The 69,830-nt window shown below is 31.3% G+C and overlaps 2 protein-coding genes across 2 annotated transcripts; both read right to left on the bottom strand.

The window, feature by feature from the left end:
* Positions 1-33,149: 33,149 nt before the first annotated feature.
* On the bottom strand, positions 33,150-45,942 carry LOC134708146 (uncharacterized). Its single transcript, XM_063568469.1, has 12 exons — positions 45,809-45,942; positions 43,277-43,312; positions 42,016-42,039; positions 41,080-41,121; positions 40,743-40,769; positions 39,821-39,850; positions 39,441-39,473; positions 37,858-37,938; positions 36,795-36,844; positions 34,813-35,271; positions 34,079-34,280; positions 33,150-33,342 (listed from the first exon to the last, which is right to left on the bottom strand). The coding sequence occupies exons 1-11, from the start codon at positions 45,880-45,882 to the stop codon at positions 34,093-34,095; spliced, it is 1,044 nt and encodes a 347-aa protein (XP_063424539.1). The 5' UTR covers positions 45,883-45,942; the 3' UTR covers positions 33,150-33,342; positions 34,079-34,092.
* A 10,729-nt stretch (positions 45,943-56,671) lies between these two features.
* On the bottom strand, positions 56,672-67,302 carry LOC134708140 (integrin beta-like protein C). The gene is made up of 9 exons (XM_063568456.1): positions 67,194-67,302; positions 66,323-66,570; positions 65,651-65,826; positions 64,764-64,870; positions 63,659-63,930; positions 62,592-62,753; positions 62,194-62,324; positions 57,521-57,720; positions 56,672-56,901 (listed from the first exon to the last, which is right to left on the bottom strand). The coding sequence occupies exons 1-8, from the start codon at positions 67,272-67,274 to the stop codon at positions 57,533-57,535; spliced, it is 1,365 nt and encodes a 454-aa protein (XP_063424526.1). The 5' UTR covers positions 67,275-67,302; the 3' UTR covers positions 56,672-56,901; positions 57,521-57,532.
* Positions 67,303-69,830: the final 2,528 nt, after the last annotated feature.

Below are 69,830 nucleotides of genomic sequence, written 5' to 3'. Positions count from 1 at the left end.
AGTCAGTTTAGTCGGTAGTCCATATTGACATATAAAAATGCACACAGAAGCTATCAAAAGTGAAAATGTGTTACTTTCTGTTCATTTCTATGCTAAGGTGTTATGATACAAGAAGTCTAAATGCAAAAGGACTCTTGCATTTTAATTTTTTGAAGACAATATGGTCTGACGGCCAGTTTTTTCACTTTTCGATGGAAAACTTGCATTTAGTTTTAGTCTCAATAGGCATAAATTTTGACCACTTACTATCATACAGGAAAAAAACTTATGGTAGCCTTTAAAGGAGTAAGATGTACTGAATATAGTTAAATACTTTTTTTACAGATTTAGTGAAATATTTGTGATGGACTACAGATTTGATGAACAAAGCGCTTCACATTTTACATACATCACTTAGGCCGTTTAACAAGGGCCATGAATACAAAAAGTGCTGCACTTTTTTCTGTGATAATCTACTTTTCTCTTTATTCAGAGTTCACAAATGGTTAATTTAATTTGATTGAAGCATAGAAACACAAATATCAGGATCAAAAACGCTGTCAGATAGAAAGTATGCATGCCTCTTAGGCATAAAATGTAAACTGCTTTAAAATGCTTATTATAGCCGTAGAATGCCAAAACGGCACTTTTTAACAGAATTTCTGTAAACCAAAGATGTAAATCCTTTACTTTTATTGAGTTTGACAAATTGAAACCAGCAAATCATTCAGGAAAGTTCCCAAAGTACAGAATCTAGATTTCAGGAATCCATCTCTTAGGCCCGAGAACACAGTTATTTCGTAGTGCATTTCTTTTAGACAATAAATTCAAATTTAAAAAATCGCACCTGCTCTTTCTCAAAAATATTTTTACAGTGTAGTGTACTACCAGTGAGACAAATAATATCAAAATTATAGAAACTTCTCCCAGCTCTAACTCAAAATATTGACAATTCTGTGTTAAGGGGGTGTAAAATTCAGTTTGACAGCTTCAGACGTGATATAAATTGACCTTTTAGAACTGGACCAATTCACTACTTAACATAAAGTTTCAGCACCCAAATTTTTTTGACATGTAATTACATCCCCCTACTTAATACTTCATGCATTTAATATAAATAAATAAATTGGGAAAGTGTATTAAATAAAACATGCAAGTTATACACTGTTTACACTAGGGACTATATTCGTAGACAACGAAAACCAGAGGACGATAACTGTCTCCTTGGACCTAATAGGACAGAAAGACTAGACCAATCTTTATAAAACTTTGCATAACCTAAGCTTAGGCAATAATGAGATAGTTTGCCAAGTTTCATGGCCATATGTCATATATAACAGAAACTATGGTCATATTAGTATTGACATTTGGATGTTTATTTTTGACGTATAAATTAAATATCTTCAACTGTCAAGATTTTGGCCTAAAAACTAGAAATTTTGCAAAAAATTGCTTTTTAAATGCTTTTGAATATTAGATATTAAGTATTAAAAGCATCTGCATACTCATTTTATTTATCAGATGTATTGTATTTATTCCAAAGTCAAATTTATATGCGCCTATGCCTGAAAATAGAGATTTTCCAATTCAGGGAAGTCTTATATAAATATGCATTTTTCTCAGCCAATTTGAAGTTTTTGAAGTTTTTTAAGCTTGAATTATTCTTTCATATATATTAAATGTACTTTAAATGTATAGAAAAAATACAAAAAGTATACCACATGAGTATAAAATGGTCTTGGAGCATGTAGTACTGAGAATTTTTTAGAGTCAGTTTAGTCGGTAGTCCATATTGACATATAAAAATGCACACAGAAGCTATCAAAAGTGAAAATGTGTTACTTTCTGTTCATTTCTATGCTAAGGTGTTATGATACAAGAAGTCTAAATGCAAAAGGACTCTTGCATTTTAATTTTTTGAAGACAATATGGTCTGACGGCCAGTTTTTTCACTTTTCGATGGAAAACTTGCATTTAGTTTTAGTCTCAATAGGCATAAATTTTGACCACTTACTATCATACAGGAAAAAAACTTATGGTAGCCTTTAAAGGAGTAAGATGTACTGAATATAGTTAAATACTTTTTTTACAGATTTAGTGAAATATTTGTGATGGACTACAGATTTGATGAACAAAGCGCTTCACATTTTACATACATCACTTAGGCCGTTTAACAAGGGCCATGAATACAAAAAGTGCTGCACTTTTTTCTGTGATAATCTACTTTTCTCTTTATTCAGAGTTCACAAATGGTTAATTTAATTTGATTGAAGCATAGAAACACAAATATCAGGATCAAAAACGCTGTCAGATAGAAAGTATGCATGCCTCTTAGGCATAAAATGTAAACTGCTTTAAAATGCTTATTATAGCCGTAGAATGCCAAAACGGCACTTTTTAACAGAATTTCTGTAAACCAAAGATGTAAATCCTTTACTTTTATTGAGTTTGACAAATTGAAACCAGCAAATCATTCAGGAAAGTTCCCAAAGTACAGAATCTAGATTTCAGGAATCCATCTCTTAGGCCCGAGAACACAGTTATTTCGTAGTGCATTTCTTTTAGACAATAAATTCAAATTTAAAAAATCGCACCTGCTCTTTCTCAAAAATATTTTTACAGTGTAGTGTACTACCAGTGAGACAAATAATATCAAAATTATAGAAACTTCTCCCAGCTCTAACTCAAAATATTGACAATTCTGTGTTAAGGGGGTGTAAAATTCAGTTTGACAGCTTCAGACGTGATATAAATTGACCTTTTAGAACTGGACCAATTCACTACTTAACATAAAGTTTCAGCACCCAAATTTTTTTGACATGTAATTACATCCCCCTACTTAATACTTCATGCATTTAATATAAATAAATAAATTGGGAAAGTGTATTAAATAAAACATGCAAGTTATACACTGTTTACACTAGGGACTATATTCGTAGACAACGAAAACCAGAGGACGATAACTGTCTCCTTGGACCTAATAGGACAGAAAGACTAGACCAATCTTTATAAAACTTTGCATAACCTAAGCTTAGGCAATAATGAGATAGTTTGCCAAGTTTCATGGCCATATGTCATATATAACAGAAACTATGGTCATATTAGTATTGACATTTGGATGTTTATTTTTGACGTATAAATTAAATATCTTCAACTGTCAAGATTTTGGCCTAAAAACTAGAAATTTTGCAAAAAATTGCTTTTTAAATGCTTTTGAATATTAGATATTAAGTATTAAAAGCATCTGCATACTCATTTTATTTATCAGATGTATTGTATTTATTCCAAAGTCAAATTTATATGCGCCTATGCCTGAAAATAGAGATTTTCCAATTCAGGGAAGTCTTATATAAATATGCATTTTTCTCAGCCAATTTGAAGTTTTTGAAGTTTTTTAAGCTTGAATTATTCTTTCATATATATTAAATGTACTTTAAATGTATAGAAAAAATACAAAAAGTATACCACATGAGTATAAAATGGTCTTGGAGCATGTAGTACTGAGAATTTTTTAGAGTCAGTTTAGTCGGTAGTCCATATTGACATATAAAAATGCACACAGAAGCTATCAAAAGTGAAAATGTGTTACTTTCTGTTCATTTCTATGCTAAGGTGTTATGATACAAGAAGTCTAAATGCAAAAGGACTCTTGCATTTTAATTTTTTGAAGACAATATGGTCTGACGGCCAGTTTTTTCACTTTTCGATGGAAAACTTGCATTTAGTTTTAGTCTCAATAGGCATAAATTTTGACCACTTACTATCATACAGGAAAAAAACTTATGGTAGCCTTTAAAGGAGTAAGATGTACTGAATATAGTTAAATACTTTTTTTACAGATTTAGTGAAATATTTGTGATGGACTACAGATTTGATGAACAAAGCGCTTCACATTTTACATACATCACTTAGGCCGTTTAACAAGGGCCATGAATACAAAAAGTGCTGCACTTTTTTCTGTGATAATCTACTTTTCTCTTTATTCAGAGTTCACAAATGGTTAATTTAATTTGATTGAAGCATAGAAACACAAATATCAGGATCAAAAACGCTGTCAGATAGAAAGTATGCATGCCTCTTAGGCATAAAATGTAAACTGCTTTAAAATGCTTATTATAGCCGTAGAATGCCAAAACGGCACTTTTTAACAGAATTTCTGTAAACCAAAGATGTAAATCCTTTACTTTTATTGAGTTTGACAAATTGAAACCAGCAAATCATTCAGGAAAGTTCCCAAAGTACAGAATCTAGATTTCAGGAATCCATCTCTTAGGCCCGAGAACACAGTTATTTCGTAGTGCATTTCTTTTAGACAATAAATTCAAATTTAAAAAATCGCACCTGCTCTTTCTCAAAAATATTTTTACAGTGTAGTGTACTACCAGTGAGACAAATAATATCAAAATTATAGAAACTTCTCCCAGCTCTAACTCAAAATATTGACAATTCTGTGTTAAGGGGGTGTAAAATTCAGTTTGACAGCTTCAGACGTGATATAAATTGACCTTTTAGAACTGGACCAATTCACTACTTAACATAAAGTTTCAGCACCCAAATTTTTTTGACATGTAATTACATCCCCCTACTTAATACTTCATGCATTTAATATAAATAAATAAATTGGGAAAGTGTATTAAATAAAACATGCAAGTTATACACTGTTTACACTAGGGACTATATTCGTAGACAACGAAAACCAGAGGACGATAACTGTCTCCTTGGACCTAATAGGACAGAAAGACTAGACCAATCTTTATAAAACTTTGCATAACCTAAGCTTAGGCAATAATGAGATAGTTTGCCAAGTTTCATGGCCATATGTCATATATAACAGAAACTATGGTCATATTAGTATTGACATTTGGATGTTTATTTTTGACGTATAAATTAAATATCTTCAACTGTCAAGATTTTGGCCTAAAAACTAGAAATTTTGCAAAAAATTGCTTTTTAAATGCTTTTGAATATTAGATATTAAGTATTAAAAGCATCTGCATACTCATTTTATTTATCAGATGTATTGTATTTATTCCAAAGTCAAATTTATATGCGCCTATGCCTGAAAATAGAGATTTTCCAATTCAGGGAAGTCTTATATAAATATGCATTTTTCTCAGCCAATTTGAAGTTTTTGAAGTTTTTTAAGCTTGAATTATTCTTTCATATATATTAAATGTACTTTAAATGTATAGAAAAAATACAAAAAGTATACCACATGAGTATAAAATGGTCTTGGAGCATGTAGTACTGAGAATTTTTTAGAGTCAGTTTAGTCGGTAGTCCATATTGACATATAAAAATGCACACAGAAGCTATCAAAAGTGAAAATGTGTTACTTTCTGTTCATTTCTATGCTAAGGTGTTATGATACAAGAAGTCTAAATGCAAAAGGACTCTTGCATTTTAATTTTTTGAAGACAATATGGTCTGACGGCCAGTTTTTTCACTTTTCGATGGAAAACTTGCATTTAGTTTTAGTCTCAATAGGCATAAATTTTGACCACTTACTATCATACAGGAAAAAAACTTATGGTAGCCTTTAAAGGAGTAAGATGTACTGAATATAGTTAAATACTTTTTTTACAGATTTAGTGAAATATTTGTGATGGACTACAGATTTGATGAACAAAGCGCTTCACATTTTACATACATCACTTAGGCCGTTTAACAAGGGCCATGAATACAAAAAGTGCTGCACTTTTTTCTGTGATAATCTACTTTTCTCTTTATTCAGAGTTCACAAATGGTTAATTTAATTTGATTGAAGCATAGAAACACAAATATCAGGATCAAAAACGCTGTCAGATAGAAAGTATGCATGCCTCTTAGGCATAAAATGTAAACTGCTTTAAAATGCTTATTATAGCCGTAGAATGCCAAAACGGCACTTTTTAACAGAATTTCTGTAAACCAAAGATGTAAATCCTTTACTTTTATTGAGTTTGACAAATTGAAACCAGCAAATCATTCAGGAAAGTTCCCAAAGTACAGAATCTAGATTTCAGGAATCCATCTCTTAGGCCCGAGAACACAGTTATTTCGTAGTGCATTTCTTTTAGACAATAAATTCAAATTTAAAAAATCGCACCTGCTCTTTCTCAAAAATATTTTTACAGTGTAGTGTACTACCAGTGAGACAAATAATATCAAAATTATAGAAACTTCTCCCAGCTCTAACTCAAAATATTGACAATTCTGTGTTAAGGGGGTGTAAAATTCAGTTTGACAGCTTCAGACGTGATATAAATTGACCTTTTAGAACTGGACCAATTCACTACTTAACATAAAGTTTCAGCACCCAAATTTTTTTGACATGTAATTACATCCCCCTACTTAATACTTCATGCATTTAATATAAATAAATAAATTGGGAAAGTGTATTAAATAAAACATGCAAGTTATACACTGTTTACACTAGGGACTATATTCGTAGACAACGAAAACCAGAGGACGATAACTGTCTCCTTGGACCTAATAGGACAGAAAGACTAGACCAATCTTTATAAAACTTTGCATAACCTAAGCTTAGGCAATAATGAGATAGTTTGCCAAGTTTCATGGCCATATGTCATATATAACAGAAACTATGGTCATATTAGTATTGACATTTGGATGTTTATTTTTGACGTATAAATTAAATATCTTCAACTGTCAAGATTTTGGCCTAAAAACTAGAAATTTTGCAAAAAATTGCTTTTTAAATGCTTTTGAATATTAGATATTAAGTATTAAAAGCATCTGCATACTCATTTTATTTATCAGATGTATTGTATTTATTCCAAAGTCAAATTTATATGCGCCTATGCCTGAAAATAGAGATTTTCCAATTCAGGGAAGTCTTATATAAATATGCATTTTTCTCAGCCAATTTGAAGTTTTTGAAGTTTTTTAAGCTTGAATTATTCTTTCATATATATTAAATGTACTTTAAATGTATAGAAAAAATACAAAAAGTATACCACATGAGTATAAAATGGTCTTGGAGCATGTAGTACTGAGAATTTTTTAGAGTCAGTTTAGTCGGTAGTCCATATTGACATATAAAAATGCACACAGAAGCTATCAAAAGTGAAAATGTGTTACTTTCTGTTCATTTCTATGCTAAGGTGTTATGATACAAGAAGTCTAAATGCAAAAGGACTCTTGCATTTTAATTTTTTGAAGACAATATGGTCTGACGGCCAGTTTTTTCACTTTTCGATGGAAAACTTGCATTTAGTTTTAGTCTCAATAGGCATAAATTTTGACCACTTACTATCATACAGGAAAAAAACTTATGGTAGCCTTTAAAGGAGTAAGATGTACTGAATATAGTTAAATACTTTTTTTACAGATTTAGTGAAATATTTGTGATGGACTACAGATTTGATGAACAAAGCGCTTCACATTTTACATACATCACTTAGGCCGTTTAACAAGGGCCATGAATACAAAAAGTGCTGCACTTTTTTCTGTGATAATCTACTTTTCTCTTTATTCAGAGTTCACAAATGGTTAATTTAATTTGATTGAAGCATAGAAACACAAATATCAGGATCAAAAACGCTGTCAGATAGAAAGTATGCATGCCTCTTAGGCATAAAATGTAAACTGCTTTAAAATGCTTATTATAGCCGTAGAATGCCAAAACGGCACTTTTTAACAGAATTTCTGTAAACCAAAGATGTAAATCCTTTACTTTTATTGAGTTTGACAAATTGAAACCAGCAAATCATTCAGGAAAGTTCCCAAAGTACAGAATCTAGATTTCAGGAATCCATCTCTTAGGCCCGAGAACACAGTTATTTCGTAGTGCATTTCTTTTAGACAATAAATTCAAATTTAAAAAATCGCACCTGCTCTTTCTCAAAAATATTTTTACAGTGTAGTGTACTACCAGTGAGACAAATAATATCAAAATTATAGAAACTTCTCCCAGCTCTAACTCAAAATATTGACAATTCTGTGTTAAGGGGGTGTAAAATTCAGTTTGACAGCTTCAGACGTGATATAAATTGACCTTTTAGAACTGGACCAATTCACTACTTAACATAAAGTTTCAGCACCCAAATTTTTTTGACATGTAATTACATCCCCCTACTTAATACTTCATGCATTTAATATAAATAAATAAATTGGGAAAGTGTATTAAATAAAACATGCAAGTTATACACTGTTTACACTAGGGACTATATTCGTAGACAACGAAAACCAGAGGACGATAACTGTCTCCTTGGACCTAATAGGACAGAAAGACTAGACCAATCTTTATAAAACTTTGCATAACCTAAGCTTAGGCAATAATGAGATAGTTTGCCAAGTTTCATGGCCATATGTCATATATAACAGAAACTATGGTCATATTAGTATTGACATTTGGATGTTTATTTTTGACGTATAAATTAAATATCTTCAACTGTCAAGATTTTGGCCTAAAAACTAGAAATTTTGCAAAAAATTGCTTTTTAAATGCTTTTGAATATTAGATATTAAGTATTAAAAGCATCTGCATACTCATTTTATTTATCAGATGTATTGTATTTATTCCAAAGTCAAATTTATATGCGCCTATGCCTGAAAATAGAGATTTTCCAATTCAGGGAAGTCTTATATAAATATGCATTTTTCTCAGCCAATTTGAAGTTTTTGAAGTTTTTTAAGCTTGAATTATTCTTTCATATATATTAAATGTACTTTAAATGTATAGAAAAAATACAAAAAGTATACCACATGAGTATAAAATGGTCTTGGAGCATGTAGTACTGAGAATTTTTTAGAGTCAGTTTAGTCGGTAGTCCATATTGACATATAAAAATGCACACAGAAGCTATCAAAAGTGAAAATGTGTTACTTTCTGTTCATTTCTATGCTAAGGTGTTATGATACAAGAAGTCTAAATGCAAAAGGACTCTTGCATTTTAATTTTTTGAAGACAATATGGTCTGACGGCCAGTTTTTTCACTTTTCGATGGAAAACTTGCATTTAGTTTTAGTCTCAATAGGCATAAATTTTGACCACTTACTATCATACAGGAAAAAAACTTATGGTAGCCTTTAAAGGAGTAAGATGTACTGAATATAGTTAAATACTTTTTTTACAGATTTAGTGAAATATTTGTGATGGACTACAGATTTGATGAACAAAGCGCTTCACATTTTACATACATCACTTAGGCCGTTTAACAAGGGCCATGAATACAAAAAGTGCTGCACTTTTTTCTGTGATAATCTACTTTTCTCTTTATTCAGAGTTCACAAATGGTTAATTTAATTTGATTGAAGCATAGAAACACAAATATCAGGATCAAAAACGCTGTCAGATAGAAAGTATGCATGCCTCTTAGGCATAAAATGTAAACTGCTTTAAAATGCTTATTATAGCCGTAGAATGCCAAAACGGCACTTTTTAACAGAATTTCTGTAAACCAAAGATGTAAATCCTTTACTTTTATTGAGTTTGACAAATTGAAACCAGCAAATCATTCAGGAAAGTTCCCAAAGTACAGAATCTAGATTTCAGGAATCCATCTCTTAGGCCCGAGAACACAGTTATTTCGTAGTGCATTTCTTTTAGACAATAAATTCAAATTTAAAAAATCGCACCTGCTCTTTCTCAAAAATATTTTTACAGTGTAGTGTACTACCAGTGAGACAAATAATATCAAAATTATAGAAACTTCTCCCAGCTCTAACTCAAAATATTGACAATTCTGTGTTAAGGGGGTGTAAAATTCAGTTTGACAGCTTCAGACGTGATATAAATTGACCTTTTAGAACTGGACCAATTCACTACTTAACATAAAGTTTCAGCACCCAAATTTTTTTGACATGTAATTACATCCCCCTACTTAATACTTCATGCATTTAATATAAATAAATAAATTGGGAAAGTGTATTAAATAAAACATGCAAGTTATACACTGTTTACACTAGGGACTATATTCGTAGACAACGAAAACCAGAGGACGATAACTGTCTCCTTGGACCTAATAGGACAGAAAGACTAGACCAATCTTTATAAAACTTTGCATAACCTAAGCTTAGGCAATAATGAGATAGTTTGCCAAGTTTCATGGCCATATGTCATATATAACAGAAACTATGGTCATATTAGTATTGACATTTGGATGTTTATTTTTGACGTATAAATTAAATATCTTCAACTGTCAAGATTTTGGCCTAAAAACTAGAAATTTTGCAAAAAATTGCTTTTTAAATGCTTTTGAATATTAGATATTAAGTATTAAAAGCATCTGCATACTCATTTTATTTATCAGATGTATTGTATTTATTCCAAAGTCAAATTTATATGCGCCTATGCCTGAAAATAGAGATTTTCCAATTCAGGGAAGTCTTATATAAATATGCATTTTTCTCAGCCAATTTGAAGTTTTTGAAGTTTTTTAAGCTTGAATTATTCTTTCATATATATTAAATGTACTTTAAATGTATAGAAAAAATACAAAAAGTATACCACATGAGTATAAAATGGTCTTGGAGCATGTAGTACTGAGAATTTTTTAGAGTCAGTTTAGTCGGTAGTCCATATTGACATATAAAAATGCACACAGAAGCTATCAAAAGTGAAAATGTGTTACTTTCTGTTCATTTCTATGCTAAGGTGTTATGATACAAGAAGTCTAAATGCAAAAGGACTCTTGCATTTTAATTTTTTGAAGACAATATGGTCTGACGGCCAGTTTTTTCACTTTTCGATGGAAAACTTGCATTTAGTTTTAGTCTCAATAGGCATAAATTTTGACCACTTACTATCATACAGGAAAAAAACTTATGGTAGCCTTTAAAGGAGTAAGATGTACTGAATATAGTTAAATACTTTTTTTACAGATTTAGTGAAATATTTGTGATGGACTACAGATTTGATGAACAAAGCGCTTCACATTTTACATACATCACTTAGGCCGTTTAACAAGGGCCATGAATACAAAAAGTGCTGCACTTTTTTCTGTGATAATCTACTTTTCTCTTTATTCAGAGTTCACAAATGGTTAATTTAATTTGATTGAAGCATAGAAACACAAATATCAGGATCAAAAACGCTGTCAGATAGAAAGTATGCATGCCTCTTAGGCATAAAATGTAAACTGCTTTAAAATGCTTATTATAGCCGTAGAATGCCAAAACGGCACTTTTTAACAGAATTTCTGTAAACCAAAGATGTAAATCCTTTACTTTTATTGAGTTTGACAAATTGAAACCAGCAAATCATTCAGGAAAGTTCCCAAAGTACAGAATCTAGATTTCAGGAATCCATCTCTTAGGCCCGAGAACACAGTTATTTCGTAGTGCATTTCTTTTAGACAATAAATTCAAATTTAAAAAATCGCACCTGCTCTTTCTCAAAAATATTTTTACAGTGTAGTGTACTACCAGTGAGACAAATAATATCAAAATTATAGAAACTTCTCCCAGCTCTAACTCAAAATATTGACAATTCTGTGTTAAGGGGGTGTAAAATTCAGTTTGACAGCTTCAGACGTGATATAAATTGACCTTTTAGAACTGGACCAATTCACTACTTAACATAAAGTTTCAGCACCCAAATTTTTTTGACATGTAATTACATCCCCCTACTTAATACTTCATGCATTTAATATAAATAAATAAATTGGGAAAGTGTATTAAATAAAACATGCAAGTTATACACTGTTTACACTAGGGACTATATTCGTAGACAACGAAAACCAAAGGACGATAACTGTGTCCTTGGACCTTAGGTGTAAAAATTACTGTTTTTCATTATTTTTTGTACATAAATTAGGCCGTTTGTTTTTTTCGGTTGAATTGTTTTACATTGTCATTTTGGGGCCTTTTATAACCGACTATGTTGAATCGGCTTTGCGCATCATTGAGCACCGTACGGTAACCTATAATTTATGTGTCGTTTTTTTACACTTCCTTATCAATATGTGGTAACACTGATGATTCGGATGTCTCATTTTAATTTAATTTCAGATAAGTGTTTGTAGAAGGAGTAGAAGTATTGATATTATATTTTTTCAATAGTTGAGTAAAACGAACTTATAAAGTAAAACTTTAATTGGTTAGATATAGGAAGATGTGGTGTGAGTGCCAATGAGACAACTGTCCATCCAAATAACAATTTAAAAAGTAAACCATTATAGATTAAAGTTTGACAGTTTTCATCTTCCTAACAGATCTCTGAATTTCCACAATGAAATTATTTAACGCAAACGCACGATGCGGATTTTAGAATTTAAAATGAAGTTTTTCAAGCTTAAAATACTTTCCTACCTCAACGTTTCCGCACCACTCCTAGCAATGATCGGCTTGTTAAAGATCTTATTAACAGAAATATAATGAAGCGAACCATCTGTTAAAACAACTGGTCTCGAGGCACATGGTGCATTTAAACTAGCAACGAAGATCAAAAACTGCAACGAAACACTGCTGAAAGGATCTGTATCAGATGGACTCTGAAAGTCTTCGATTTGCAAGGCCACAGCATACCAACCAGTGGATCCTGTTGCATTGTAGCTCAAAACACAGGAACTCTTAAAAAACATTCACAGATATGCTTTAAATATACACTACGTTTGCTTTTCTTATTTTTATATTTATGTAAAATTTATTAAATAACAGGTGTCTGTATGAGTGAAATTCATAAATGATTTTTAAATGAAGGTCAAGGAAAATGTGCTGGTGATCCCATCAATTCTATAAAATGACTTTTTTGATGTGTGAAACAGCAAATGCAGGCACCTGAAGTTTTCGACATTAAATAGTGGTTTGTTTTTGTTGATAATGTGGCTTCATTTTTTTTAAGTTTAGTATCTTAGTTTGATATGAAACTAGATGCTATCATACTGAAAATCAACAAAAGTTTAATTCAAAGCAAATGTAAAACGAATTCGCTATTAAAGGGTTTTTCGTGTATATTTATACCTTATTTCGCACCAAATTGAATAACATTTGTCAGTGTTATTATATCTTACCTCATTTATATAAGAACCACTCAGTGTTTCACAAACACCACCGCATTCGTCGTTTGGAGTTCGTTTAGACCAGCGACACTTTACAACATCACCATCTTCATCAAACACTGTAAAATGAATCTACTTATGTCACGCTGCATGTATCTCATGTTTTTTAAAACATCGTTCGGGTTATTTGTTTACAGGTTAATTGCTACTTATCTTAATGTCAAAAGTGTATCTAGCCCTCGTATATTTCATTTTATTAAGGACCAATAAGCAGTGTGCTTTACATTAAGCTCTTATCAAACTATAGCAAAATCGATTAAGTAGATGATTGAAGTATTTAAACAAACACAAAACGTTCTCGTACATTAATTATATTATGAAATATTGTAGTTAGCCTTGTTAGAAGTTCTTGTGAATAGAAAAAAATATATAATTTCGCATTTTTTTCCTAAAAGGAGATAATCACCTACAAAATCAGGAAACGTAAACGTCGCAGTACGATAATTTCAAAGTGCGACTTCTTGAATCCCTATCCTCAAAATGAGTTTGAACACATGTTATTATTGCTTTAAACAAATGTTATAGATTTGGACATATGTTATTACTTTGAACACATGTTTCCGTTGTACGATACAAAATTTATAACGAGTCAATGGATTTACTTTTTAGGTAAATATTCAGTTGGACTCTACAAAAAATAGCGGAAAAGGGCCAAAAGAACAAAATACGTCTATACGTCTTGACGGCGTCACACTTTTAAATTTGATTTTCATGATTGACATTTTGCAGTCAATTTGTTAAGACATATCTAGCTGGTGTCTTCCTCTTGTTTTATTCGTTTTGTGGCAATTTTTGAAGTGTAGTCATTGCATTTATACCTCTATTTCAGAACTTTTATGTTTATCGTGTGTGTTGGATTTTGTATGTTATATCGAGTTGAATACACACTTTTTAAATACAACCGAAATACCTCCGATTATATTTATTGTAACATACCGGGTATTTTGAGTGTATAGTCACATCCATAACTGAATCTTACTACAGGTTGCATCGCAGAGATTGGAGAGGAATTTATTTTACCAGTGTCTTGTCTCACGGTAAGATTTGCTGTAGTCCGCATCCTCCAGTCTAAGGATGAACCGCCTTCAGCTAGAGATATCCAACAACAGCTTGAAACACTTCAGAAAATAAATTACACTCTTTTAGGACTGTACTCATAATTATGTAATCCTTAAAAGAATCATTATTTATATCAATGGAACATCTATCATTTATTCATATTCTTTGAATACCACCAATTACTCAGGCCCTCTTGACAACAGCAGCAAGGAAACAACGTTTTTATTACAACATCAATTTTAGTGACTCGAATTGTTCATATGCGTCTAGATTGGGTATCAAGAATATAGGTTAGAAGAAAATGGAGAATTTTTTTATTAAAATACAGTTTTTCTCATCATCAGGTATGTTGCGATTGCTTTCGATACCATTTTAATCAAGTTAAAGTTCAAGTTTGAATTGGTTATTGCGTAATTAAAAATGACCAGATACATATTTTATTTACTTAGACACAAACGTGTACAAGAGGTCAAAACATGACAATGTATACATATAAATCGAAGCAGAGTAGTGTATAATAGCACGTGATTTTCATGACATTGAGATATATACATGATATATTACCTATTGATTTTAAAGGATTACATTTGTACAGATATTTCCTAATTATTCAGTGATTGTGAGTACATAAATATATATAACTCGTCTGAACATCAACCCAACAATGTTAGATCTGTAAATTTGCTTTCGCAAATTTTTGGTTCTTCCCTCGCCGGGATTCGAACCCATGCTATTGTGATATCGTGACACCAAATCGCCTGCACTGCAACCGTCCCGCTTGACCACACGACCACCTGGGCTCTACTATAATAGAGCTTTCGCTGGCCGTGTGTTACCTTTCCTCGTCAGTTTTAATCTAGCGGCGTACTACAGTACATGATATATAAGGCATGAAGATGTTATTGTTACAGATCAGCTAAATTATCTATAGTAAAGGATCCTACAAATTAATGTAATATACAGTCACAGAAAATAATTATATTTATAAGTACGTCTGAGTCAGTGACAACTCTACAACAGATGTATCCATAAATATATATATATATAGGTTTGAACGTAGTTTTCAATTTAGACTCGTTTATATATATATATATATATATACATCAACCAAACAATGTTAGATCTGTAAATTTGCTTCGTGATCCGATGGATAAATATGTTGTAGAGTTGTCACTGGCTCAGACGTACTTACAGAAAAATTTACAGATCTAACATTGTTGGGTTGATGTTTAGACGAGTTGTATATACATAATGTACACAGCCATGTATCACCATCACTGCTGGTGATCCGATGGATAAATCTATTGTAGAGTTGTCACTGGCTTAGACGTACTTATAAATACAATTATTTTCTGTGACTGTATCTTACATTATTTTGTAAGATCCTTTACTATAGATAACATCAGTTGTTCGATCTGTTAGTCAAATGCGTTTTGTTTAAATATACTTTTTCACTTTTTTGGTCTTTTGGAACAAGTTGTTTGTGCTGTATTTAGACCCTTCTACAACGAAATTTGTTTTACATGCACACGTATAAAAATTGCGGTTTTCATCCAACGCAATTATAGGTTTGAACGTAGTTTTCAATTTAGACTCATTTTTGTATATATATATATATATATAAACGCCTTAAAAGTGTACATAACAACACCAATAACACAAAAAGGAACTATAAATGTAATTATTTATAAATATTTCGGATAACAGATATCCTTCGTCAGTCAGATTCTGATGTTAAATGAATCATCTTTAAGTCTTCTTAGATTAAACTTTTACTAAATCTTGAAATTTATACAATAAAAAAGGCAAACCGAACATCAGTTAAGACGCTTGCATCATTGCAAAAATATGTTGAATATGAAATAGGTTATATGACTAATTACATCAGAGTTCAAATAAATGTTTTAAATAAAAATAATAATGTGCGATATGAACTAGCACAATTCTAAAGCTTTAACAGTGTCGATAATTAAGATGTTACAAGAAAGATTGCGTCAATAAGAATTCCAAATAAACAGCATTGAACGGTCTTAATTCTAAATAAACAGCACTGAACGGTCTAAATTTCTAAATATTTCAGATTTAACAACTGTAGTGTAGTTACATTAGAGTCTGCGATGTTTAAAACAAACGGCCGTTTAAAAAAATAACAAATTTTGACTAAAGTAAAATAGTTGGACGTGGCTTGGTACTTATACATCCCTCAAAAAATTAAGCAATTTAGATTGTTATATTCAACAGATATATTTTAGAAATGAGTAAGGATAGAAATAAAAACGGGGACTGTAATAATAAGTAATATAACCCAGATGTGAAGCACTGCATGGTGTCGAATTACATCTTTTCATTTATCCCATTTGGTGCCAAAGTTGTTAATTTTCTTATCCAAAATCTTTCCCGAGTAAGTCTATCCTCCCTAGACCAAGCAGAGTTGTGGTCAATGATAGTAATGGTCAGTCGATTGAGATCTGCCTTAGTGTGGCCAGGGGATCTCAAATGTCGACTAAGAGGGAGGTCTGGCTTGCATTGGTAGTCGCTACGATGACCGTTCATTCGTTTGTGAAACGGCTGTTCTGACTCGCCAACATACTGTTTACCACATTTACACTGTAGGAGATACACAACATTTGTAGTCTTGCAATTAACATTGCAAAATATGGTGTATTCTGTACCAGTGGAGTGACTGTTAAAAGTCTGGGTATCCAGTATTTGTTTGCAAGTCAGACATCGTTTGTTTCCACAACCCTTACAAGAGCCCACTGACGGGCTCTTGTAAGGGTTGTGGAAACAAACGATGTCTGACTTGCAAACAAATACTGGATACCCAGACTTTTAACAGTCACTCCACTGGTACAGAATACACCATATTTTGCAATGTTAATTGCAAGACTACAAATGTTGTGTATCTCCTACAGTGTAAATGTGGTAAACAGTATGTTGGCGAGTCAGAACAGCCGTTTCACAAACGAATGAACGGTCATCGTAGCGACTACCAATGCAAGCCAGACCTCCCTCTTAGTCGACTTTTGAGATCCCCTGGCCACACTAAGGCAGATCTCAATCGACTGACCATTACTATCATTGACCACAACTCTGCTTGGTCTAGGGAGGATAGACTTACTCGGGAAAGATTTTGGATAAGAAAATTAACAACTTTGGCACCAAATGGGATAAATGAAAAGATGTAATTCGACACCATGCAGTGCTTCACATCTGGGTTATATTACTTATTATTACAGTCCCCGTTTTTATTTCTATCCTTACTCATTTCTAAAATATATCTGTTGAATATAACAATCTAAATTGCTTAATTTTTTGAGGGATGTATAAGTACCAAGCCACGTCCAACTATTTTACTTTAGTCAAAATTTGTTATTTTTTTAAACGGCCGTTTGTTTTAAACATCGCAGACTCTAATGTAACTACACTACAGTTGTTAAATCTGAAATATTTAGAAATTTAGACCGTTCAGTGCTGTTTATTTAGAATTAAGACCGTTCAATGCTGTTTATTTGGAATTCTTATTGACGCAATCTTTCTTGTAACATCTTAATTATCGACACTGTTAAAGCTTTAGAATTGTGCTAGTTCATATCGCACATTATTATTTTTATTTAAAACATTTATTTGAACTCTGATGTAATTAGTCATATAACCTATTTCATATTCAACATATTTTTGCAATGATGCAAGCGTCTTAACTGATGTTCGGTTTGCCTTTTTTATTGTATAAATTTCAAGATTTAGTAAAAGTTTAATCTAAGAAGACTTAAAGATGATTCATTTAACATCAGAATCTGACTGACGAAGGATATCTGTTATCCGAAATATTTATAAATAATTACATTTATAGTTCCTTTTTGTGTTATTGGTGTTGTTATGTACACTTTTAAGGCGTTTATATAATTTATTTTATTGTGTACATGTATCGTTACTTGTAACGATCCAGCGCCCTCGTGGGAAAAATCGTTGACTATTATTCAGACGTTTTATATATATATATATATATATATATACAACTCGTCTAAACATCAACCAAACAATGTTAGGTCTGTAAATTTGCTTTCGCAAATTTTTTGTTCTTCCGTCGCCGGGATTCGAACCCATGCTACTGAGATATCGTGACTCCAAATCGCCTGCACTGCAGCCGTCCTGCTAGACCACACGACCACCTGGGCTTCACAAAAATAAAGCTTTCGGTGGCCGTGTGTTACCTTTCCTTGTCAGTTTTAATCTAGCGGCGTACTACAGTACATGATATATAAGGCATGGAGATGTTATTGTTACAGATCAGCTCAATTATCTATAGTAAAGGATCCTACAAATTAATGCAAGATACAGTCACAGAAAATATATATATAACTCGTCTAAACATCAACCCAACAATGTTAGATCTGTAAATTTGCTTTTGCATATAGTTAACAAAGGTACCAGGATTATAATTTAGTACGCCAGACGCGCGTTTCGTCTACATAAGACTTATCAGTGACCCTCCTATCAGAATATTTAGAAAGCCAAACAAGTACAAAGTTGAAGAGCATTGTTTAGCCAAATTTGCAAAAAATTGTGCCAAATACGGCTAAGGTAATCTATGCCTGGGATAATAAAATCCTTAGTTTTTTCGAAAAATTCAAAGTTTTGTAAACAGGAAATTTATAAAAATGACCACATTATTGATATTCATGTCAACACCGAAGGGTTGACTACTGGGCTGGTGATACCCTCGGGGACGAAACCTCCACCAGCAGTGGCATCGACCCAGTGGTGTAAATAGTTAACAAAGGTACCAGGATTATAATTTAGTACGCCAGACGCGCGTTTGCTCTACAAAAGACTCATCAGTGACGCTCATATCAAAATATTTATAAAGCCAAACAAGTACAAAGTTGAAGAGCATTGTTTAGCATATATATGTATGTGTATAAACAGTAGATATTTTGATATTCATTTTTTTGGAATTAATACTTTCTTTGACTGATGCTTTGTAATCCAATAGTCATAAACTTTACCGAGTAATAATCTGCTGATATCAATTAATAGGCTTGTAAAGGTTTATAATCAATGACGCAAAATATCTGGTCTCAATATTTATATTTCAAGCATTGATATCTTAATGAATTTGCCCTATATATATCTGTAATCAAACAATTGTTTACGATCTTTTAATTTTCGCGAATTTCTCAAGTAGAAAAAATAACGAGAAAAAAGATTGTCGCGAATATGACTAACTTGGATCTTTCCTTATTGATAATAACATTAACGGTACCAATTTTCCTGCACCAGATGCGCGTTTTGACAATACATGTTGTCTTCAGTGATGCTCGTGGCCAAAATATTTGAAATCCAAAGCTTATATAAAAGATGAAGAGCTATAATCCAAAAGGTTCAAAAAGTATAGCCAAATCCGTATAAGGAATCAGAGCTTTGAGAGAGATACATTCCGTAATTTATAATAAATTCTTTAATTTTGAACAGCAAATTTTAATAAAACAAAAAACCCGTATTTTATTGAACTACATCAGGTTCATTTTAAAATCATCGCGTAACCTAGACGCTGAAAATTGGGCCAGAAATGGCTAAACGCGAAATAAAATATCTACGAAAATTAGTAAGTAAACGGTAAACAGTATTTAATTGGTCCTCTCAATTGTATTTCCCCGTTTCCCTCCTTTTTCGTTAAAGGCAAATACATACCCAAAAGTATAGAGGTTGTTACTTGAAGATGGCAGATTAAATTTTACGCTATTGGCTCCCGATGTCCAATCTTCAGTGGCGCTAAAATCAGTACAGTAAAAATTCATTCTAGAATTATCACTGCATCCTTCTATGCACTGTATCTTTTCTTCACTATATTGCAATATTCCGTTCCTGACTGTGTTTGCATCGCACCAGTATCCATAACTAGCACGGTAGGCGATTCTATAGTTAATCTCAATCTGAAATACGAATAGAATTATATTAGACACAAAGTAAATTATACAGCAACCCATCTTTAAGGTAGCACAATACAAAGATTTTTTCACTCCCAATCAGACAACTTTAAACTGATGTAATTCATTCCATCCTTCAAAATATTTTATAGATTCTTGTACAACACAGCTTGACCTCCAAAACTGTGTTTCAGATTTCCAAAAACATCAATAGAACAAATTTAGTGGTTTCTTATAAATTGATGTTGCAAACTTCATTGAAGATTTATGATAGAATGAAATACAATAGGAAAATTCTGACACATAGTTTTGGAGGGTAAACTGTGTTGTGCAAAAATCTATAAAATATGTTGGGATGCTATGAATAACAAAGAAGCTAAATTCATTCAAGTACGGACATCACAATATGGCAACTAATTACATAATAATTAATTTTGTAATAAATATGTCATTATGAAATTATCACAATTTCAAAGGTTAATCCTTCTTCTTTCTTTTGGTACCTCATTTATAAAATTTAAAGAAATATGAGTGGAATTACATCAGTTTAAAGATGTCTGATTGGGGATGAAAAATCTTTGTATTGTGCTACCTTAATATAACCGACAGAAATCTTGAGGTCAACATTCTGCCTTCAACAAAAGACTTTAATCTCGCCGTACATACCAATATTAAAATTGTGTACGCCAGAGTCCACTAAAAGTTTATCAGTGTCGCTCGCGTCAAAAGATTTCAATAGACCTAAATTAAGGGTGAACTATTTTCATACCTGCTGTACCGAGCTCAGAATCGCTACAATTCTGTAAACGTTGTGAATAAAATTCACAAATACATTCAAAGATCTGCCATCAAAACTAAATTCATTAAATGACATTAAGATGCAACAACAAAAAAAATCACTGACATAACTTCTGACTTTGGAAATCTCTCATCGACGTTGGGCGTGGATAAAATACTTTTTAATATCTTGCTAGTAAATGTTAGAAAATAATAAATGAAACAGTATTAAAGAAAGTTCTGTCGTGCTAACCTAATTGAAACCAATTATCTGCAGATCATTGTTAAATCGTTAGATTTTCTTTTAAGAAGATTACACAGAGCCTAGGAGACGAGGTTTAGAATAGCACTTAGTTTCAGTTATAAGTGAAAAACTAAGATTTTACACGAGATAAGATTTTAACTTTAAACAGTGCAAATGGTTAGAACGAAAAAAAGTAGTTACAGGTATCTATGTTGCTATAACTTTATTTTAAATAGATTATCTTATATAAATTGTAAGAGGTCGAGGAGTGTAGAATATATCTAATATATTATGTCGAGTTTATTTTTTATACAACGAAACAAGTGCCGTCATGTCGTTGCACAAATGTTGCCTATCTGACTTTTGTTTCGGCCTCGACAAATTAATTATCACGTACATTATACATCCTGTGACCCCATTATATAAATAATTACATTAGGTGTATGTTTCATTATAATACTTAATTCTGATTGGCGAACTGCACATCAAGTGTTATTCCTTAAAAAATTGCACCACTCAATAAAACTTATCATTCATGATAACACGTGGTCCCACAATAAAGTGCACAGGTGAATTAAATAAAAAAAAATTATGAAATTCGTGTTTTCATGATCAAAGCTAAAAAATGTTTTAGGGTTGTAAAAGCGTTGACCGTGCGTATATTTTTAAAATGAAGCGCTTCTGCGCTTCATACAAAATGTAAAACATTATTTACAAGTAATGTTGAATCTCTTACCTGATTATTTTCTGTCGGCTTCCATGATATAGTGCCTCCTCGAAAATGGCTGCTTTCTACTAAGTATAGTAAACAAGAAAACAAAAACTTCGTAGGAAAACACATAATGGTGATATTCTTATATATTTCATTTAGTGTACTAAACTTGCACTGATGTGTCGGTGGTACACGTTAGTTGTTTTATATATTTTTGTTTCAATACATACTGACATATCGCCAAATTGATTGGTTGATACATCAATCACATGTAAATGTTATTAAAGCAGGAGTGGTCTGTTCTAAAATTTTTGACTTTATGAGAATGTTTATATTATTTCGATACTATGAGAATAAAAGTATGTCATGTGCTTATCAAAAGAAACACTCTGTTGTATAGTGTATGATAGGAGTGATCTATATTGTACAGTGTGCAAATGATTACTAATCAATTCTAGCGATTACTTATGTTTACTAACGATTCATTAATGATTACTAATTGTTTTACTCCGAAATATAATATTCATACGATAACAATATCATGTTATTATAATTTGAGCTAGAATGGTCATGTACTGCACGTTTTTTTTATAAATTTTGTAAATAATATCTTTTATTTCAAAACACCTGGATACATGAAGCCTCTTTATTCCGAAGCAGCTGACAGCGTGGTCCCTAATTTTCTTTTACATGTCCCTTTTACCGCAGGTAATACAAATGGGTTAAAAAATTATCTCGACATAATATATTAAATATATTCTACACTCCTCGACCTCTTACATTTTTATATATCATAATCCATTTAAAATAAAGTTATAGAAACATAGAAACCTGTAACTACTTTTTTTCTTTCTAACCATTTGCACTGTTTAAAGTTAAAATCTTATCTCGTGCAAATGAATTACAACTCAGTATGAAATCTTTTGATATTTAATCATTCACCGATTAAATGTCTGTTAGATATTGACTTCGACAGGACAGTCAGATGCTAAGGATAAATGTATGTGGAAACACAATATGTGGTAATTAAAATACTATTACAAAAAGTGAAACAATAATAGTGTATGCAATATGAATATGTATAAATGTAAATTTTTAATTTAACTGATATACTAAGTAAATAATGGCGAATGCACTAGTTCAAAGTGTTAATAAAAATGTTTGTATATCTATCTTCAATTGTGTATCGTTGATACCAAATAAATTCTCTTCACGAATGCCATTTTTTAACGTTTGGTAATTTTACTATACAGTTTATCCCATGCAGTGACTGCATAAGAAATGGAAAGTAAAACCTATGTTCTTTACTTTTTTTTTACAAAGACTTATATCGTCAGAAAACAAAATGGTGTTTGATATATCGAATCAGAAACCTTTAATGCAATGTATTTGAAAAAAACTACATGTAATAAATGAACGTCAATGGATTTGCAAATACAATCTAAATAAAGGAATCAGCCACACTGAAGAAGGGCCCTTAGTAATCAAACAATTTTGGATCACATCAAATCCAGAATAACAAAATATACGATATGGAAGAAAACTATTCCTCTTATAGTTGCTGTGTTTCCCTCGGTTTAAGTTTGCTACCCGGATTCCGTTTTGTTTAGTTGATTTATGACTATTGAACAGCGGTATCTTACAGTTGCCTTTATTTAATCCTTAAGAAAAAAAATCAGTTAAAATCAAGACAGAAAATACTAAATAAATGAACTACTAATAGATATAGGAAGATGTGATGTGAGTGCCAAAGAGACAACTCTCCATCCAAATAACAATTTATAAAACTAAACCATTATAGGTCAATGTACGGCCTTCAACACAGAACCTTGGCTCACAACGAACAAAAAGCTATAAAGGGCCCAAAAAATAACTAGTGTAAAACCATTCAAACGGGAAAACCAACGGTCTAATCTATATAAACAAGAGAAACTAGAAACACGTATAATTTACATAAACAAACGACAACTACTGTTCATCAGATTCTTGACTTAGGACAGGTGCAAACATTTGCAGCAGGATTAAACGTTTTAATGGTACCCAACTTTCTTGAAATCTTTTTGTGTGTGCTTTGTACTGTTGTCTCATATGGTGTATATCTAATATTCCTTGTTCATATGAAGTATTGTTAAAAGTTACAATTACAAATCTGAGTTTAAAAGAATGTATTCTTAATGTACCATTGATATTGACACCCATGAAACATTTTTCATATAATAAATCAGTAGACCAATATAACAGATAGTAGAATTAGTTTTTTATACTGAAATAATTTATCAAAAAATTTTGTTTAGTCTGATTGTTAGCGTTTACGAAAATTTTAGATAACTTGGTTATATCGAAAAGACAATGTTTTATTGTTTGAGGGAGTCAGAATACCCAGAGATCTTAATCAACCTACAGTTCTTTTTAATAAAGGCGGTGTATTTCTGAATATATTTCACACCAGGGCCATTTTCAAAATGTTCTTAAATCATAACTTAAATTCATTTCAAGCCTGAAAATTGATATTTAAGAGATTTTTGAACATTTGGAGTATTTATCCGTAACAGGTGCAAAAAATGATCATGAGGATATCATTCCCATTTCCCACTCTCAATTTTACAAAAACACAAAGTTATTATGCTGTTCATTGTCTAACGAATACTAAATAAATTTAAACAGCGCAACTTACTTTTTTAAACGCGTTTGCCTTTATTATTATGTTAAATAGTTAAGCTTCTATACTAACAAGAATAATGCAAGTGTCATTTAATGTTATACGTCCTAAGAAGTCACAAGATATGTTTGCATAGTAGATTTGAACTATAAGAACTATAATTGACTTCATATTTGAAAACTGGTAATATTGATATATTAAATTACAGTTGTGGTTTTAAGATGTTTTCAGATACGTCAATTAAACAGAAGTCAGATAAATACAGGATGAAGGAACTATATTAATTTGACTTGTGTTCAATTGACGTATAGAACATGTGTGAAGAAAGTCAAATAGCTTCATTTTACTTGGGTTTAATTTTTTTGCTCGCATAAAATTAATACTGATATAAAGTTTAGAGTTTTTGATTGAAGTTAATGTGATTTTTTAATTTAGAATTATCTACTGTATGATTTTCATAGATACAATAACTTAAATTGCATCATTAACATGATCAAACGCATATTAATAGAATGTTATTGCGAATTACTTTTATAACTTTTACGCTTTATAATTTACATTACTAGAATGTCAAACTTAATAGAACAACAAAAAAAAAAAGATTTTATTAGACAAATTTCAAACTTATTTCATTAAAAGAATAAACAAAATTTCTACGCCGTAGCGAAATGTCTCCCACTTTGTATTAACGGAGTATAAAATGAGATAAAATGTGTGTCAAATTTGTGTCGAATGTGTTTTAAATGTGTGTCAATGTGATCAAATGTGTGTCATTTTGATATTCTTGTCAATATATGGTAAAGGTCAAAGAACAATTATAAAAAAAATCAAGTTTGATGGTATAATATGGTCATCCTCACATGATGACGAAGTTTGTGATCTTTTTGTCAAATGGTCTCGAGGGTTGTTTTTACAAAGTTACACTATAACAATACATTAAAATATTCCAACATATAATAGAAATGATTGGATCAAAGTGAAAGTACTGTAATATAGTCAACAAAACATGATGTAAAACCTAAGTATGAAAGCTTTTTTTTTTAAACATTGTCCGAGGAATAGCTGCTCCGTTTAAATAACAAATATGCAGTAATGTGTCATCGTATCAGTCGTTTTTGGAACAAATTATACAGATCGGTTGTATGATGTGTAATTTCAACGGAAAATGGCAAAACATCTGCTGATCATATATATTTTTTTTATTGCAGACCTGTTTAGAATATTTTTTAAACAAAATATGATCTCCTGTACTTTGTACGTCCCTCTGACACCTTTCGAATCCTCTTTTACTATACGTGTTGAAGCAGTGCGGGGAGTGAGGGTGGCAAACTCTCTCTATCTCTCTCATTAACTAATACAAAGCTTTAGTTTAAAAGGAAGATAGAATTGAGTGATTGATGGGTTGATATTTAACGACTATTGAATATTTAGTGACGGTCAAATTTCATTTCATTGGAGATATAAGCTTAAGATTGAAATTTAAAAAAAATATCAAGAAGAAATTAAACTTAAACAATTCAGAAACACAATCAAATTGTTGTGGTAGGAAAAACACACGCACAAATTTATTATTCTGTCTAATAATGTTTATTTGATTAACAAAAAATACTGTATTTAAATATACTTGTGCCGTCCTCGTGATACCTGAAAAAGAATTGAAAATCATTATTAATTGTACGGATGAGGTTACAGGTTCCTTTTTTTAGATACATTTACCCGAATAATCCAGCCGTTAAATTTCACTCATTTCGGTCATTACATTTACCACTGGAGGACAATGACCGAAAAGGGTCGCTGTAATTATTACAGTTATAAATACTTCTGTATCCTCTTCCTGAAGTAATTTTTCTTTACTTCGTATAGTTTTCCCAAATGGTTTGAAATATAATGATGTATGAATGCTTTTCATATCGGCCTTAAAACAAAATGAAACATAATTCCTCACGTGTGTCTCAAAATATTCTTCCTTCTAGTGTTAGATGAGCCACTTTAGGCATTGTTGCTGTGGTATTGTACTGGTTGCAATGTAAACTGTACCGAACCAGTAATATCAGGAGCAATGAACTAGTTGAACATTCACAGACAAACAACATTCGACATACACGAACAACTGATACATCACCAAAACACCATTTACAAAAGAGGGACGAAAGATACCAGAGGGTCAGTCAAACAAATAGATCGAAAATAAACTGACAACGCCATGGCATAAAAAAAATAATAGACAAATCATAGTATACAAGACACAACATAGAAAGCTGAAGACTGAACAACACGAACCCCACCAAACATTTGGAAGGATCTCATGAAGCTAGGGTAATTAGGATCTGCTCCACATGTGGCACCTGTCGTGTTAACAAAAATCGTGTTAAACTAAACACTCGTCTTTATGTCAACTTATTCATCATTATTATTACTTTAATCGTTAAAGTTAATCCCTTGAGGATATCAAAAATGTCTAACATTAATTTCAATACATCTGATAGACATCAACATTAACTATTTTAACGAGAGCATTACGTTTAAGAGATACCACGTTTTACAGACATGGGTTGGTAGGGATTCAGAAGGGATTTGTAAAATAGATTCTCGTCTTTTTTTGTGTTTTCCCTTGAATTTGTAGAAGATCTAAGTAATGATTCGGATATTTCACATCTTACAGCGAGATAACAATGACTTTAGCGTCAACTTTATCTGTTCTCCTTGGTATTCATTTATAAGCCGGACCATTATCTTTAAATTATCATATATGATGAATTGAAATGGGTAGACTTATGTTGAAATGAGGTAAATATGAAAAAAATATGGCCACAAGAAATACAGGAATTTACGCAAGTTATCTTTTAAAAAAAGCTAAATTTTAACTGTTTTCAATCTTAAAGCGAAATATGTAATCAAGAATGGTGTGTTATGATGAACAATGCTATCAACAACATATAACCTAACCATATAAAAAAACTACTGAGGTTATGTTTTACCATGATATCATAACCTTTCCTCATAGTGTTTGGTACAATGACTACTCAATTGCAAAATGTAAGGTCAGATTATGACCACCTTACGTTATTGTGATATTATAAATTATAATTCAGGTACCGTGTGATAACTATAATTATAACTAAAATACAACATAAAATATATTGCAGTAGTGTACAAGTTTTTGTTTTGCAAAAATATTAAAATTCATCATATAACATGTCAAAATATTTAACATGTCAAAAATAACCTTAGTTGTTTTTTGAGTTATTTCACTTTGTATAGAGTTCAGAAAATGAAAAATTAAATAAAATTGAAAAAAAAGAAGATATTTTTTATGATAGCATTGAAATATTTTATCAAATAACACGGATCACCTGATATTTCAATAAACACAGAAATATTTTTTTGATTATACGAGATATATAAAAAGTCTAAAGTATGATTTTGTTCAGCCATTAATGAAAGTAAAATAGTGAAACAATCATTCGCTTTACTTGTTTGGCTTTAAACGATTTTGATATGAGCGTCACTGATGAGTCTTGTGTAGACGAAACGCGAGTCTAAATTATAATCCTGGTACCTTTGATAACTATTTAGCAGCTAAAATGGTTCAATTTTGTCAAATTATTTAAGCTAAGAAATATTGATAATGAATTATTCACTTGCATGTAAATAAATCGACCTTATTAAATCTGTATTCATGTGAACTTCAATTTAACCCCTTAGTTCGAGATGGATAACGCATGTATTGTCCGTGTACTGTTTATTTAAAGGAAAAGAATTTCAACATTGAAAGTGAAACAAAGGTAAATCATTTGATTGACTGATTCTATCCCCCAAAAAATCATTCTGATATGTAAAAACGGCAAGAAACATATATTTCAAATCTATAATATCAAATTAAACAGACCTATAAAAATCCATTTGCACGACGAGTTGCTTAATCTATTTAAATCTTTATTTATGTTTACATCGCTTAGATGGTCATTAGGGGTCAACTCGATAGTTAATTAGATGGCGTATAGACTAAAAAACACACGAAACGAAGTTACATATTATCGAGATGACGTCCTGTAAATTGTTTATTTTAGACTTTGGATAGTTTGGACAAATGATTTACAGTGTTATAAAATATGAGAATTTGAGTAAAATCGGTGACCACGAATTTGACATCTATTGCCCCTTTAAGCTTTGAAGTTATGTTTTAAAAAATAGTTTTAAAGCTTTTGCGTTGATTTTTATTAAATATTAAATATAATCTTCCATGTTAGACATCACTGTATTGTATAAACACAAACAAAAAATTCTTGTTTATATATTCTTAAATTTTTTATTTATATTTTTTTGTCATTTTGCAAAAAACACATGAGAGGTAACCGAATGTATTCTAAAACTGCTTGCCTTTAGGTTCGAGTGATTGTGATTTGAACTATAAATGTTAACTTAAATACATTTTGACTTGGAAGGAGAGTTGTCTCATTGCACTAATACCACATCTTGTTAGTGCTTTTAAATTGATTCAGATCAAACTATTATGTTTTAAAAAAATATATATATATAAAAGAAATGACAAAATCTAACTAGAAAAAATAGACGGGCATACACAAGGCTTTACTGGCATAATATTTAACAAGTCTTACAAAATCGTTAATGTACACATGTTACATTTTAATGGCACCATTCATTGCAAAGGGAATATCATATGCAGTTCCAAGATCGTAACACTGAATTAAATGTGATGGGCAGCTGGTCTCCAAGAAACACAAGGTTGGAACGGCTGCTTTCGCTTCATTGCACATGTAAGAGGTTCTACATGTTCTATAGTGAATGGAAAAAAGAAAAAACTTCACTGTTACCGTTATAAGGAGAAAAATGCGAATATCTACCGATATCATATAAAAATCTCTTTATTATAAAAAGGGAAAGTTGTGTAAAACCAACACACAATTCTGATACTTTGTCTCATTTAAGTACACCTTCGACAGAAGAAGTGTGGTATATACCACAGCATTTCATTTAGCAACTGACGGTTTGTTTGTTAGATCATCTTGTAAATTTGTTTTAACACATCAATTACATGTTAACGTTAGATCATATTGAAGGAAAAGAAAATTGCAAAAACTTGTCGCCCCAATGAATGAATGGTTGAAGTATCAGTATCGCTGTGCTTTTCCCATCCGGCAGCAAAACCTATTTTAAAGAGAGACGTGCGTTTTCCTGCGTGGAATTTATAAAAACACTCAATGACAGTCGAAATTTTGACGATCCATCGTATGTCTCCGGAAAGTAGAGATACACGTCGAGAGACCGATATGTTTCAATTGGTGTAACCAAACCCCGTTCTCTTTTCTCAAAAATTGTGGCTCATCGAATTAGATTTATCTTCGGGTTTGTACATGAGTAACACGGCGGGTGCTACACGCTAAACAGGATCAGCTTATCTTTCTCGAGCACAAAAGTTCATTGCAGTTTGTTTTTTTATTGGGTTCGTGTTGCTCAGTCTTTGGTCTTTTTTAATGAGTTTTGCATACTGTTGTTTGTCTTTTCATCTTTTTTTTTGTTTTTGCCTGGTCATTGTCAGTTTATTTTCAACCTATGAGTTTGAATATCCCCTTGATATTATTGGCTTCTCTTCTTCAGTCAAGACGTATGTGGGATGAAAAAAATCACAATCCCGTCGTTCTCCTAATTACTTACATAACCAATTACCAAAATTAAATCATTGTTTTGTGGGGTTCGTGTTGTTCAATATTTTGTTTTGGTTTTCATAATATGTTGTTTGTCTTAAAAAAAATATATAAGCATATTCTACTCTTCCCTAAAAAAAAATTGCTCCAATGCATCATTTGCTGTGGAAAATTGGCTATTATTATATTTGTACATGTATTGTAGAATACTACCCTCAATACTCTATATATTGATGAATACCTGTATACGTGTACATCAGATGTCAATTTGATTTAGAGAAAAACTATTTCAGTTATACATCATCAGCATTGGTAAATGATTTCACGAATAAAAAATTCAAAACCCTCTTTTTAAATTTCAACCGAGCAGTACAAGTACTGACTATTATTACAGTTGTTGTCCATTCATTTGATGTGTTTTATTGTTTGATGTGTTTTATCATTTGATTTTGCCATTTGATTAGGGACTTAACGTTTTGAATTTTCCTTGGAGTTCAGTGTTTTTGTGATTTTACTTTTTATAAAGGATAGTGTGGTTTCATGTCTGTACCGTATAATATAAAAAGTAGATGTGTTATGAGTGCAATGAGACAACTCTCCTTCCAAGTCACAATATATTAAAGTTAACAATTATAGGTCAAATTACGGCTTTCAACACGGAACCTTGGCTCACACCTAAACACCAATCTATAAAGCGCCTAAAATGACAAGTGTTAAACCATTCAAACAGGAAAACCCACGGTATAATCCATTGAAGAAACGAAAAACACCTATGAACCACACCAACACACGACCACTGAACAACAGTCTCCTGACTTAGGACAGGTGCATAAAAATGAAGCGGGTTTAAAATAGTTAGATGAGCCAAACTATCTCCCTTACCTTAGACAGTGGTGTAACAACACGAAACAAGAACCCTCTTTAAAAACAATTAACGAAAAACAAATGTGATAAACAGAAGAAAAAAAACAACCATTCAATTACTGGCTCTTGACTTTAAACAGGCACATATATACGCATGTTTCTATTTAACATTTTTCTTTAATTCCCCACCTATATATATACATATCATTTAAGTATAAACGCTCAAAGCACATTTTGAATACAATGATTACTTCCTCTACATTGTAAGTAGTAAAATAATTGCCAATGCTCAAATGTTCCTTAACCGCAAAAAGCTATAATCAACTCATTAAAACTAGTGTTGACAGGATCATGATGAACCCAACCATCAGTTATTATATTGGGCGGTAAAACTGGTCTGAAGGTACAGTCCGTAATTAACAATAAGCAGTGAGAAATTGCATAGAAACACTGCTGAAAGGAATTGTAAAATACTGATTCTGGAAGTGTCCCATTTACAAAGCTACAGCATTAACAAACCCATGGACGTTGTTGCATTGTTTGACAATATACATAATTACTCTCTAAACAATAATTTGTCCATAGTACACGGATGCCCCACTCGCGCTATCATAATAAGTATTTTGGTGTTTAGATTTTTTTTAAGTTCAGTGGACCGTGAAACTGGGTCAAACTCTATTTTTTCATTGAAATTATAAAGATTATATCATAGGGAACATGTGTACTAAGTGTCCGGTTGATTAGACTTCAATTTCATCAAAAACTATCTTGACAAAACTTTAACCTAAGCGGGACAGACGGACTTACAAACAGACGAACGGAATAATGGACAGACAGACTGACAAACGGACGAAGAGAAAACATTATGCCCATAAATTGGGAATAAAAGGACTCATAAAATAATGCTTTCCACATTATGGATCATAACATAACAATTATTACTGTCCGGATTAAAAACATCTAAGCAGTATAGCTGTAATGAGTAAATGTTTTAGATGAAAACTTAAAAACATTCTAGTGATACTTTCTTGCCTTGGACGGAGACTAAATATGACAAGACATCACAACTACGCATCTTTATTTACTCGTCATCTTACATCTGATTCAAATTAAACAGAATGCAACCATACGTCCTTATAAAATGAAACAGCCTGACCCCAAACCGGATTCAACCGTACTACATAACATCTACCCTCCTTGCAAAACGAAAAAGTATACATCTTTTTTTTATTATTTCCACATACCCGGAATGGGGTAATGAATATTTTCTATTGGAGGCTGTGGCCATTTTTATTACTTTTTTTTTTTCTTTTATTTTCTTTATAAAGCCCCAGTCACACTGTCACGTTTCAAGAGCTACGTTTTACTACGTTTTGAAAGTATACGTAACGAAGCGTATCGAAACGCAGTAGAAACGTAAAAAAACCGTATTGACCCTTTGTTAATTATTGGAATTCAACAACAACCGTAGCGAAAATTTAAACGAAGTTGAAACCTAGTAAATACGTAACAAAGCTTAGCGGAACCTAACAGAACATGCGTACTACGTAGCGTAACGTATCAGTACTTGGTCGAAACGTGGGTCTTCATGTACTAATACGTAAGAAAACGTCATAAGAACATGGCACACACCTAGTAAAACCTAGCTTTAAAATAACGGGACATTTTTATTCAAAACGTAGTTGAAACGTAGCATTTGCCAACGTAGTAAAACGTGACAGTGTGACTGGCGGCTTTAATATAAGACCATAAATAATTATTAATCGTAGGAAAAAAGTAAATTTCTAAGCTTGAAATGAATTCATCCTGAATGTATCATTCCTTCATGTTATTCAACAATCAAATCATCGCGAAAAACGGGAAATTATTTTAGAGGGTTGAAAATGTAATTTTATAATCCATAACACAGAAAACACTTCGCTAGAAAGGCTATAGATTCAGCAATTCAAACTCTGCTATAAAATTGGAAGTGATTTCTTATAAACATGTGCATATATATAACCGTCCTTTCGAGCAGCCACATTTTGTTATGGTTCAAACAACGCGATGTAAATACAGGTAAACTTTTACAGTCTCTTGCGACACTCCCAAGTAATCAACTAAGTTATCCTGGCGACCATAAAAGTTTTGCACTGGTGATACTAGTTCAGGCTTAAAGTGTAATATCAGTTCTACAACCATGCATTTTTTTGTTGGATAAGTGTATCGGCGTTTGTATCAGTTTCCCTTCTGTTTAAAATACATATAAAATGAAGCAGAATTGCAGATAGCATTTATTAATACGATGTTCTGATATAATACAATAATGAATTAGTCAGAAAAAAAAGGTGATACACTAAGAAAAGAAAACACAAAAAAAATATTAAAAAGTGATTATAAATTGGAATATATAGAAGACGTTTATGAAGTTCCATGAACTCAAAATATATCGATGAAGTCCTTTACGTTCTGAAAAAGAATAATATATATCACTGTTGATTTAAAACAAGCACAAAAAAAGGTTGTGTCAATATGATTTGGTTTATTGAAAAGTAAAAATTGTTATTTAACACATAATATTTTTTTCATAATGAAAATTGGTTCAATTTATTTTATTTTCGGTATTTCTATATTTCTTCATTTCTTAATATTTGTATTTGTCAACATCTTTGTTATTTTACTCTTTTAATGCTGTTTTTTTTTCAATTTCCGAAATTAAAAAAAAATATTATAACACGTGTATGTTTTTCAGTATACAAGTCAAATATCAATTAATTAGTTATAAATTTAAATATAAATTTTGAATTAATTCGTTCATGAATGCCTGACCTCCAATCAAAGAATTTTTGGAATAGTTGCAATATTCAAACAAAAACTAGAAATATGTAGGAATGAATAAAATGATTTTATCAATAATCTAAGAATTTAGTGCGTCCGCGGATCGTGCATTTTCTAGTTTCATCTTTCAGGATTTTTAATTTGGAGGTAAGAATTTAGTGCGTCCGCGGATCGTGCATTTTCTAGTTTCATCTTTCAGGATTTTTAATTTGGAGGTAAGGGATATATGAATGACTGGAAAATTGAGGAGCTTAAAGAAAAAGGTTTTCTGACGATATATGCATGTCGGAGTTGCATGCATAGCACGAGACCCTTATCCTGTTTGAATCCGGTCTCGTTTGCTTCCTTTGAAGCCTAATTCCCTCACCTGATAGTATATAGTTAAGCATTACAACTCGAGACAATGTCACATGTTAACTTCTGTTGACACCATTCAAGTCCAACTGAACATGGCATTATAAATGCACCGCCATTCAAGTCACACTGGAGGAAATGCGTTGGACAGCTAGTTCCGAAGAATAACTCTACTGGATCTTTTGCTATACCGTTAGCACATATGTCCTTCAGATCTACAATGTTAGCAAAAAGACCATTTTCATTTTTCATCTAAGCCATATTGTTATGTGAATGACAGCTAAAACATATAGACTAGCATTGTTTTGTATAATTAGTGTAAAATAATCAACTATCGGGAAACAGGAAGTGGCTTCACGTCGGATGTAAAAAATGCTTACACGCTACAACTCCACATTACCAAGTTTCATACCAAAATATTAAACCAATTTATATTAAAGAAGCCAATACAACTTCAACAACAGATTTTTCTCTAAACGTCCTACGGATAGACAGACGAACGGAGTCGAGTTGTTACTAGTCCTGCTTTTGCCGTTGGCGACTCAAGTAAAAATAAAGAGCTCTCAAAAATTACCTAAAAGTTTTATACCCCTATCTATGTAAACAATAATGCAACAATATAAAGCAATATTATCTCAGACAATGCCAAACAGCACACAGGTACCTATCTCACACTAAGAATTAATGAGAACGACAAAGAGTGATTATTTAGATATTGGAACACCTCTTAATTATCTGTCTACTCACCTTCTGGGTTTTCAGCTTCCGTGCAGTCATCATTGAGCATGACTAAGTCGTTATCTCCTCCATCTCCTTCATCACCATCTCCATCTCCACCGTCATCTCCATTACCATCTCCATTACCATCTCCATTACCATCTCCACCGCCATCTCCATCTCCTTCTCCATCTCCATCTCCACCGTCATCTCCATTACCATCTCCATCGCCATCTCCATTACCATCTCCATCTCCATCTCCTCCGCCACCAAGTCCACCATCTCCTCCATCACCATCTCCCCCGCCATCTCCATCGCCATCTCCACCGCCATCTCCACCGCCATCTCCATCTCCGTCCCCATCTCCTTCTCCATCGTTATTTCCTTCTCCATCACAATCTCCACCGTGATCTTCTACATCGTTATCACCACCATCTCCACCATCTTCTCCTCCATCTCCACCATCGTCAGATCCATTTCCATATGAATCTGAAATCCCAATAAATAAATAAAAAGAAATTTGTATAAACTCTTCATCCAGTTGATAGTTTTAGTTTTAGTTTGTTACCTGGAATTGTGTTTGTTTAATCTAATTAGGATATTAAATGAAACTATTAAACATTCGGTTATTAAGTGTATTATAATTTTGATATTGTATATGTTAGCGGTAATAAGTGAAATTAGGCATTTAGCTTAAAATATGTAATCGTGCATCTTTCATATTCTTTAAATATTTTATTTTATTACTGCAATTAACATACGTTTGAAAATGAAAAAAATATGTTATTTTACTGATGCAAAACTACAGGGCCCAATTGCATCCTAAATATAAAAAAGAAGATGTGGTTTGATTGTCAATGAGACAACTGTCCACAAGAAACCGGAAATAAAATCAAATAATAATTTAAAAATATGAAAACTTGATAGAAGTTTGTGCTGAAATCATTTTGTTATCACAATTTCTAGAACTGTTAGCAAAGAAAATTAAGTTATCCAATACAAAAAATTGGAAAATGGTGTCAGAAAAAAATCATATCTTAATTTTGTCTACATTTGATCAGTTCAAACTAGCTAGACTAGTGAAGTGTACAAATTTTCAAATAAATATTATAATTATTTTATAGAAACTCCCACCTTTTTTAATGAATACAATCACTTTTTTCATTTTTTTTTTTGATATTTTCTAAAACCACAAAAACATGAAAAAAGTATGATTTAATTCTGTTTTTTTACTACATGTATTTAAATTACTCAATAAACTTACTTTTGAAGATCTGTCAAATGAATGTATATTTATAATGTAATATTAGAAATATAATGAAGAAACAACTTAATATCAAGAATTAATCACCAAATAAGCATAAATTCCAGACTTTACTTATTGCCTAAAATTATTATAGTGTGAATAATAATCACCAGATTTCAGGAAATAATCTTAATGCCTGAAATTTGCAGGCAATAACTTTATGCCTAGGCGTTAGCTTATTGCCTAGGATTTAAGCGTAATGCCTAATTTCACTTATTTCCGCTAACATTTATATATATAAAAGTTTACCCTAATATGAGATTTCATGGCAATACTGATTTACTAATACTTTTTAATCAATACTATCGGACAATAGTTCTGTTACGAAACAGCAGAGGGTGAGAGAGAAGAAAAAATGCATACCATTATGTGCGAAAAAGTTCATGATACAGCCAACGGCATAGACAAATGAAAAGAATGCAAAACAGTTAGAATAACACAACACAGAAAAAGGTAAGCAACATTAACCCCTTTCGAAAACAGTGAGAGAGTGTCTCAAGATCCCCGAATTAGTAAATAGTGATGGCTCCTCTAGAAACATATATAATAAAACCATAAAAAAGAAACATACTAAACGTTCTTGCAATAGGAAAATATAACTTTTTATATTCTAAGCCAGGATATACATTCACTCACACACTGTAAAATAATCATAAAAATGCATTGATTACAATTTTAATCGGAAAATCTTTGCATAGTTACGTACCGTCAAATGGGTAGTAGCATCTTGTTTTTTTGAAGAAGTACCTTTTCACCCTGTAGATGTATTAAAAAGATAAGCATTATCCTAATTTGAATAACTGTATCGACAAAATATAAATATTGTTATCAAACGGGAATGTTAAATACATATATGAAGTTTCAAAAAGCTGATTGTTAACAGTGTCATATGAAACTAATTGATAGTGAACTACGTGTCTATTTTGTTTTAAGGGATTTAAAACATCCTGCCACCTGCAGTCTGCGTTTCTGTTAGATGTCTTTCTGCTCTGTATCGATCTGATGTGCAAAGCGCTTTTCCACTGATGTTTATAGTTCTTATGTTGTATTGTAACACGTCTGTTCAAGGGTAAGATGGTTTAAACATGTTCTTTTTTACCTGCCCCTAGTCAAAAGACTGTAGTTTATTGGTTGTCGTTGGTTCATGTCTGTCATATTAGTTTTATGTAAATTGTTTTCTATATATATTATGCCGTTAGTTTTCACATGTCGGGGCCTCTTATAGCCGATCCTACTGTATGGGTTTTTCAAACTGTCGAAGGCCATCAGTTGCCTACAGTTGCTTTTATTCACTTTATTTAAACTTTGGTGAATAGTTATGTCATTGGCAATCATACCACTTCTTATTTTATATGAAAGTTTCAAGCACAGGTCTTTAATATGAGATCAAAGTAATCATTTAAATTATCAATAAAGCTCCTCATATTAGAAGAAAATTATACTGTAATTCTACTATTCTTTCAAGTACGAATGTATATGCCATTTGTTACAGCCGATTTCATTGAGTGTGTGGCTAAAGAGAATATATTTGGTTAACTTGCTTACTAGCTGAATCGTCATTATTAGGTAAGGTAAACTACCCTCTTTTCAAAGTTCTCCAATCCTACAGACTGATAGATTGGTTACAGTCGGACTAGTCTTTTCTTAAAGGAGGGTAGTTTACCTCACCTAATATATATATATAATGACTTATGGTTCAGCTAGCAAGCAAGTTAACCAAAGATATTTCCTTTAACTACACACTCAATGAAACCGGTTGTAATACTTACTTTGAACATGTCTTCTTTCCTCTTTTTCCTTTCGTGCACCTGGTGATTATCTTCAAAGAAACACGTTTACACTGACATCTTCTGTAAAATTCCAATTTTAATATTACACAGCGGTTAAAGATATCATTAACATGCATCTTCTAGTTATATAAAGTGAGCATGGTTTTAGCTGAGATATGGCAATCCGTTCTCGTCAAAACTATGTTGAAACCCTTTTTTTCGAGAAAAAAAATACACACTGAGATTCAAAACCCTAAAATAACACACTGACCAATCGAAATTACACACTGAGATTAAAACAAATGAAAAACCACACTGAGAAATTAAAATTACACACTGAGATTTTAAAAAGGCACACTGAGATTAAATAAATTGAAAAACACACACTGAGAATTATTAATTACACACTGAGATTTGAAAAATGCACATTGAGATCAATATGCAAATTCCTCATGAATATTCATGAAATGAATGATTCAACAGATTGATATCTTGATCCCTAGAACTCTTGTCATTATAATAATGCGGTTCCTTCAACCACAATTAACAATAAATTTCATACCACATCTTCTTATATAAATTACATCGTTTTTTTGCTAACTCATATTCATAAGTTTGTTGTCTATATAGTTATCAAAGGTACCAGGATTATAACTTAGTACGCCAGATGCGCGTTTCGTCTTCATAAGACTCATCAGTGACGCTCATATCAAAATATTCATAAAGCCAAACAAGTGCAAAGTTGAAGAGCATTGAGGATCCAAAATTCCAAAAAGTTGTGCCAAATACGGCTAAGGTAATCTATGCCTGGGATAAGAAAATCCTTAGTTTTTCGAAAATTCAAAGTTTTGTAACAGGAAATTTATTAAAATGACCACATTATTGATATTCATGTCAACACCGAAGTGTTGATTACTGGGCTGGTTATACCCTCGGGGACGAAACTTCAACCAGCAGTGGCATCGACCCAGTAGTGTAAATAGTTATCAAAGGTACCAGGATTATAATTTAGTACGCCAGTACGTATATAGTTCATATATTAATTATATTTTATATTTTTGTTACGTTTATATGCTATAATAGACACTTGGGTAAAATGTCATTGCATTGTTTGTCTTTTTGTAGATTGTTCCTATGTTTCATATAATTTTGGTAAAGTTTTTCACCATTTGATTATATCAGAGACATACATGTATAATACATGTCTCTGGTTAAATTTTGTAATGAGAGTAAGTGGATATTTTTCTTGTTCTATTGGTCTTTTACGTTGTATTTCTAATGTATTTTATAAAACATTTGGCGCCAGATTGAAGGACTAGCGAGTTCTATCCCCTAGTTGTTTTAAGCTTGTAATAGATTAAGATTACGTATGCTAATTAGTTACAAGCGCATAAGAAATGCGCACAAATCTCAGTGTGTGATTTTAAATTCTCAGTGTATAATTTCAATTCTCAATGTGTGTTTTTCAGTTTATTTCATATCACTGTGTCTTTTTTAAATCTCAATGTGTAATTTTCAATTCTCAGTGTGTAATTTTCAATTCTCAGTGTAACAGGCGTCTATAAGTATCTACATCGTTTTACCGTCGTCTCCTGTTTCTTCTGCATTTTCTTCCACTGTAAAAATAAAAGAGAAACATTAGCAATACAAATTTAGAGTTTTCGATGCATTCATATTGCATTTAAATTTAATTCAGCCTCCTTTATTATTTGAAAACTTTCAAGTCACCTTCCTTTACTCGAAATTTCTAATATACATGTATATATGAATTACCAAGGTGTTACATTCTTTAAATTACTTTTTTATGATATTTTCAGTTTTTGGTTTTTTTTCTTTCGTTGAAGAAGAGCTTTTTTAACATCTGCTCGAAGAGCCCTTCTTTGATGAGATTGATTTGTTTAGCTTTCCAATTAGATTTTATACATTGATTCTTAACAAGTGGCAGAGGTCTACATAAACTTACCATTTCTTGTTTCTTTTGCCTTGGCGTCCACTGTGAAAATAAAGAAGAAAAAAGATTATGTAGAATTGTGTAATGATTTTAACCACTTTTTACAATCGATGGATATTATATCAAAACTATTAACTATCAATTATATTTTTTATAATTTTTTGCTAATGTGATAATGTCTTTTTCTAAATTGTTGTATACGTGTAACTATAACATAAGTTTTAAAATTTCATGAACAATTGAAAGTTTAAGAACTACTTGTTTTTAAAAAGTTCCAAACCCAAGATACAGTTACAGGGCCTTAAATGCCGACCGTCATGAAGAGGATGAGGTGAGGTGTCGATATCTCTGCTGGTTGACTATCAGTCACAAAGGGTATCACCAACCCATTAGTTAGCATTTTAGTACTGACATGATTATATAGAACACATTTTTTATTCTTATTGTTCGTTGATAAATTTAAAATTATAAAGATACTAAGGTTTCAAATCCCTCAGGCAAAATTAACCTTACATGGATTTGACTATTTTCACCTTCTTGTCATATAGCCCTTTATATTTATTGATTTTTTATCCATTTTTGCCTATCAAATATTCGGCTTTGAGAGTTCCAAATAAGTTAAATCCCGAACAACATTTATGACGTATGAAATGTATAAGGTGTTGTTTTCATTTTATATAGTATATTTTATATGTTTAAAAAACTTTGTATTTTTCAAAAAACTAAGGATTTTCTTACCCCAGGAGTAGATTACCTTAGCCGTATTTGGCACAACTTTTTGGAATTTTGGGTCCTCAATGCTCTTCAACTTTGTATTTGTTTGGCTTTTTAACTATTTTGATCTGAGCGTCACTGATGAGTCTTATGTAGACGAAACGCGCGTCTGGCGTATAAAATTATAATCCTGGTACTTTTGATAACTATTATATCTTACCTGCGACTTTTTTTAGCTGTAGAACCTCTGAAATCAAAACACATAATGTTTTAGTGAGATATGCAAAACATTATGCTCTGTAATATGCCAAAAATAATGCTTAAGTGAGATATGCAAAACATAATGCATTGTGATATGCCAAAAAAAATGCTTTAGTGAGATATGCAAAACAAAATGCTTTGTGATATGCCAAAAAAATGCCTTAATGAGATATGCAATAAAGGACGAAAATGTCATGTTCTTTGTGTAATCTTGTCAGACTACATTAGTGTCACACATGTATATACAAGAATGGTTTATAAAATTTTAATTAATGTACGCTGAACGTTACACTTACCCGGTTTGTTGTGTATCCCTCTTTTCCCTTCTAAGACTTGTTCTACAATTAAACAAAAAATCGTGTAATCTTCAAAACGACTTTTGTTCTTATAAGCTTGCATGTATCTTTCATGTCGAGATGTTGTATAGTAGGTATAATTTTGTCTTGGATTGTAACAATCGATATCCATTATATATTTATTTGCAATTTGAGACAGTCATGTCTAAGACTTTTATTGTTTGTATTCTGCACAACTTAAAATTTTCCTCTATGCAATATTACTTAGTCGATATTTGATGCTACTTACTTTTTCACGGCTAAGTCCTAAGAACTTAATTTTTGGTGCTCTATTTCAACTTTTTTTTCTGTTTTCATTTTTTAACAGTTTTTTTTAAACCTTTCTTCTTCTGTTATAACGATTTCATAGATTGACCTGCTTCACTCAACTTTTGACAAAATCGTTTGCTTACCGTAGATATGAAAACATACATCGGGGCCTTTTATAGCTGACTATAGGCGGTATGGGCTTTGCTCATTGTTGAAGGCCGTACGGTGACCTATAATTGTTAATGTTTATGTCATTTTGGTCTTTTGTGGATAGTTGTCTCATTGGCAATCATACCACATCTTCTTTTTTATATGTCTTTCCATGTTTGATTTTTTTTAAATTTTATTAATGGCGGATGACAAAAGTTTTGATAGCAATACTTGCCAAATTGGCAAAGTGAGTACAAACTATAGTTCGACGAACAAATATAGCAATAGAGGGCGGATATGACTTAACAGTAAGAAAGTAAATATAGATGTGTTGTTGGCATTTCTTCGTTTCAAATATGGCAATTTACAAGGAATAAACACACAATCTGTAAAAGAATAAACTTCAACAAAATGTACGTCTTTGTTATTGTTTCGATTAAAAAGAAATGAATTAAAGTAGAATTTTAAGCAACTCACTCGCTTCTCTCAATAACTTCTGTCCTAAGAAAATAAAGACAATATATTTAACTATAAGTAAAATAAGTAAAATTCAAATTATCAATACTGATTAATAATTGATTACCTTGACCACCATATTTTGGAAAGTATTTTTGTGATTGTTTGTTTCATTATTCCACAGTAGAAAACGTCACTTTTATTCTACTTTGATGTACTCGTGCGAATATTCAATTGTTTTTAAAACGCTTTAATAAAACAAGAAGCAACTCATGATGAGATACTGCACACATTTGATTAACCTAACCCCTGATGTAGTCGAGAGCATTAGGAACGAAAGATAATCATTTGAGCTACTTTTATAAAACTTGTTACAAAAAATCTAAATGGTCTGTAGTTATTTTGCAGTTATCTTCCTTAATACACATATTTAAAATTGAGAATGGAATTTCTATCTTTAAACTTTATGATTGGTCTGCTTTATACATCGCCTACATTAGCAAATCGATAGTGCTAAGTATTTGTTTGGACTTTAAACAGCAAAAACTAAAATTGAGATTAGAAATGTGTAAAAAAGACAACAACCCGACCAAAGAGCCAAGACAAACAGAAAGCCTTCAATGGGTCAACACGTGCTTCAGTTAGTCACTTAAAAAAACCACTTACTAGTTCAATGATTATTGAGGCTAACTAAACTTCAAAACGTATGAATGAACATAAATCAAAAATCATACAAGACTTACGAAGGCCAGATGCTCATGACTTGAGACAAGCACAAACATACGGCGGGGTCAAATATCCTTTTTGTTATCTCTAATCCCCCCTCTTTTATTTATACCTCTTGCCAATATAGAAAAAAAACACAACAATACTTACAGTAAAACTCAGTATAAAAAAGCCAGTCCGATGTCAGAAAAGGTAACAAAAGAAATTAAGCAAAAGGACAATTTATTGATATTTCCTTTAATTATGTTATTTTCATCTACAAGAAGAAACAATCAACGTCCACTCGAATGATTGGTATCTATTACTCGGTTGACACTATTTTCCAGATTGTCACACTCTCCGTACGTTGAAAAATTGTTGTCAATAAAATGGACTTTGATGCGACTGTCAAATAAGTGAGAGATTTAGCTAGCTTTTAAACCAGGTTTAAAAATAACTCATTCATCTATAAGCAAGATCAAGTCACTGTGATGTTTTCTAAGTGTATTTTCTTCTGATAAAATTTAACTTTATGTTCGAAGCAGTTTATTACAGAAAACACATTCAAAATACTCACCCAGCTTCATTTCTTTTACTGGTGTTTCTTTTGCCTCTGTTAAAATTAATAAAGTAAAGGTCAACAAACTATTAAATAAGAAGAATAACAGTTACCTTCTATCGATACAGATGAGAGAGAAATTGTAAATATACTTTAGAATGTGGTCCAGATAACCATCACCCCTAGTTGTATGTCACAAAATGTAAACGAATGGAAAGATGGGTCCTCAGTTAAAGTTAATGGAATGTCAGCTTATTAGCGTCTTTCATATTATATACACAATATAACTGAAATGGCAGTAAATATTATGTAGAAAAGCATAATCGTTCATTTTTATTAATATTTTGGCTGATATTTAAATTGAAATGATACAGGTAGAATAAAAACCACAAAAGATCAAAACTACCTTACTACCTTTTGTGGTCGTCTCCTTAGACAATTGATTTGTTGTACTTGAAATGGATTTTTTCATTCTCAGCCGTGAAACAGTGACTATGATGTACTTTTTGTTTTGTTCAGACAATGAATTGATTAATATTTTGGTTTACAGTTCCCCTACAGTTGATCGGATTCAATACAATAAACAAAAATTCGTAGGGCATCTAGTGTCGATAGGTCTTTGAAATTTTTATATAAATTAAATTATATGCAAATTTTAACTGAAATTATCATTTATCATTTTATAACTTTCATACCACCAACTTACTTTTTTATCTCATAAAAACACCAAATAATGATCACCCGTGAAGGCTAGTACAAATAAATGTATACTAGATCAGAGTTAAAATGAAAAATCAAATTGAAGCGTAACACTTGCATTAAAATAATGATTTGTTCCGCAATAAATCAAGGGTTTTCTGTTTATCCTTAAATATAAGATAGTATGTAAATAACGATTATATTTTTGTTTAATTTATTTTTAAATCATTTAAATCCTTGAACTTTGAAAGGTAATATCTACATATTCCAAACGTAATCTGTCGGTCCAAATTATGTGCACGTTTTCATTGTCAATACTATTACATGGCTATGTTTATTATTTATCATTATGTTAATGCAAGTGGTACATTTTTTACCAAAACATTAATAATGGTTCAAACTGACGATGTATAACGGGAACAGTAGTATAACGCTGTTCAAAAGTCATAAATCGATTGAGAGAAAACAAATCCGGGTTATAAAATAAAACCGAGAGAAACAATTATAAGACGCAAACATCGAAATATCAAAACACAGAAGTGCAGCAAAAAAACAGACAACAATGCAACATTCATCATGTTCATAGGAACGAACAATAAGATAACAGCTGTCATATTCCTGACTTGGTACAGGTCATTTTTTTTAAAATGTCGTGTTAAACCTGGTTTTGTGGTTAGTTAAACCTCCACGCTTTATGGCAACGTTAAATATGCCGTTAAAATGACAACATTACATGACGGGAACTGAGTACAAATAAATGCAAAAGCACCAAAGACAGATGTCATAGTTACATGAAAAATTCGGATGGAATTAATTCCAGAACGGGTTCCTCCCTAATCCTTTGACTTTATTGAATTGCCGGTCATTTTGTTATATTTTGTGTTGTAATTCTTCATCAAAAGACAAATTTACTCATTTGGATGCCGTCAAGCACAAAAAATTACAAAAATAGTTAGAATTTGCAAATAAGTTCATTAGAAATATGAAGAACAGATTTACTTTAAAAAATTTGATGTAAACAAGATAAGTTAAGATCTTTTTTAATTTTAAATATGGTTTAAACATATTTTATTTGTTAGTACAAATTGGATAAGACACAAGTCAAACAGACTGATGAAGTCTTCTCCATTTAATATTTATAGCAATATAATACAAAACTATATGTATGAGCATGCATGTATATAATGGTATATCTATTTAGTAAATGTATATATAAATATGGATCAAAAGACGGAAAATTGAAGAAAAAGAAAATAATAATAAAACAGAAAAAAAATAATATATATAAATAAATAAATCATTATTTAGAAAACAGAATCATAAACAAAACAAAAAAACAAATAAAAAAAACAAAAAAAACCACGAAAAAATTAAAAGGACAAAAAAAAGGTGAAGAAATTTTACTAAGATGATGATGTGTGTGATATCATGGTTTACTAACTAATTTAATTTCAATTGAAGTGCCCATGATGAGTAACGTAATTTCTTTTTTATAATTGAGAGACACAAAAAAATGACAATTACATATCAATACGAACATATACACCTTATTTTATTACCTCAAGCCAAAGCCAGACCAACGAATAATGAAAATAAAGCCAATTAAATCTAACGCTTGTGTTTAACACTTTTAAACCTTAAAACTTCCCACAATTTGATTTAAAAAAGTCTACAAAAGAAATAGATACACATTTTTCAAGTCAAATCAAAAAACGATATAGATACACATTTTTCAAGTCAATTCATCAATTTAAAAAAAACGTCTCTTACTAAGCAAATCACATATTGTAGAAAGTGCCATTAGCTCTTTAACAATTGTTGAGTTCAAATGTTATCTTACAATAACTATACCTTTTAAGGCCTTCCACTTCGACACTGACGACAATAATTACCAACACAATACAAAGTATTGATAGTTTGGACATCTTGTATCGTTGCCTCGTTGATTAAGACTGATGTGGAATTACCCCAACAAGGTAGTTTAATTTTACAAAATGTAAGTTGAAGTGCGTTGAAACCGAACGTTATTTTCAATATGCTATCAAATGAAATTACCGACCGTGCAAGGGCTGTATAGCCAGTCAAGGTCGTTATAAAATTATCATCAATCGAAATTCAATAGAAAATCATAAAATTTGCACACGCGGTTGGTTTCAAACTCACATGTTAGAGTTATATAATATTAAAATCTTGTAAGCTATTGGAACTTAATTTTTGTTTTTTGCAAAATTTCAATGATGCAGCATTTCTGTAGTCAATAATTTTAAAATAGACTCAAATAAACTTGATGTCTCCTTAAGTTGTTTCCTTTTCACTTGCTTTTTTAATAAATCTGTAAAGCTCTCATTGGTGGACCAAAATGTCATGGAGAAATTGTCAGACAAAATAAGTAAATACAAGGTTACCATATCTACGACAGAAACTATTCATCCGATAATGTAATAGAGTTATACAAGTTTTCATTGTAACTGAAAGTTAAATGGTATACATGTATTTATAATAACTTTCAAATGTACAGAGGTTTTGCATTTGATTTATTTCATGATTTGAAAATCGTTATTTAACAAGATTTAGTTTTTCAAATTCAAATCTCATGAAATTGAAATCAGTTTGGATTTTATTTTTTTATTTGAATTTTAGATAAATCTCCAATTCAAAAAGTATATACTAGTACAAGATTTCATATTATATCTACAAAATGGCATTCTAGAGATACATTGTAATATCTCAAATTACACATACTTCGTCTAAAATTAGCCAAAAAATTTAACTATGCAGATTTCTTTAAACATAAATGTGAAAATCAAAAACTTCATTCCATAAAAACCCGACCGCGCAAAAGCTGTATAGCTAGTCAAGGTCGTTAAAAAATTATCATCAAACGAAATTCAATAGAAAATCATAAAATTTGCACACGCGGTTGGTTTCAAACTCACATGTTAGAGTTATATAATATTAAAATCTTGTAAGCTATTGGAACTTAATTTTTGTTTTTTGCAAAATTTCAATGATGCATCATTTCTGTAGTCAATAATTTAAAAATAGACTCAAATAAACTTGATGTCTCCTGAAGTTAATTCCTTTTCAATTGCTTTTTTAATAAATCTGCAGAGCTCTCATTGGTGGACAAAACGTCATGGAGAAATTGTCAGACAAAATAAGTAAATATAAGGTTATCAAATCTACGACAAAACTTATTCATCCGATAATGTTATACAAGTTTTCATTGTAACTGAAACTTGGTCTATTTATAATTACTTTCAAATGTCCAGGGGTTTTGCATTGGATTTATTCCATAATTTAAAAATCGTAATTTCAAAGATTTAGTTTTTCAAATACAAAACTCATGAAATTAAAGTCAACTGAAGTTGCATTTTGTCACTTGAATCGGCAAATTTAACTTCGTTTGGCTAATTTCAGACGAAGTATATACTATTATAACATTTCAAATTACTAGATTATCTACCGACTGACATTCTTCATCACCTAACATAATAGGGCTGTATTGTAACATCTCAAATTATACACACGTCGTCAGAAAATTAGCAAACAAATGTTAGATATACAGATTTCTTTATAATATATATGAAAATACAGATCTTTATTCCATAAAAAATAGTTTAATATTTCACATATTTGAGACGAATTTGACGTGCAGATACCAGGTCGAATTTTATATTTGCGTCAGACGCGCGTTTCGTCCACAAAAGACTCATCAGTTACGCTCGAAATAGTTATCAAAGGTAACAGAATTATAATTTAGTGACGCTCATATCCAAATATTTATAAAGCCTAACAAGTACAAAGTTGAAGAGGGTGAATGAATATGAAGAGGACCAAAAATTCATAACGTTTTACCAAATACTGATAAGGTAATCTATTCATGCAAATTATATTGCTACTAAAATATAGGAGAACAACATTTGTATCAAAGAACAAAGCAGAATGTTCTACAGCACTTTTGACTGTAATTATAAGTTGAGCACATTTTAGTTAGAATATTACATGAATCGTATTAGGATCAAATCAAATGTGCAGTGCAGATCAAGGAAAATAACACTGTACAGTGTCTGATCTTACATGTCAACATAGATATCAGTCTACACCTTATAATCTTACTTATCATGTAAATTCATATCAAAATGCGTTCAAACACATGTAGTAATGAAGCGCTTTTTAATTTTATAGAAATATGTAAAATTGTGGAACACATTTTTTAATAGATAGCATAGACTCTCATATACTCAATTTCCAGTTGGATTTGACAGGTTTTAAGGTTTGATCCTGTGAGTGGACAAATACAATGGGAAATGGCCCAACTCTTTTGAATAATAAAGAACAAGGAAAATATGGGCATTTGTATATAAAAAAATATTTACTTCTAAACTAACATTTTCAATGATATATGCTGTTAACTAGTTAATTTTAATGAATGCTATCGATAAACCGTTTATTTAAGGCTAACATACTAAAAAAAGGCAACAGTAGTATAACACTGTTTAATAGTCATAAATGTATAAATTTAAAACAAATCCGGGTCACAAACCAAAACCGGGGGACACATCAACTATATAATAAGACAATAGAATCACCGAACTACAGTAAAAACAAACGCCAACATACATAGAAACGGACTATTTGATAACAATTATATATGATAATATGGGCAATTTTCGGAACTAAATTGGAACAGTTATGATTGGGGATTTATATTTTATGATGTACCTTAGTAAAAAGGATATATCATGGACCGTCCGTCAATAGACGGATACACGATGCATCCCATGTCTTCATATGTATTCTAAAATAAAAAGAACAATAAAACAAAAAACGGTAATTTGATCGTGTAAATCAAAACGCTCATATGCGACCCGCCATGCCTTTGTTAAGCTTATAACGTCATTGTGAAAAAAACTACTGTTTACTATGTAGTTAAAAATCGTTATTAAACCAGATTTAGTTTTTCAAATTAAAAACTCATAACTGTAAAATTGTATGGTGTTCATGCGTTAAACCCTTTTCCGCAAAATAGAAGAAGTGGGTCCAATTCCGCTACTGGTTTCGACAAGTTTGAGTACTCTTCTATGCGCTGTCTAAATTATTTTGAAAATAATTACATATGGTTGTGAACGAACAAGCAACATTTTTTTTTTATTTCAAAAAGTAAATACGGGATCTGCAGTTCATGTTTTACCTAAGTAAACATAAAATACCTTTTGCTGTAATATTCAAAATATATGTGTTATACAAACCGTTTTATTTATATCCCATTTTCCAACTATTTGATTTAATCTGATATATTTGACATTAAATCATTTGTTTGGCACAATTTTTTAGAATTTTGGGTTCTCAATGCTCTTCAACTTTGTACTTGTTTGGCTTTATAACTATTTTTTATCTGAGCGTCACTGATGAGTCTTGTGTAGACGAAACGCGCGTCTAGCGTATAAAATTATAATCCTGGTACTTTTGATAACTATTTTGTCAACAAAACCTCGACAATGATGGTTCGCTCTCAATTTATTTACTATACAATGTATGTGTAACATAGGAACAGTCAATGATATGAACACAGCGATACACTTTCATGCATCTTACATAACGGTGTTCAAGGGTTATTGCTTTTGAAAATGATTAAATCTCTTTTCAAGTATCTTATTTTACCCATCTCTTTTGAAAATGCTTCCTAATTATCTCTTCTTCACTTTTATAATTCACTTTTCCTAATATCTTTAAAAAAAAAGTCATACTTATCCCAAATTTTACTGAATAAGACTGTTGTGTTACCTTAAATTGAAACAAAATACTCGTTTAATTAAAAAATAAATTGATACCCAACTTACCTTAAGCCGCGGGGTAGTTAAAGTATGAGGTAGGAAACTTATTAAAATTAAAGTCATATGAAATTTCAAATGAAAAAAGTATGTTTTATATACTTTAATGAGAAAGGTTTTCTATAAATCAAGTGTAAATGCACTTTATTGTCAAAGGAAACGCTTTATTTTATCAAAATCTTAATAAATGTAATGCCATTGAATAATCGTCTTCCCATATTTTAATTCGCCAATATTTTATGTAGGGACCTTAACTACCGGGCCTCTCCTTAAAACTTCGACCACCACACAGAGCTAGTGCGAGGGAAAACCCGTGATGTAAAATGTTAACCAACGAACAACAGGAAGGTGAATAGTAATCACTGATTCTTAAAGAACAAATTAAATACATAAACAAGTTTGATTAACACATAGAAACGCATTAAAAATAAAATTAAATGGCTCTAACAATTTTCTTAAATTTCACGTGTTTCAGGTGCTCTGTGTTGATTGATTTACAATGTCATGAACTGGGAAAAACATCAGCAGTATATTCGAAAGTTAATTAGCTTGTGATCAACAATCACTGAACACAATATCATTTCGATAATACGTTAGAGATTCGTAATAAATGTAAAAAAATGTATATATGCATGCATTATATCAACAATTTCGAAAACATTATAATCAGAGGAAACTCGCTAAATATGACTTTAATTGAATATCTATGCAAATCGATACTAAATTACAGTGTAAGCAGGTTTTTATAGTTCTTCAACTTTCATACAGGAACATCATAAAGAATACCACAATATTTAATAGTTATCCCACGAGGACGCAGTGTGTTAGTGTAAGATCACCCCGATGGCCGGAGGCCAGAGGGTGATCTAACACTGACACACCAAGTCCGAATGGGATAACTATTTTACATCCCAGCTGTTTTTTTATTAAATTTAAAACCATTTAAAATTCATAAAATCTAGTTTAGAACGCCACACAACCATTATAATATACTTTATTTATTACCATATGGTGTATACCCTTTATGACCCCCGAACACGATGAGTAGATATCCAACAATGTCAACTCGCCCCACTGGCCAATCGGCCCAGACTATATCGCCACTTCATAAAAAATTCGCCCCACTCTTGTTTACCGACTCGCTTCACTTCGAGAAAGTGTAAAATCAAATTGAACAATTAGTCTGACAACTCACTAATTAACGAAAAGGGTTTAAACCCCACTGAATAAAAGATTGCCAACTCGGCCCACTTATAAAAAATGTCTTGCTTTCTTTAAGTATGTTTAATTACAGATAGTTCGTATCCACTCGTCCTGGTCTAGTGGTATGTGTCGTGGCTTGATATGCTAAAGGTCTTGAGTTTGAATCCCAGCATATACACAGGATTTCTTTTACGCGAATTTTGATAGAAAGTCTTTTTCGTATAATTAAATATAAGTTTTATAGTGGATTTGACATTCCCGCCAAAATGTTACAGAACAAAGGAAAGCATGCATAACAAAAAATCTCAAACTTGGGTGATCTGGTAGGGTTGATCCGGCTCAGATCACACCTGTTAGAACAAAGGAGCTGGGATGTAATCTGTAGAGAAACTATAAAATCAAACTACGTTCAGTTTAAACTTTAATAACTTGAAACTTATCGTCCTTTCCATTTTTATTTTAATGTTGTGTTTCTGTTGTGTCGTGCTTCTCTTATATTTGATGCGTGTCCCTCAGTTTTAGTTTGTGACCCGGATTTGTTTTTTATCTATCGATTTATGAATTTCGAACAGCGGTATACTACTGTTGCCTTTATGTATTGCTTTGGCTTCAGTACTGAGTAATTTAGTTTAGTGTCTATAAAAAGCATGTGTATTCAAGAGGATCAGTCTGTTTATCTAAAGACGAAATATAATGTATCTATAGAATTAGCCCCAATGGTTTGAATAAGTCGATAGACGCGAAGATAGGTTATGTATTTCATGAAGTCCAAATCCTTAAAATATCATATATAGGGAAAAAGAAAAGAACAAAAACAATACTTCACATTGATCATAGAAGTCCAAAGAAATAGTAAGATATGTTTGCATGATAGATTTGAATTATAAATACTAGTAACTTCACAAGTTGAAGCCTGGTAAAAATAATATATAACTTCAAAGTCAACAAACATTTACAAATTTAAAGGAGTATGTTCGATAATGTCCTAAAATGGCCCCCTTTTTTCAAATTCGGATTTATTGACCAATATCACGATAAATTGTAGCTAATACATTGACTAGTCAGGATATAAGCCATTTTGTTGAAAAATTTTCGTTTCTGCATTTCATTATGTACTCATATTGATTTTTCACGAAAAAATCAATGAAAATGGGTAAATTTCTAAAGATTATTTGACAGGAAACATAAAGCGCATACGTCGACAACAAAGATCTTTAAAAAATAATGTTAGGGAAGACATTTAACATGTCCTTTTTGAATATTAAGCTTGTCGACGCCTGCGCTCTATGTTTCCTGGTCCTTTATTTGGTTGAAATCCAGCTGATTTTGTCAAATTTCACCAAAATCCCTTATCTTGACCTTTTTGGGATGTAAAAATCAACGTGTTAGAATTAAACTTTGACAAAAACAGCTCTGTTTAACTTTCTCACATGTCTTTAAGGCAACTTAAAACAATAATTGTCTTGTAACCATGAACTTTATAATTGGGGCCAAATATGGCACTTTCCGAACTTACTCCTTTGTTTTCAGATAGTGCACTCAATTCCCTCTATATTTAATTGTATAATGTTAAATTGTCGTAGTAAAGTAATTGTGAAGGAGATATAATAGTTACAATTTATTTTGGTCTCTTTATGAGTTTGAAGTGAAAATCATGTTTTTTATGCATAAATTGATGAAAAATATTTTATACATAAAAACATTGAAATAGAATCATTAAAATAAATGCATCTTATAAAATGGTTCAAAACTGTTACGCTTTGTATGCGATGTGTGGTAGAGATCTACTATCATTACATAATATTTAACTCAAAAGACCGATTAGAAAATAAATGCAAGCTTCAATTGAGACTAATTGCATTAAAGTTTACACAAGATTGCTTCACCATAGCGAAATGTCTCCCATGTTGTATAAATGCAAGGGTTAGATAATGTGTGTCATTTTGCTACAATGGTACGTACAAATATAGTGAAAGTCCAAGGATACCCAACGAAAAGACACATCAAGATTGCAATATAATATTGTAAACTTCACATGATGACAAAAAATCCTTACAAGTATAACATCATTCCATCAAATGTTCTCAGAGGAGTTGTATTCGCAACGTGACTCAACTGTAATACTTACAAGTATACTATCTTTGAAAAAACAAAGATGGGAGCATATTTGATTTGTCGGTTTGGTCATATTTGAATGTCTTTCATTTGACGTCAAAAGTTTGACACTTCTGATAATTAAGCACACACACTTGTCTCTCACACATATACAAATATGTAACCCCTTCTTCCCTCGTGACATTTCACTGCTTTAGGAGGTAGAACGTCATTGTTAGAAAAACGCCGTTAAGGATGTCCGCTATTCCTGTTTCTGATGGTTTGCCAGTTATTTGAAATCATCTTGTTTTATTCATTTATTGCTAATAACAATTTTGCCAACTAACCCCAACTTTACTTTCCATGATTTGATTACATGTAGTAAAAAATGCATCTTTGTTAATCCTACAAAATAATTGTTTTTCTTCCCATCTTTTCTGAAAGAAAAAAGGGCCAATGTGAAGTGTATGACATCTACGGAGAATTATTTTCCGCTAAATTTTCAATAGCTTATATCTCGAAAACAAGCACAGGGACCCTTTATTTTTTTCTGCTTTTTTAATCTCTTAATTTAATTGTGACGTATAAAATTGTCTGACGTCAGACACGCGAATCAATGAATGTGTTTGTAGATATATGTTTTTGTGTTCTGTTAAATTGTTCCTTTTTAAATTGTTGCGACTGCTGTACCCATATTTTGACTATTTTATTTATTATGTCTGTTTAGTTCACGCATCAATGTAAATATAACGGAATTTGATGAGACTGTCTACAAAGTGAGGGATTTAGCGCTATAAAACCAGGTTTAATCCACCATTTTCTACATTTGAAAATGCCTGTACCAAGTCAGGAATATGACAGTTCTTGTCCATTCGTTTTTGTTGTGTTTTGTCATTTGATTTTGCCATATGATTATGGACTTTCCGATTAGATTTTCCTCTGAGTATTTTTGTGATTTTACTTTTTATATTCTATCATTTTTTTTACAGTAAAAAACTTGTTATTTGAAACAGAGTAGCGAACATCCTTAACCATATTAAAAACATAATTAATATCGAGATTCAATTGAAGAAGATTGTGAAGAGGAGATAAATATTTAACATTGGCTTCTGTTTTGCGGGCACTGAACTATACCTTATATATAAATTCTAGAGAAAATATTACGTTATCGTTAAAAGTGAAAGCTATTTGAATCTAATTTTTACATCGATACAAAAAATCAAAATTTCTCCGCTCTATAGATTTTCATAAATGATGTCTTAAGTATGTCCATAATAAACGCATCGTATAGAATACTTATACGAGAACCACTGCTTATAAACTGTTACACGTCGGATATCATGTATAGTTACATGCATCATAAATCGAAGTTAGGGGACAAATTAAAAAAAAAGAAATTCTGAAAGTTTTATTTGACAAATTTTATACTTACTTCATTTCATGAGTTTAAATTATATTATCAAAAATAGAACTGAGAACTGTTGTATTGTAGTAAATTTACTGTGTTTGCAATTTTTATTCAAATACGTTGAATGTTGAGGAAATTTAAGCGTCAATAAAATACAATAATTTTGTATTTTACAAATAAGTCCGTTCGATAGTAAAAAGTCCTCATCGAAGCAGTCTCCTTATTAGGGTATCAAATTTATTATGAATAGTTTGTCACTCTTTATCTAAAATATTACATGTTGTTCCAATAAATTTTCATTTGTTGATTTTCAATTACGATTATAAAATCTTGATTCCACTACTATCATGGAACCAAATTTCTTTTAAATATGGAAACTGAAATTTTCCCATAAAAGTATTAATGGAAGATATTTTTTGTAAAAGAAGAGGGACGAAAGACACCAAAGGGACAGTCAAACTCGTAAATCTAAAACAAACTGACAACGCCATGGCTAAAAATGAAAAAGACAAACAGAAAAACAATAGTACACATGACACAACATAGAAAACTAAAGAATAAACAACACGAACCCCACCAAAAACTAGGGGTGATCTCAGGTGCTCCGGAAGGGTAAGCAGATCCTGCTCCACATGCGGCACCCGTCGTGTTGCTTATGTGATTACAAATCCGATAAATAGTCTAATTCGGTAGGTCAAATTCATGAAAGGGAAGATTCATTGTAACATTCGAGCTAATAAGTTTTCAACAGTAGATTGACTAAACCTGATTGAAACCCAAAATGTACCTGTACAAACAGTATAAATATAAAATGATTAACTAAAGGCAACAGTAGTATACTGCTGTTAGAAAGCCATAACTCGATTGTGAGAAAACAAACCCAGGTTAAAGAGCGTGCTAGTTGTGATGTAAAAACTGCAACTTTTTGGGAAATAATTTGGTATTGGATAAGGACTATTTCAATCCCTGTATTGTTGTTTATCTGAATATTTTCATCTTAAAGAGCTGAGATTTTCCGTCCGTAAGTTATTTTATTTTTAGCATGTAGCGTGCGCATAGTTTTTTTTTTTGTGTGAATGTTAACGTTCCATAGTTTTTATGATTTTTTTAACTACTACCTAGTGTACGTCTCAAAATATTAAACAAAACGTATGTTAGAAATAAAAATAACATTCTATCGACAATACCTATGCCGCTGCAATCGTTTACCATCATTTATATCAATGCTGCACAATTCGAAACAATCGAAACTATAACCGACTGCTCTGGAAAAAAGATAGTCCAACAACTTGTTCAATAACTAGACCAACAAAAATGATTGCAATAAAATTACGGTATTCTATGGACAATTGCTCATGGTGGCAACCATACATTCAAAATATGCTTAACCTGGTCAGAAAAGTTCACGAGGTCTTAATATTACAATTTTTCAACTAATATCTAAAGTCATATTACTTCATTAAAAATTGTCAATTTACACGATTTCAACACAAGTACCAAGTATGAGGTGGTATTGTCACAATATTTACAAAATAATAGCCAGTCTTATAACTCTTGTAAACATGGCCGAATGCAAATGGCAGTCAAACATTGTCAACTACACATGATGGAAAACAATGCTATCTAGTTTTAGAATTTTACGTTGAACAGTCTCAGAAAAGTGGCGTTTTCAGGTGTCAACAATGCTAAAAAAACAAAGTTCCATAACTCCCTAAAAATTTAATAATAAGGGGAGAAAATGGAATTATAAACACACTGACTTCCTTTCAACCTCTACATGTATACAGTGGTGCGTGTTCGTATCTTTTGGGTATTGAACAAATGACACGGAGCGGTTGTATTGTGTCTAATTTCGGAGGAAAATTTTAAAAAACATATTTTGCAACTTCTGCTCACAAAAAAAAAATCACAATCATTGCGGGTTTATTTTCATCTACTAGAAGGATTTTGAATAAAATTTGATCTTCATAAGTGCAAGTGTTTTTGGGAAGGAGTGTTCACCAAATAAGCATAAAATTTTCTCATTCATTTTATTGATATAAAATTATTTAGCAAACAATTATAGGCACTCAACAAAAAAAATACATTTATTATACGGTACAGTTTAAATACAATAAATTTGTTAAACTAAGATCATACAAAAGTCTGATAGGAAAATAAGACAAATCAATGACTAAATATATTCATTGGAGTTATAAATTCAAATAAAAAACATATCATAAGAAGAAATTAACTCTGTGAAGTGGTAGAAAATAATTTAATTGTTATGTTAGGAAACAATGTGAAAAAACGCACACACTAATCTAGTGTTCTGTCTAATAATATTTTATTAGACATGTCAATGATATGCCAAAAAAATCGGAAGGTAAATAAAATCTGAATATACTTGTGAAGTCCTCTAAGTCCTTGAAAAAGAATAAAGAAAATCATCAATATAATTGTGTTGATGCTGTAAAAATGAATCATATTAATCATGTTAAAGACTTAGGTATCTTAGCTTTAATTCGTTCAATTTTTGCTTGAATATATAAGCTTCTGTTCTCTTAATGCCATCAGTTCGTTAACTTTACTAGACAATGTGCACACAATTGTAAAAGTTGTGGATTTTATTTTTGACCCCTTCCCTTCAAAATTTGCCAACAGTGTTGCTGTCTGAAATTCAACAAAATGAACTGTAGTACTTTTGAGTTAAAAATGATTGAAGATAAAATAACTAAAATATGAAATTGAATATATTTACTGTCGCCTTAAACATGGTTCGGAATTATAGGCTTCTTGTACAAATCGAATTTTTGAATTGGGTTTCTAACTGTTTTGATTTGTCTGTTTCTTTTTTTTTTTTTAGCCATGACGTTGTCAGTTTATTTTCTATCTATGAGTTTGACTGTCTATCTGGTATCTTTCGCCCCTCTTTTATATTTACATGAATCTTTCCTTGCTTACAGCATTTTAGTTTGTTTTAGAAATTCTTTGTGATGTGAAACAAGACAGATCGAATGTTACCCGACAAAACAAATTACATACCTAGTATACAAATTAAGTCTTACAAGATCCTACTCGATCACATGTCAATTTTTGCTGGCACCACTCAGTTCCAGGAGCACATGGCATAATATATCCAATTCCAAGTTCGTTACATTGAATAAAATGTGATGGGCAACTAGACTCCAGGTAAAACAATGGTGGGACGGCTGCTACTGCTTGGATGCATTTAGTACGTACTTCTATAATCAAAATAAATCCAAAATAAATCCAATAAAAATCATTTGAAGATCTATTGACAATTTAAAGATAGAAATATAGAATTGATGTATAAAATTGGCATTTTGGAATTAAATTTCCCGTCGGTTTTCCAATAACATAACAAAAATGTGCGCTGCAATATCTTAGTTAACAGTCAAAACCATTTTTTGATATAACATTACATGCATAGTTTAATATGCCAGCTATGCTGGCACTTATGGTAGAAGCATCGTTTTGGGACAAAGAACGATAACTCTTGCTAGACGACCCATCTGAAAAGTTTCGTCACTCTCGTTAAATCTCGTACGATTTTTTTTTTTAATGGCTGCCAAAATTCTCGTTTAATCGCGATCTTGTAAAAACGGGGCAGAACGGAACAAATTCGATGTTAAATACGACATGAATTTTTATTTGTTTGCAAAAACAAGAATTCAGAAATGTTGGCTACTTGTGTAGCTTATTTAAATTTTATTGTACCACGGAAATTACCGAAGTAATGACAACAACATCCGACGCCATGTTTCGTCTGCTTCAACATTCCATTATCAGTGAGGTCAAAGCAAATTAACTGTCCTAAATAATCACAGGTACTTCATTAAAAAGTCACAAAATCATAGTTTACGAAAACATATTTAGCGTAAAAGTTCCGTCCAGCCATGGGAACACAGAAAAAAAACTCTGCAAGCAATATATTTCGCATTTCTTTTTACAAATTGACCATGTCGGGCATTCGGGGTAAACTCCGGTGCACTGGTTGACCATGACTCCTTTTATGTTCATCTGCCACATATCATTATTCCCCACACCAAGGAACAGTGATAATTATACAGTTGAATGTGATCACGGTTATTCATGTAGTCAATGGCGAATCCAGCATTTTTCATAAAAAGGGGGGGGGGTCTGACGGTGCGCTCAAGTCATGCTTCAGTTATTCCCTATATAATCATCATTTTTTCCCTAAAGAAAAGGGTCTCCCTCTGGATCCTTTGGTAGTCCACAGACTAATTCAAAACTTAACAAAAGTTAAAACATTCAAATAATTCACAATCTTCTTATTCTGTACTTTCTAAATAGCAAACTCTCAAGACATCTTTTCATTGATTATGTCAAACCTTATACAGTCCCAGGAAATGGAAACTGTTTTGTTTTCTCTCTCTAAGTTTAATCATAAAAGGAGACTTGAGTCTGAGTAGTACATTTAGAACTGACTACTGTATATATTGTATGCTTCAATATTGTCCAAAATTGGATTTTATGGGAAGATGGAGTTATTATGATAACCCACGAGAATAAACCATGATGTGTATATAGGGCATGTTACTTGGAAGAATGTGGGCTACATCCTTTAAAATTCAAGCTGCAGCAGTCGCCTGCATATTTTATGCATCAGTTTATCCCTGATCAAAACATTTTCACTCTACCAAGTACTTTATGACTATATCACTATCAGGTTCACATTTCAACCTATTTAGCAATACACACTTATGATATAACATCACAGTACAAAAATTGTACTCAGTAACCAAATTGCACCTATTCAACAAAAAATACCTGCAAAAAAACTTACAAGTTTTGTTTCACCATGTGAAATTATCTTATTATCATCTTTTTACTCTGGTACATTAATTAATAAGTGATAGATTTCTCTTAGAAGAAATTTAAAGGTCTGAGTGACTATAAACTATACAGAGAACAATACCTGTTGTATTTGTTCAATGGGACAAAAGAACTGCAAAAAGTTAAAATGGACAGGTAACTAACTACCAGGTGAATCTATGGAAAGGTTCAATTGGGTTCCAATAAAATGAGCAAATTAAATGTGTTACCATGAACATCCTTTTCTTCCAAAAATAATAGTTACAGCATGAAATAAAACAAAATCTCTTTTTATATCCCAGTTTAAAGGATTTGAAATTAACCATACATGTAAAGATGTATGGAATTTGGGTTCCTGTCTCATTACAGGATCATGGATTGTTTGGATGTTATTTCAAACTAATTTTTCAATGACTGTACATGGACTCAAAATTAAATTGGTATAACTCTATTGTAAACAAGGGAAGTCTACAAAATAAGCACAGAATAAACTTTTGTCTGGTACATAAAAAAAAGTTTGTTAAAAAAAACTGACAATTTAGGTAAAATTAGGGTATTCTCATGTTAGCAAATTTATTTTCATGACCAAAAAAAGTGCAAACCTAAAGGCAATAAAATGCTTTGCCATGCACAGCCTGATACGACTGCAGATGTATATTGAGCATATAAATAACACCATTTTTTTTTTATGTCAGTTGAAATCAAACATATTTTAATCTAAGATCCTTTAGATCAATATGGACTAATTTGAAAACAGGCACAGGTAGACCCACATATTTCCATTCAGCAGAAGTCTCGAACTACATGTACATATCTCCTTAATTCCATATGATAGTAAGTCCTACTAACTATTGAAAATGTGTACATTTAATTTTTTCTAGCTCCTCTCATGTGAAAGCAGAACCTTTTTGGTCACTATTTATGTGTTGCGTCTAAATAAGAATTGTAACACTTTATAGTGACTGAACAGGTTAAACAAATACTTCTTAGGAAACAGAAAAAGAAGACAACTTGAAACAGCACAGCCATGCCAGTATATGTATGTATAAAACTCAGATCAGAATAGCATAGACAATGTGTTAGTTCTATGTCCTTGTGAATTTATTGTGAGGAAAGTTATCAATAATTCTGCAGATAATGAAATTTATTCAAGTGTTTTGTACATTGCTGTTAAAATTTTCACACAATCAGTGAAACATTCAAACAAGCTAAACTGAATTTTTATTACTGAAAGTTTCAAACATTGACAAATGTTTTATTTACCAAATAACTCATGTGTTTCTGTGAGAGAGAAAAAATCATGTCCATTTTGGAATTAAAGGGAAAGATGATCCTTTTCTCGCTCTGGTGCATGTCAATTGTGAATATATACTTACGGTTACCAAATATATTTTCTTTATCATGATACTCACATCAACATTATCAAGAAGTACATGTACATCATAGGAAAAATGCACAGACTACAGATAAAATGTTTAAAACACCATATTTTGAGTGCATCTCCTGCCAAATCTGTACTAGATGAGTATAATTGATGTAAATAAGGTAATTTTTGGAAGAAAAACCCAAAATATAAAAATAAAAATACCTCCAATAATGTACTATAACCCCAAAATCAATTCTTATCTTCCTTTTGAGTTTTGTGTATGAACCTCCTGGTAAAATTTCATGGAATTCCATTTACTTAACTCAAGTTATTGTCTGAAACCAAATGTGTTTTTTTTTAACATGCTTGTATTTCCCATTTCCATTCTCAATTTTTTTTTGCTATCATATAAGAACTTGAAAAGTAAGCTACATTATGTACATGTAACAAAAAAAATATATGCAAGAAATGACATAAAACTGACTCTGAATTAAATAGTACATGTCAGATATTGATGTAGAACTCACAAACTGAAGATGATCAGAAATACAAATGTTTTTATTCAGTCAGATTTTTTTTTACCGAAGCCCTTCAGCGCTATCATTTAAAATTATTTAGTCAAAATTTAACACTAGTATTAAGGTTTATCATAACAAATTGGCAAATACAGTCTTATTATCACCTAAAAAATACTGTGTACAGACTGACATGTGCGGTTTGGGAAGTTTTTATGTTTTTAGATATATAAAAGTTAAATTTAATTTGCATATCTGAAAGATAAAATCATTTTTGGCAAAGATCTGGATTCAAAATATTTTTTTGTCCTATGCTTTTTTATTCATCAATTTGGGAATCAGAATATTTTTTTCAAGAAAAATAGCATTTTCCATCTGAACTTATAATTTTATTTTAGATATAAACAAAACGTTATTGTAGCCTTGGACATTCGTTCTGAACATGCATGAAATATTTGCCACTGAACGTTAAACCACCAACAACCAATCAATATCTAGGACATTATAAAGCTGGCATTTAAGGTAGCGCCTTCCTCATATTAGTATGTTTAATGTATATAGTCCTCAGAAAAGACAAAAAATACACTTCATTAATGCAAGTGTACGTCTTAAATCTAATATTCTAATCTTATTTAATTAATCAATGCGACAGGAATCAAATTTTCGACAACATTATAAGCGTGGATATAACGTGTCTCTAACATTCCACATTTTCAATACTGTATTTAAAACTCAGTTTCAAAATAAGTTTTGCATTCATCAATTTGTACTGTAAAAAAAATACAAATGAGGTGAACTACTTGAACTAATTGTAAAAGGAATACAATTATTATTTAAGAGAAAGTCGAAGATAATAAAGAAAACGCTAATAACGGGTGTTATGTATAAAATTATTTTTTAAATAACATGTATAATTAAGTCATCTTTTCAAAATCTAAATACAATTATTTGGAAGACTTTTTGCACAATAATCTTACTTTCAGGAGTTTTAAAAGCACTGCAACTTGGATTTAGAACAACCACAGCGTCAGACCCAGGATTTTCAGTCACCTGACTAACCACATGGTCGTCAACTACAAGTGTAGCACATGTTTGATCGGATGATTGACTGAAAAAGAAAGTGAAATAAGATTGGAAGTTTCGTCTCATTAACAACTGATTTAGATAAATGATATGCTACATTAAATTAGGGAACAGAAGTTTGTTGAAAACAAAAGATTAAAGAGACGGTTGAAATTAATACGCAATTGATTTTTAAATAACAAGTATTTTCGTGTCCATTGTTATTTTAATTCGTATTTTTTTAATATATACTTCATCATTGATTGTTCATCATAAAATTAGTACTGGGTCAAAATGACAAAAAAAGGCATACCCCATATTATCAACCGCTGTAAAACAAAACAGATGGGTGCCTATCTGGTTTTTCGTTGGTTTCCAGGTGACAGTCACAAACCATTCTCTTCCAGACGTTCCATATGAAAATAATTCAGATTTGATCATTCCAATGGGAGAAACAGTGTCAATTGCTGTTACTCTAATCACATGGAGTAAATAAAATAAACATTTAGGATATTATTTACATAAAGTATTTTAAAGCATCCAAAACGGCTTGTCTGTATTTTCTTTTAACAAGGGATGAACCCTGGCATTTACAAATTAAAGGGACGTTAATAAGTGCCTGTTATAACTGTAATAAAATTTTTGAATTGATAAACCGATACAGTATTCTAATAAAGAATGATTCTAAAGAAGTTTTTTCAAGGAAAGGAACGATAAATAGTTAAGAAATTATTATGTGCACAATTAACGTAGAATTTCTAAATTTAGCGCTTTGCAATTTGATTCTCACTTGCTATTACTAGATTGTCACTTGAATAAAAGAACTTGATACCAAAGACTAAATGCATTGCAGTTGTTTTTTGTCTGAAAATTGAAAATGAAAACTTGCATGTTTTTTTTTATTAAGAATCAACCTGTGTCAGAATTGACAACATTTTCGAATTTGATTTCTCAAAACTAAAACGACAAAAAAATATTCGTACACAGACTTTCCTTTACTCATTTAGTAAGTATCGCAACTATATAAAAAGAATCTAGAAATAATTTTGAACAAAATTTATTCTGACACATTTATTCGTATTGTTCTGTGTTGCAAACACCAGAAAAAAAATTAAATCTAGTTTGATAAAAATTATTCCTACAAATATTTTTAATCATGAACAGCCAATGAACAGAAGTTAAACAATATCAACAGATAATTTAAAATTGTAAAAATACATATTCCTGTCATTAGTAAATATAATGCGATCATCTTAAATAAACGTTAAAATTATCATTGTATCAAAACTAAAATAAATATGATATCGGCCGCTACTTTTTAAACTGATAAACTGACAACCTGTCATATTAATCAAACTATTTCTTAAATGTCCGTCTTACCTTAATGTTTCCCCACCACTTCTAGCAAGAATCGACTCATTAAATATAGTGTTGACAGGGATGTGATGAATCGAACCGTCAGTTATTATATTGGGCGGTAAAACTGGTCTGGAGGCACACGATTCGCTTGATCTGGCAACGACAACCAAAAACTGCAATGGAACACTGCTGAGAGGAACTGTATCGGAAGACTTCTGAAAGTCTTCGATTTGCAATGCTACTGCGTACCAACCCAATGAGCTTGTTGCGTTATAGCTCAATACACAAGAGCTCTAAAACAAAATCATACATATTGAACAATCCAAGTTCGGTGCATATGATCTTTTCAATTTTCTCATTATATGGAGAAAAGGAAAGTTAACTAGGCATAACAACACGTACACATAAGTTATTGTAGTTGGTAAGCCACACAATGAATTTAAGCCTACAGTTTATGCAAGTTTTATAGATGTAGGGAACAAAACAAAGTCACTATGTTCTTACACTTCCGTTTCTCAGTTAAAACGATTCAGAAATTGCTTGTCGGTCTTATTTGCTCATCGAATTCAGCAATGACTGTGGTATACAATTGACTAGTTTAACCACAGGCTTTTAATTGTCCTTATGGATTGAATAATCCTTTAAGCGTCAAAACTGCGGTTTTCTCACAATAGAACTGGCAAATGCTAGAATTCTAAAATCCGTGAAAATATTGGTGATTTCTGGTCTTGAAAAAAATATATTTTTCTGTTTGAATTATTGTTATTAATATTTTCTGGTTCCTACTTTATTTTGCAAAATATAAAAAGCATATGTTCAACAATATAGGGTTATTGCATGAATATTGGGGAATATTGTCCCCAGTAGGATTTTATATTGCACGAGCTTGCGAGTGCAATATATGTTCTACGAGGGACAATATTCCCCAATATTCATACAATAACCCTTTTATTGTATAGCGATATAATATTTGAAAGTAAAAATTGGTTTAAGCTAAGATTTTGTCGTTGATGACGTCATGAATTTTGAAGATTTATAGCACTAGTGCAATATTGCAATATATTGCACGCTAACTTTTGGTTACTTTCTGTGGGAGATATTATATTGCTATGCAATAATATATTACCTCATCTAAATGAGAACCATTGAGTGCCTGACATACTCCACCACATTCATCATTTGGAGTTTTTGTAGACCACCGACAACGTATAACATCACCATCATCATCAGAAACTATAAACAAAATGTATTGTTATGTAATTGTTGCTCTTTTTCAGTATATTGAATAAAATTATGTTTTGGATTTCAAAAAATATTACGTCTAATGTAAGGAGATTCCCTTGTTCGTCAATATTTTTGACAAATGGTTCAGTTTATGAAATATCATATAGTTTTATTTATATAGCATTTGGGATCACGTTATGTGTTTTCTTCAAGTGACAGGAAGACTTCAGTCGTCTGTAATAAGTTTATATACGTTGCTATTTTCGATCGTAGTCAAGTAATAACCCGCAATTAGCTAAAATACCTTCCAAATACATGTAGTCATCTTTCTTGCACTTTTTAGACCAACCTGTAATTAAGTCATTCTCTGTACAGACTTGACCATTTATCACAGACTCTCAGCCTTCCTTATGTAGAGATTGGGACAAAAACGAGCGAGTAGCTCGCAGAACCCGCGTTATTAACACGTGTCAATGGGGTTCTTATTTTTTTTCGTTTTTCGTTTTAGAGTGTGTTATCTTTTTACTGTTCCTAATCTGATCATCTTCAACCATGTATCCCTATTAATTAGACTTATGAACTGTGCCTTTTCCTCTAATTATGCTATTTTAAAATTGATCAAATTTGTAAATTGCAAAAAAAATAGAAACATTTTAGATTTTTCATGGAAGAAAATAATAGTGAACCGATGGAAAAAACATCTGTTAGTGTTCAGATATCCAACGTTTCTATGAAAAGCAAAATTATCTAGTGTTAAACCGGTACTTTGTTTGAGACATGTTTACATACCGGGTATTTTCAATGTATAGTCACATCCATAATTGAATCTGACAATAGGTTGCATTGCAGAGATTGGAGAGGAGTTTATTTTCCCAGTGTCTTTTCGTTTGTTCAGATCTGCTGTAGTCCGCATCATCCAGGTTGAACCTCCTTCGACTAGAGTTATCCAACAACAGCTTGTAAAACTTTCAAAAAATAAATATTGTTGAAACAATTTCAAATATTTTCAATGTTACTTGAATTCACATCATTACGATCGGGAAGATTAAACATTGATGTTAAATTTGCAATTGAGCTTGAGTGAATTTTTGCTAACAATTTTAGCTTTCCAAGTAACGACCTCTTCGGTAACATTATTTAGGCTGATTAAAATGAGAGAAAAAAATAAGGTTCACTAAATATTTAATGGTAAATACACTTAACAATGTTTTATTTAACTATATTTAAATGTGACTAATTTATTTTTTCGAAGCACCTCAAGTTTGTATCTAGTGAATACATAATAAAATCAAAAAACTAATGGCAAACAAATAATTGATTAACGCCTATGACTCATTTTCTATCTCTTGAACAGCATTTTTGATTTGTATATCGGGCTTTTCTGATATTTTTTTCTTTTCTGTCCAAAAAGTATTTAATCCTTTTTATCTTCCCTTTTCTCCCCCAATTACAAACACTAACCCAAATTGGTATAGGTTGTCACTAGATGTAGGAAGGTTGTATTTTATGCTGTTGGTACCCGTTGTCCATTTTTCAGTGTCACTAAAGTCAGTGCAGTAATATGACATAGTAGTTATTGATCCCTTGCATCCCTTTAGACACTGTAGAGTCCCTTCGCCAGAGATTAAGGTTCCGTTGTCTATTATGTTTTCGTCGCACATGTGGCTATACGTACTTCTTTGGAAAGCCACTCTGTAGTTAATCTCAATCTGCAATGTGTCAATAAATCTGTTCATATTTTTAACTATAAATAGAACGTATAGATATCGAACTGTTATTTTAAACTTTTACACATTGATATAAAAATAAACACACGCGTTTGTTTTCTTTTTCTTAAAAAAATAATAAATCGTGTTGATTGCAACTTAATGACTTGATTATTTAACGGTGAACAACTGAATGACACAATTATTCAACACATGAACAACCTAATAACACAATTATCTAACACGTTATTTTTTTGGTGTTGGAAACAGTTATCAAAGGTATCAGGATAACAATTTAATACGTCAAACGCGCGTTTCGTCTACATAAGACTTATCAGTTACGCTCAGATCAAAAAAGTTATAAAGCCCCAAAAAGTACAAAGTTGAAGAGCATTGAGCTCGCAGTCATTGAGGATCCAAAATTCAAAACTAGCTGTAGTCAACATCATCCAGGTTGAACATCCTTCGACTAGACTTATCCAACAACTGCTTGTAAAACATAACGTTAATTTTATGGCTATGACGTTAAACTTAAATTGTAAGAACAGTTGAATTTTTAATATAAAATTTTAATTATGCTATGAATTGTTATATTCATATGATTTATGAAAAGTTTTGAATTTTACCTGATTATTTTCAGCTGGCTTCCATGATATAAAGCCCCCACGAAAATGACTGCTCTCTACTACATGGAAATATAGTATCATACAAGTAAACCAAAATGTTGAAGAACCATACATGATTGTATTATATTTCACTTGGTGTGCTGAATTTCTTTATATACTTTTTGGAACAAGGAAGAACATGTGTTTTATTCTAATTCAGTAATTGATTGGTTGAAATGATTAGCACTGGGTCAGTCAGCTATATATTTTATCAAAGCAACGACAATTATCGTGTAAATGTTTGAGAAAAATTAAGAAGTCAAAAAAGTCAATTGATTTATAGAAGAGGGATATATTATCGGTACTCAAAGCTGTCAGGATTCGGATAACAGTATTTATCTATAACATTAATGCATGGTTACTTGCTTTTTTGGCATTAGATACAAATAAAGCTAACAATACTCAAATTTCTCAAATCCTTACTATTCAAACATTATGCAATCTATTCCGACAAAATCTTTGATGTACAGGCAATGATTCACACACAATCATTTCAGATGACACTTATCCATGTTATACACATGCAAATATTATCAATAGCTACGTACGTGTGTTAAATGAACTCTTAAAGTGCATGTATAAATGCACTACATTTAGTGCAACTTTTGTCTAGACTTAGAAAGGTAGTATTCCCAAAAACAGTAATTTTCTATCAGTTTGTTCATAGATTGTCAGTGTCTTGGAAGTTTTCTCTTATATATTTTTTACAGTTCACCCGAATTATCTGAATTATTCATAGATTTGTTTTATCAAGATTAAAGCTTGGTGATAAATGTTTCACTGGAACTTTGAGATACAGAAAAACAATAGACCACCCTCATTCGTTTTGAGTTTTCTCTAGTGTATGTGATAACATATACGGTACCAATTTTAAAGCACTAGATGCGCATTTCGATAACAATTGTCTCATCAGTGATGTTCAATGCTAAATATTTGAATATCCAAAATCTTATACAAATAAAATGTTGAAAAACAGATCAAACCAAAAAGGACCAACAGCGTAACCAAATCCGGACATAGAATGAGAGCATGTGATGAGGGAGATGAATTCCTTTTTGAAAATATTTCCAAAATTTTGTAACAGCAAATGTTCACGAACTAGGATACAAGGCTGATTATTATTCTAGGTACTAACAATTCACCAGCAGAGTAATCGATCTAATTATAGTATTATCATAAACGGTAACAATTTTGATGACTCTCCAGTGATGATCGAGGACAAAATATTTGATTCAGAATATTCAGCAACAACGATAAAAAATACACATTAATTTTTTTGGCGATATATCAATGCGGCAAAGAAATGGGTAATCTTGCGTTGATTCATGCATGTAACCTTAATCACATTGATTGGGGAATGTTTGAGAATTTAGGTATTGTTTTTTTTTCGAATCAGTCAACTAAATGGTTCACCCTTGTTTCATTTTCAATATTGACATTCTAGTACATGCACAATCTATCTCCAGGTAAGGGGTTAAATTCAAGTTCACATCAGTATGAAGAAACATATTGTAGCAAATCATAAAGTTTGTGTAAAATAAGTACACCATAGATTACTAGAAGAGGGACATCGGTGTAAAAAAAATGAACATTGTAATCGTATAGATGAAATATTGGCATGTAATGTATTTAGTTTATTGTTTCTTCCGATGTCATTTACTCCTTAGGAAAGAAAAGTCCTATTGATAATAAAATCACATCTTTTTTATTCAATTATCATTATATGCTTATCCATTCATCAATATATTTATCGAACATTTTTGCCATACTTGTATTAGGAATAATGCAAAAGTCAACCAATTCAAGTTCATTAAACTGTTATGTTTGAAATACTAAAACTGTTTTACCTCAGGAATAGATTACCTTAATTGTTTTTGGTCCTAAATGCTCTTCAACTTCGTACTTTGTTTGACCTTTTTAACATTTTTTTTATTCGAGCGTCAGTGATGAGTCTTTTGTAGATGAAACGCGGGTCTGGTACAAATTTATATCTCAATCCTAGTATCTATAATGAAACACCAATTATATAACTCATCCAAGAGGTTTTGTAAAATATTTTTTTTAATATTTGCTAACAGTACAATATCATCAGCACACTACAAAATACATACTTTTTTCTTCCCCAATGTCGACACATACAGCTGTCTAATTTACTCAATAACGCCTAATAAAGCTTTCGTATAGCTTAAATAAACTTACTTTAGATAACTAATTTTACTTTTTGATTTTGTATTTAAGATATGACAAGCTTAAGTAATCTCCACCTTGTCTATATAGTGACTAAGATGGCGTTTCACCTAAACGTTTGCCCATCAATGACGATAACATTAGTTCCAACAACATATGTCAAACTTGAATTTGCGACTTCGGAATTTCAAGGCTCAGTAGATAATTCCAAAACGAATGCTTGCCAGATGAAAAATACATATCAATAAGAAAAAAGATTGTTCTCAACCCTTACCCTTCCCCCTTCCACACAAAATAGCAAATAACATCTTTGAATTATTCCACCTAATGAAAGTTCTTGCTAGATTCAAAATGTTTGAATCCTTAAAAGGTATTAATATGGGGCTCGTTTTAATAACCTAGAGATCATCT

The sequence above is a fragment of the Mytilus trossulus genome, chromosome 1 (assembly GCF_036588685.1).
Source record: "Mytilus trossulus isolate FHL-02 chromosome 1, PNRI_Mtr1.1.1.hap1, whole genome shotgun sequence".
NCBI lineage: Eukaryota > Metazoa > Mollusca > Bivalvia > Mytilida > Mytilidae > Mytilus > Mytilus trossulus.
The sequence above is the reverse complement of the archived record's forward strand: the minus strand, read 5'-3'. Positions and strand labels throughout refer to the sequence as shown.

What these genes read in the sequence shown, in the direction of transcription:
- LOC134708146 (XM_063568469.1), bottom strand. Translation starts at nt 45,882, where the DNA reads ATGTCCAAACTATCAATACTTTGTATTGTGTTGGTAATTATTGTCGTC. An exon ending in AGTAAAAGAAATGAAGCTGG is followed by an intron (nt 42,040 to 43,276) that starts GTGAGTATTTTG and finishes TTATTTTCTTAG; the next exon opens with GACAGAAGTTATTGAGAGAA. An exon ending in GGAAGCTGAAAACCCAGAAG is followed by an intron (nt 34,281 to 34,812) that starts GTGAGTAGACAG and finishes CTAACATTGTAG; the next exon opens with ATCTGAAGGACATATGTGCT.
- LOC134708140 (XM_063568456.1), bottom strand. Translation starts at nt 67,274, where the DNA reads ATGATACTATATTTCCATGTAGTAGAGAGCAGTCATTTTCGTGGGGGC. An exon ending in AGCCAGCTGAAAATAATCAG is followed by an intron (nt 66,571 to 67,193) that starts GTAAAATTCAAA and finishes GACACATTGCAG; the next exon opens with ATTGAGATTAACTACAGAGT. An exon ending in ACAGCGGTTGATAATATGGG is followed by an intron (nt 62,325 to 62,591) that starts GTATGCCTTTTT and finishes TTTCTTTTTCAG; the next exon opens with TCAATCATCCGATCAAACAT.